Consider the following 60948-nt stretch of genomic DNA (forward strand, 5'->3'; position numbering starts at 1 on the left):
TATGCAGAGCATAAGGAGAACAAGTAAATGTTATGCCTAAAGAAGATATTCTGATATTCAGTATTTCTATCACTGTTTATGCGTTACTAGTAGTTGTTTTGTTGGCTGAGGAATGATAAAGTGCTCTCTGCCAGAGACTCATACGAGCCGAGGTGCAAACACTGAGCACAACAGGCATGTTCAAGAAATCTGAAACTATTTGCCAAACACAGAAATATGCAAAAGTGAAACTGACATTTTAGAAACCATTATGAATATTGCTTGAATGCAAAATGTGACTTTCAGAATTGTAAGTACGTAAGTACTTTTCCTAAGCATATAATTTTTGTCCTACTTGAATGAAGCGTAGTAACTGTAACAATAATTATTCCTGGGAGGACCTCAGACCTAGCTCATTACCTTGCCATTGGACATCAGTGGTCACTGAGCTGTCAATAGGATCTCTCTCTCTTGCCAACCTCAGCCTGCTGAATTAAGTCCTTGCGTAGTTTGTGGTTGCTCTGTGCCCCTCATGTGGCAGCTCTGTGCCCCTCATGTGGCAGCCCTGTTCTTGCTGCTCCCTGAGATGGCAAAGTTGGATTTCTATGTGCAAACTTCATATTTTTTAAAAAATCACCTGCTTGCATCTGGTGAACCCACCTGATCGGTCCCATGCTGATCAAATGACATGGCAACCTTGGACAGAGTGCACAGGCTGGGGTAGGAGGACCATGCATTTGGCAGCATTTCCAAGGATGCTCATGCTGTGCTACTTCAACCACACAGGCCAGACCCCACCATCACCATTGGTGTCCAGCTCCGGGTGATTCCACATCACACAGAGACTTCACAGAGTCCCCACACAGCCCACAGCAAGTGAGTGCTGGGAATTCTTGGGATGGCCAAAGGCGTTGCCTTCAGCAGCTGCTTGCCCTGGCCCATGCACCAGCCAGAGCAGGGTGCTCTGTCTCCAGCTGCAACGAAGGTCATGTAAATCATGCCAGCCCAGGACCTGCAGTTGTGGAGGCACACACTCCACCCCCCCCAGACCTGGTGTGCTTGTTTTCAGAGGAGACGGTGGGAAGAGAAGCAAGTGCTCCAACAAGACGCAATCATGCTTATCTAGCATGGCTCTGAAAGCCCAGATGCATGGTGGTAGCATGGAGTGAGTGGTGATACCACAAACACTGCTTTCGTTCCTGGATTGAAGAATCTGTCCCCCAACTGTTGGGCAGGATATCCCATATGGGTCTTGGGGAGATTTAGATCAGATGTATGAAAACAACTCTTTTTCTAAAAATGGGAGCAGACCATCTGAGGATGAGACCATCACTGAAGAATTTTAGGACTGGGTTTGAGAGCCAGCTGTCAGAAATGCATTAGGTCATTTTCATCCTGGCTTTGGGCAAGGGGGTGTACCCTTCTGGCAGGGGGATTGGACTAGATGATCTTTCGAGGTCCCTTCCAATCCCAAACATACTGTGATACTGTGGTACTGTGATGTTTTCTTTTGATTATTCTGTTACCATGAGGCAGTGCCGTCCTCTCCTTTGACTAGGAAGGGAGCCAAAGAGTAAGACTCTTCGCTTAGGACCACAGTTCAGTACCTCAAGTTAGACAGGATGAGCTCAGACTTTAGCTGCTCATCTTGAACTCATTAGTTAGTGAGTTACTAAATCTGTCACTTGAATTATTTCTGATAAGAATGAGACAGCTGGTGTCTGGTGATGCCCATTCATATTCAGCTCATGTTTGAACTTTTCTGGCTGCACCTTTGGTTGATCCAGTTCACCAGCCACCTTTAAGCATTCTGATCCTGTTCATCAGGATGCCCGTGTGGACCCCAGGCTGTAATTATTCAGCTCTAGTATATGAGCATGTTGGAGAGTGGGTGAAGGTGGGGAGGAAGACGAGATGATCAGCAGCCTTAGGTTGTGACTTAACTTCATTCTCCTTTAATTCAACAGTTTTCCAATTGACCTTGGAGAGAGCAGAGAGAGACTGTGTTAAAGAAAATCTCCACTTGCTGATATTGATGATGAAGTGGAACCTCTGGTGGTTATTGTACCCAACCTACTGAATTAATCTCTCCACTTTAGGGTAAGTCTCAGCCATTTGCAGAGGGCATTTTCACCATCCTCTTGTCACACAGGAATGACAGGAAGGTTCCTGATGTATGTGTCAGAAAGCAAGCCCAGGTCCTCTGACAACACTAGATTAATCTTCAGAACAATGTATTGATGCTACATGAATAAGTATCATTGCTATTTATCAAATTTCTGCAACTTGCATAATACAAACTGCTGGAAGACTTTAATACAGGAGGAAATCCAGCTAACCCAAGAGACAAACAATTTGTCTGAGATTTCATACAGCAGGGAAACTCTCAATTTTTGCCTCTTGGCATTCACCTAATTACCTGACTTTGTGCACCTAATTAACTTGCAATGCCATCACCAAGGGAATCCATGATCTTTCCAAACAATTTTGTGGCAGCCAGAGATAAGCTTACTTTTTTTTTTTTATGATCTGTTTTTTGATTGCTGGGTTCATTTTGCTCTATTCCCTTTCTGTATACCCTTTCAAAAGAATCACAAGTGAGGAGAAACAAAATTGAAGGAAGGGCAGAAAAAATACCATGTACTCCTGGGACAGCATTGTGTAACAGTGAATCCTAGAGAGATCATATGTAGATTAAATGTAGTTTGAAATTCCCTTCACCTTTCATCACAACAAACAGGTCCTGACTATTTAGTTTCCCTTTACATCTGATGGATTTAGCTGGGGCATGTTGTTTTCCACATCCTTTTTGCCATCCTGCCAAGGATGGCTCTGTATTTGAGATTACGTTTTCTTACCAAGACATTTCAAGAATGACCAAAGAACAAGCTCCACTTGGCATCTTCAGGGACCCTCATGGACTCTTGTGCTTGAATATAACTGTGTGACTCAGGAGTTTTGGGGACTATTTCTGTCTCTGGCACTAATCACAAGAGGAGGGACTCAACACAGAGGCTTTGACCTTTTAAAAGATAAAGTTAGACTCCAGTATTCACCAAGATCTCCTCTGCTGAGAGATGGAAGAGAGGGACACTTGCGGATGTGTCATTTCACACCAAATAAAGATGTTTAAGTAAAGTAAATCACCTCCAAGGCTAATACTGACTGTAGTAATGTTCCATGTCGAAGAGAGACAATAAGGTTTACTAGGTATGATATGAGGGCAGCCATGGAATTTTAGCTGCTAATATATGCCAAGTGTCCTTAAATCCCTCTGTAGGCAGTAGAATTGAATTTGTTCTCATTTTTATCCAACATCAGAAAAAGAAAGGATCTCTACAGAACTTTTCTCCAGTGAGAGAGGTTTCCAGAAGAAAACTGTAACTGCATTAGTAGCTCTTCTGAGTCCAGACAGTGATTAATCTTCTTGTAGCAGAGAGCAGGAGGATGGAGAGCTCTTGTAGTTTATGTACAACTGTGTAGGCTGTTTGTATTCAACATATTCACTTAAAGGTGTCAGTCTTGCCTTGCTCCTATCCATTGGTGTGCATCAGGTTACATGAGTGGTTCTATAGTTCATGAAAGTGCAGTGCCATGTGGTGCCTCAGGACTTCCCTGTTTTCACTTTTCTAGCATTTTAATTCTGGTGCCTCAATTATGCTGCCCATGACAATGGGCTAATTAGTGTTTGTTCTGTCTTCTCAGCATCAGCCTGTATTTGCTTGCCTCTGTCAAGTCTTCGCTTCTCATGCCAACTTGCCTTTTCCCTCTCTTCATGCCTCTCAAGACATGATGAGCGATACTAATCCCTGGACTCTTAAGTTAGATTTTCCTTGGGTTTGTATTAAACTTCCTTAGTCTTGGCTGTCCCGAACATTTTGAGCCAACAGTGCATTTTACGTCCTGGCTGGCCAGCAGTGAGTAAACACGGCACCACTCTGTAATCCAGTCCTTGCAGCTACCCATGATTAATCTCTTTCCACACTAAGAATTGGGCATTTGTTCCTACTCTTTGCTCCTTATCTCTTCTCCAGTTTTTAATCCATGACAGGACTTTACCTTTCACCCTTGGATTGCCAAATTTCTCAATAGCCTCTTGTGCAGGACTTTATCAAAAGCCTTTTGAGAGCCGGTGGAGTCCACCCTGCTCTGCGGTTTCATTAACCCTTTCAAGGGATCCAAGCTGAAAAGGGAGAGCCTGGGAGAAGGAGAAAGATTATTGCTCACAGGAAGTTTGCTGTTTGGCACATCTGTCATCATTTTTGTGTTTTCTTGGCCAAATGGTTTCCAGTTGCAGGAGTGATGTGTGGTTTATATTAACCTGTTTTTCTTAGGGGTGGTCTGGCTGCTGCTTCACTGCATCTTGGGAGGGTGCAGGGGAAGGCCGCTCAGGTCTGTATTTTAAAGCACAGACTTAGTTTAGTCTGTAGGTCTTCATGTCAAACTCTGAAGTGACTGCTCCAGACCCTCAGCCTTGGAGACAGCCCTTATGTATCCTGTCATACCAATTATGCATCCCACCTGACAGGCACGATTCAGTTACTTGAATGTGGGCCTGGTGCCACTGGAGATGGTCACAGGTATGTGGTTATGTGCGTTATGGTATGGCTATGTTGGTAGGTACCACACAGGCACTACGGGAGATCTGTGCCATGCTAGATAGGCAACTGGAGGTGGGCATGTAGGTTGTCTCCAGCATGTAGAATTGGCAGTAGAAGGCTTCCAGCATGAAGTTGGGCAAGAGGCCTCCAGAGGTCCCTTCCAACTCCCATTTCCTGTACGTGCTCTGATCCCATTGCAAAGGGTCATTGTGCAGCACCAGCGGGTGACCAAGCAGGGCTGGCAAAAACCAGGCCCTTCCCTCTGCTTGGAGTCTTCTGTTTGCAGTGACTGGCATCTGCAATTTTGCATAATCATCCCAAGCCCCTCCTGAGCCTTATTCCACCACTTTAGTGTGTCTCCTTTATTGTCACTGTGTCAGTTCTCCACTGATAATGTCCAGTTTACTGTGGTTGAAATGTCATTGCTTCCGCAGAAGCAGGTCCCTGGTGAAATGTCCCAAACCTCACAGGAGTGAAACCTGATCAAGTCAGAGCCCTGTCCTCAGCAAGCCATGAGCCACGTTTGTTCTGCCAACTGTGTTTGAGCCTTTTGAAGCTTCACTTTGCAAGAAATCTCTTAAAAAGAGCTGAAGACTCTCAATGCTGTCACTTCAAAGTCAGCTGGATGAATTCAGTGTCTCTCAGGGCATGCCTGACTGCTGTCTCTGGCTTACACTCTCCTTTTTATCTGCCATTTTGCCTGTATTAACTTCATCATGGCTGGACTTCTCTTTTCACTTGATTTTATTATCACCATAAAACTGGCAGACAGAAGAGAGTACAGGCAGTAAATGAACCCTGTATGTCTCCCTTTCCTTATAAGAACCATGACCATGTCCTTTTCTCCCCACAGCCCTGATTCTTTACTGCACTTGCATCCTTCATCCATGCTCCTGGGTGATCGGTCATACATGATCCAGCACTACTCATTATATAAAGAAAATACAGCAATTTTAAGTACATCTGGACAGGAGTACTCTGGGTCCTTCAGGCAGGCAATGGGATTTTCACCATAGACTTTTTTTTTCTTTTCTTATTTATCTACCCCTGGCTGAAATATATGCACATATTAATTATATACAAAGTACTTCAGGCAGAAATAAATATACAGTTTTGTTTCTGTAACACAGTCACCATACAATGAACAGAGCAGGAGTTGCAGAGCGTGGACTGAAATCTCTGGCTCTCGGAAGGAAATCACAGAATTCCCAGAAGTAGTAAAAAATTTAAGGAGAAAGATAATAGCATATTTCAGTCACTACCTGTAATCCTTAAGGGCATCAAAATACTCTGGAGGGATCTGTTATACACAGTGAAGACTCCGAAGAAATACCACTGCCAAGAAATCAATTCCCAGCTTGTAAACAAGCGGTTGGCAGGTTACAGAGAAACACCTTCAACCGGGATATATGACAGGATATATGACAGTCATACAAACAGAGGTACCTCTCCAGAGGCAGCTGCATTGAGAAAGCTTTAACCCTTCAGGCAGTGATCAGGAAACCAGCCAGTTCTTGGGGAGGCCTTGTTTAACCATTTTGCCTTCTTAAGAAGAAAACACCACAAACGTGTTTACTGGACGAAAGCCAAGGGCTCGCTGAGGTCAATGGTTTTTATCCCAAAGCTCTTCTTCCGGAGTCAAAGCAACAGTGATGTTGTGTAAATACTATTAAAAGTTGCCAAAACAACAAACCTGACAACAAAAGGTAATATAATATAACAGTTTATTTGAAAAAAGGAGAGACATTCAAATCAACAATGTCACTGTTCATGCCAGGTAGAAACCCTGGAAAAGAGCAAATTGTTATCACCAGAGTTCAGGGAAGTGCCCTGTGCAACGTGACCTCCTCCTTTCTTCACCTTTTACTGAGGTTTGACAGCTTTTCATTAAATTCTGGCATTTAGTTATATTACTTTTCCAGCTGCCTTGCCTTTGTGAAACACTGCTGCTGACCGGGAGATATCCTCAGTTTATTGACTTTGCAAAATACCTGTATTTTTGGTAGGACTTTTTCTGGGAAGCTTTCTGATGGTCATTAAAAAAAAAAATGTTCTGCTTATTTTCTGTTTGAACTTTTATAACAGGATCAAAATTGTTAATCTGAAGGAGAAAATTTCAAAGATTGGAAATTGAATTGCATTCCCCACCTCCTTGCAGCCAAAAAAGTATTGACCAACAAGGTATGAGTCCTGCACCCTGCCTGGTGGAGGATTTGGAAAAAAGTAGGTAACATTTGCTGGAAAGAGAAAAGTTTTATACACAATGGGGAAACTGAACATCATTTCCTCAAATGTCAGCAGAGTGAATAATCACATAAAATAAAATTTAAAAAAATCTTTTCTGCACCTGAAAAAATAGAATACTGCTGTGGGATTCCTGCAGGAAGTGTATGACTTAAATCTGATTAAATCAGATTTTGCTCAGCTCAGCTTGAGAGCATCCAAAGAAAAAAAGAGCTGATCTTCTGTTCCATAAAAACACAGCTTTTCCGCTATTTAGTTTTGAGACTAACGAAAGGAGAAGATTGTTATGAGTCAGAAGTAAATTGCTTTAGTATGAAATAATTTTTATTAAACTCACTGACCTCAACTGTTTTAATTTTGCTTGCCTAAGTGCATTAAAGGGAAACTTTATCCAACCTTGATGCTCTGGTGTCTCAGGGATTATATATCAAGCTCAATTTAAATCACAGATTTAAAAAAATCATGTGTTAGCTTTCCACACCTTATAAATGTTACGGGTTTCCTAATGCTCTTGCAGAATCGGAACCACCAGTCACTCAGCTCTCTAGCTGTTGTTTGACTACGTGGCATTAAAGGTTGCATATTTTATTAGCAAAAGGAAAACAATCCTGAAATTAAAATAAAATGCTCCACCCAATAGCCCAAATGCATAATGCTCAACCTCAGATCCAATTTGTGCTCTTAGCTGTCTCCAGAATATACCAAATGGGTAGTTTTGAAAATTAAAAATGTTTTCTAGTAAGATGCTAAGGGTGGACGAGATTCAGTAACCTGCCAGAAGTCCCACCTGCTACAATCTAAGGATGTCTTTTTAAAACGAAAATCATCATAGCAAGAGAGTTTCTGGAGCTGAAATAAAAGGCTGCAGTTTGCTAAGAGCAAGAAGCATAATTTTGGGCACTTTGCACAGCAAAACCGAACCAAACAAACTTTCAAGCATAAATGCTGAAACTGAGTGGAAATAGCCCCAGAATCATTGTCCCAAAGGCTGGAAGGGATCTCTGGAGGCCTCTTGCTCAACCTCCTGCTTGAAGCCAAACTACTGCCAACTCTACATAAGGTCAGATGTGGCTTTGCTGGCCAAACTTTGAAAACCTCCGAAGACAAAGGCTGAAGCAGCCTCCCTACAACCTGTTCCACTGCTCTGCCACATTCCTCCTGAAATTATGTTTTCCCCACCATCCCTTCCAAGCTGCAAACTGTGGCCATTGCCCTCTCTTGCACTGCTCTGTGCTCCTGAGGAGAGTTTGGCTCCGTCATGCTTATGATTTCCCATCGAGGAGTTGTAGACAACTTCTCAATTTCTCTTTATCTCCCTTTTGCCAGACTAATCAAGCCCAGCTTCCTCAGCCTCCCCTTCTAGAAGTGCAGGAAGTGCCAGACAATGGTTGTAGAAATGTGCTATACAATTGGGGCTCCAAAGAAGCCCAGGCATGGTGTTCCCATGCTGAACACAGCAGAGAAATGCCAGTTTTAATGCATGGTTAGAAGCAGGTCTCACAGTCTTTTGGAGACCTATGTAGTGATGGAAACCTCCAACTAGCTGAAATACAGAACACAGCCTTTTCGGCAGAGCAGGGATGAGGTTGGTTCATGGACAAGGGGAAGGGGAGAGCTTGACAGGGCCATAATCTCTGGAGAAATTGCCTCCTGCTGAAACTTTCATTCCTCTGAAAGCATCTCAAGCCAATTAGCTTGCAATTTAATCTCCTGTGTTTCTTCTCAGGGTGATTCAGTTTGCTGTGGGTTTTATTTGCACATATGTAGTTAGAAGTTAGAGGGATGAATGTTAGGCTGGAGCAGGCAAGCAATCACTGCACAATAAACTGCTTTTCCAAATGTCCCTCTTTCATTCCCTCTTCTCTCACTCATTTCTCCCCATTTTTTGGTTTTTTGGGGTTTTTGTTTGTTTTTTTTTGTTTGTTTGGTTGGTTGGTTGGTTGGGTTTTTGTGTTTTTTTCTGGCTTTTGACTCCTTTTAAAAACAAATACGTCTCTTCTTCCCCATCCTTGGTTTCTTTCCCAATCCTCTCTGCCCCTGCCCTTCACAACCATGTGGAAGCCTTGATGCCAACATTTGAGCCCAACTTATGAACCCAACTGCATTTATAAACTAAAGGAAAAACTCCCACTTTTTCTGCAGTGGGTCTGTTAAGCTGAGCTGGATTTGTAAGGGAGATATATTAGAGCCAATGTCTGAAAGCCCTTGCTACGTGTTCACAAAACGTCACCAGCAAGGGAAGAGCAGCCAGATCTGGGGACGTGCTCTCTGTCTCTGCCACAGTGGTATTTGTAGATTTGACCATAATTTACGGATGTCAGGCAGCCCAACTGGGGCAGCCGCTCTTACTGGGTCAGCAGATGTCCAGAAAGCCTGACATATCCACCGCGCACCGGAACATCTGTGCTGTAGCATCGGAGCAGTTTGATGGAGACTCCAGGAAGCCACGGGGGATCCTCGGTTGTGGCAGTAACATCAGCTGCTGCGTGACCCTGGCATGGATGGCCTGGAGGGCATATCCCTACGCTTCTGAAGGCTTTTGCAGCCATAATGAGCAGACAGTGTCAGGGCAAAATAGGGGACTGAGGAGATTTTTATCTGTGCCAGAGGCTTGCTGTGTTGATGCGGATGTCACTGTATTTTTGGTGCCTGGATTTTCTGGCTTCAACATGGGGATTGTGTTCCATTTCTGCTTTTCCACTCAAATCATCAGCAGTGAGAGTTTCTTGGTGCCTCCTAAGCGCTGTAGAGACCTGATCTTCGATGGCACATCCCCTGAGCCATGAGGCCAACCTGCAGCACAGCCTGGAAGCATGTGGCATTTCTCATTTTAGGGGTGCTGAAAATAAGCAGCTTTATTCATATAGACCTGATGCCTTTTTAACTATTGTGGAGGAAGAGACATGCCCCAAGCCCAAGTTTTATGAAGTCACATGTAGGTGACGCTGGGATAGTGAGGACATGATGCCAAACCCTGGGGGTTGCTGTCAACTGGTGGCACTCACTCCTCCTTCACTGCTGTCCCAGCAGCGGCAGCCTCCATATGGCAGAATCCTACCTGCCCTCTCCATCCCTGCACAAAGCTTTCTCCATCTCTAAAGCCAACAGAACTAGGTCTGGAGAGGCTTTGGCCAGCAAGGAGTCCTCAGCCCCATCCTGCAGAGCTGTTCTGAGCAAGGGAATGGAGGCATCTCCCCATAGCTTTCCGGGAAGAGGCATGGCCTTGATGGTGATATCCTCACCAGCATATATCGCTTTCCCCAGGGAACCAGGCAGCCAGGAATGTATATGTATGTATAGCTGAAAATGGAGAGGGAGCAATCACTGCTCCAAACTTCATAAATAGCACCCAGTAGCCTTGATCATTGCAATGACTGTCACTGGAGAAGGTGGGTGATAGACCGTGGCAGGGCTAGAGGACAGTGTTTCAGCCTCGCCAAGTGTTATCACCAGGCCACACGTATCTCATGTTCTCAACAGGCTGCAGAGACAGTGTGATACAAGGTACAGGCTTGTATAGACACATGTCCAGGACAGAGAGAGACTGTGAGCTGGTCATCTGATGCTGCTCCATCTTCCATGATCTCATTCCTACATCTGTCAGCACCATCCTCCAGGGAAACCCCTCACTGATAAAAGGTCTCCCCTCCCACTAAGGCAACAGTGCCCTGGCCAGACCTGGGGAAATCCAGCCTCCCTGGATAGGCTGGTTTCCATGTTTGGTCTTCTATGGCAATAGAAGAAACAGTCTCTCCATAAGGGAGCACTGAAGTGGGCTTGGGTGGGTCTCCTCATGTTGAGGAGCAATCTGGCAGTTTCTAAATCAGGGAACAGTAAAACAAATGGCATCTCCGGTTGGAGACAAGCACGCTCCTCTTTCATTACCTGGACCTTACAGCTCAGCAGGACGCTTTGCTCCTGACACACTGGGTCCAAAGTCTGACCCAGCTAAAACTCTCTTAACCAGCTTAAGGAGAAGATTGTATCTATTATAGATATAGACGTAGCTATTTTTATTGTAGATAAAAAGTCATATCAGACTTTGCCAACATGGAGGAACCTTTTGTCTTGTGCAGAGCGTAGAAAGTAAGCATGACTTTGCCCAAAATTTTCTCTCTGATTTTAATATTCTGCATTTTTATTCTCTCAAACCCCTGGAAATTGAGTGGTCATCCTGCATTGTGTCGCCAGGGTTTTGCACCAGCCTCTTCTGCAGTAATGTCAGGGTTCCTTAGAGGAAAAGTGTTGTATGAAGGAAACCACTTCAACTGCGGCTTTCAGAAAGAGAGATGTGCTGAAATGAAAGACCACTCTTGACAATGTTATGTTAATAAATAGTCTCTTCCCTTCCCAGTCCCAGGGAAGAGTTCTCTCCTAGATGGGAAAGCAGCTCTCTGTGTCACAAGCAGAACATCTGAAATTAGCCGAGGGGTTTGAAGTATTTGCCAGCAGTGCTCAAACAGCATTACCTCCTGGCAGGGTGCCTGGGGCCTCTCTGTCCCTGCTCAGAAGCCACAGCTGGTGGTGGCTGTTAACCCTTGAGGCCATTGCCCCATCCCCTGGCCAGCACAGAAAATGATGGGGAGCTTTGCAGACATCCTTGGCCAAGCCTTGAGGAGAAACACACACAGACTGAAAGCCATCTGGAAGAGCCAACAGCTACTGATGTGTTGGAGAGGAGCCCACAGGAATGCTGGGTCCCACAAGACCACACCAGAGCTACATGTTCCTGCCGCGGTCAGAGACACCCCAGGGGAGAACAGGCCTCTCCTGTGTTATGCGTTTTACAGATGCAGCACATGCAGTCTGGGGAATTTGTCATCTCCAAAGAGTTTAGTATCCAGGAGGAACTTAGAAGTACTGCTGGGATCTCATCTCCACTTGGCTTTCTTCTTGAGGGTGATGACTGCCTGCAAACAACATAACTTGAGATGTTGAATATGCCCTTGATGGTTACTGGAGATTGAAGGAGCAGACAGAATACCTTTGTTTCTCCCCTTGCAGGGATCTGGTTGGGATCACTGACCTCTCTGGCTGCCTCAGCTTGATCACTGTGCCTGTCCACCCCAAGGGACTCCTCATCTAGGACTCTCTCTGTAACTGTGGGGCTCGGCATGACACAAAGCCTGACTGACATGTGCAGCCCTTCTCCCTCCTTCTCCCCCGTTCCCTGTTAGATAATGCTAAATATTATCTTGTCCCAGGAACATCTTGTGCTTGAATTCACATCTCAGATCCAGGAGAAGCCCTGCATGTCTCAGAGCTTATCAGAAACCCATGATCCTTTTGGATGCCTAATAACAAAATGAGCACCTCCATCTCATTCCCTGACCTGATATTTTCTCATGCACAGAGGTGATATCCTCCCTCCAAATATTTAAAAGGAGCCTATAGAAAAGATGGGGAAAAGCTTTTTAGAAGGGTGCATTATAACAGGACAAGGGGTGATGGTTTTAAACTAGAAGAGGGGAGATTCAAGCTGGACATAAGGAAGAAATTCTTTACAGTGAGGGTGGTGAAACACTGGCCCAGGTTTCCCAGAGAGGTGGTGGATGCTCCATCCCTGGAGATGTCCCTGCTTATGGCAGGGGTTGGACTGGATGAGCTTTGAAGGTCCATTCCAACCCAAACTATGCTACAATTCTATATTTTTCAGAAATAGACTTGCAAGTGCCACTAGCCCCAAAGTCCTCTGTGCCACTGCTTCCCTCAGCCTCGCTGTCCTCTGATTTCTCCCCGTTTCACTACTGTGGGCAGAGCAGGCTGGTGGAGGTGCTGGCTCACACACACACCTCTTAGCTCTGCTCCTGGCTCCCCGTTTTCCACACTCATGGCAGTGACAGGTTGATACGGCGTGGGTTGGCTGGGAGACAGGAGCACAGACAGGGACTCAGACAGCCCATTCTGGAGCACAGCAGCAGGGCGAGAAGCAAAGAGATTCCTGGAGAGTGTCAGAGCTGCAGGGGAACTGCAACCACAACTGGGAAACACAAGTGAACTTGCATAAATCACTCCACATGCCACATTTATTCCTTCAGTGCTTGTAGAAATGGCAGAGCCCAGCTACAGCTTGGAGTTTATTGGATTGCTCCTGGGCTAACGAGATTCATGGGAAAATTAAAAATTGATCAGATGAGCTAAAAACAATGTGTTCTGCTGGAAAAAGTTGGCTTCAAGTAATTTTGCAACTCAGAAAAGTATTTTTTGAATATCGTTTGACATTGCTGAACATGTATTGTTTTGCAACTGGAGCGGGGTGATGGAAATGGAAGTGAAACAACTCAGTTGTGCTTGCTGGAATCTTTCCTTCAGGTTTACAGCTTGAAAAATGCTTCTGTGATTGTGGCTTTTCATTGCAACTCATGACAGATTTATTATTCTTTTTGCTTTGATACCCTAACAAGCTTCACAGGGAAAGAAAACCGCACTCTGCCCAGCTCTGGCTGAGAGCACTTTGGAGTCAGACATTGTTTTGCAGGAAAGGCTGTAGTGTGTACACTGAAAACAAGGGTTACCCCAAGCCCAGTTATGCAACTGGATGTTTAACTCAAACAGTGGTATTAACAGTCAACAAGTCAAAGCAACTGGAGCTGCTGGGGTCCCCAGCAGTGACAGCCTATTCCAGTCTGGATGCGGCTGTCCCCGCTGGGCATTGCCTACCTGCACCAGGGTCTGGGGCCCCATTCAACTGCCCATGCAGAGGCACGCAGCACCATTTGGGGTCTTTGGGGCATTGGACCATCCATGTAGGACTGGTGGCTGTGACAGTGGGCCTGGGGTAGATTCCTCTGTGTGCTGAGCAGCTGGATGCCAAGCAGGCTGTGAAATGGCATCACCCACCTATGTTTAGGTAACTACACAACACTGTCTGCATCTGCTTAAAGAGAAGACTCTTCTCTATCTGACTATTACTGTGGGAGTGAGATTATGACTGTCTACACAAACCTTCCTGCAGAGCTTCTCCCCACTGCCAAGGCAGTCAGATCTAGTGAGTGGATCTCATTGTTCTCCTGACCTTACACACCACAATTAATCCAGACGCTTAATATAAGGCCTCCAAATTCAGCCCAAAGTTCTTGCAGGGCCCCAGCACTTATTGCCCCAGCACTTTTCACCCCAGCCCTGAAGCTCTGGCAGGAGGTTTTTGTGGCTGACGGCTCACCCTCTGCCACACCGCAAGCCAAGGCTGCCTCAGGGGGAGGGGAGGATGTTTGTAAAGCGCCTTGGGGTGAGAAGCACCAGCAGCCCCGGGATGATCCCCTGCAATGGCCATCCTTCCCCAGGGTGAGAAGGCAGAGGTCCCTGCAAGAAGCTGTAGGACCTGTACCCAGCACAAGTTTTATAAGACTTTACAACAGGGATTGCCTCTGGTAGAAAAAAATTAGCATTGTTAACAGTACAGTCAAAAATCCTGGGAGTCACTGAGCATCAAGACTGGTCACAAAAGAGCAAGGGTGGTGGGTCCTTTGAATAGGGCCTTTCGTGTGGGGTCAGGTCCCTTTTTAAACTGAAGGTACTGACTTGCTTTCCTCTCACTTTGGTGTCTTGCTTGGGGTCATTTTTGGTTTGATCTGCTGGAAGAGAGAGGCAAGTCGGGGCTGCTCTGTTTAGTCTTACTCATCTGGCATCTCGCTATCGCGTTTCTCTCCTGGCTGGACCAGCTGTTCCCCACAATCAGTCCCGCTGAGATAGCGAAACCAGCTAAACGTGCTGTTCCCAGTGTGTCCCTCCAGCCTACAAACCTTACACTTTCTACAAGACACCAAGGGAGATCCCTTGCAGGACATGGACCTCCCCCGTGGGGCCTCTGAGACAAGCAGGGAATTGCAGAAAGCAGAAGAGTAGTTTGAAAAACTTATCCTCAGCACTGGGGACCCAAGGACACTTCAGTGCAGACCCAGCCATAAGGAAACCAAACCTCACCATGGTAGCGATGTGCTCTCTGGATGCTGTCTTGCCTTTCCTCCTTCTCCAGCCCTCTCTTTCCCAGAAGGTGCAGGACATCTGGCCCAAGTGGCCTCCTGTGATGGCACATCAGTGCCAGCTCCCACCTGGAGAGGATAAAGGAAACCTGTGGAGAAAACCCAAGGAGAGAAGATTTCCATCTTCTCCCTGCACACACATAACTTTTTCACACAGGAGAAGGGTATCCAGGGAAGGCTATTAAAAGCCCATGGCATCTCTCAGAGACCTGCTGTAGCACAGAGAGCTCCAGGTGAGGCTGCACGAGACATGGGCTGAGTGTCCCTGCAGCAAGATGGACAACCAGCCTGGGCTGCCTTGCTCCAGGAGCATTGCACGGGCTTTCGCACCGAGAAAGGACAAAGCAGGACCCTTGCAGAACAGATTCTGCTTCACTTCCTACCCTGTCCACAGCACCAGAAGCAGCCAAAAGCACAAGGATGCTCAGAGCCAGAGGTACAAGTTGTGTCCCCGGCCTGCCCCAGGAAGTCTGTTGGAGAAGTCGAGCAGTGGCAATGCCACTGGAAACCGAGGCAGAAACATGCTACAAAACACCGTGGCTGCAACAAAGAGCTGAACCTCTGAGTTTCAGCTGACTCAGCTAACAAACTCCCACAGAAGGGCTGACTTGTCTTCCCCATGGTGCTGCAACCACAAACAACACCAACAAAGGCCATATAATGTACGTAGCCACATCTGCTTTCATGATTTTGCTGGTGAAACTGAAGTGATGAGAAGAGAGAGTTTTTTGCTCACGGTCTCAACCTAAGCACAGCAGCCAAGGCTTATGCTCTAAATTAAGTACAAATGGCTGGAAAAAAAAAGTTTGCGGCTAAAGTTGAAGGAATTAGCCTTGTTTTGTCTACAAAAGGAGGCTAAAAAGCCATAATAGTCTTCCAACATGTAAAAAGTTGCTGTAAAGCAGGAGGGAGTCTGTTGTTGTCCCTTACCTCCTGGGAAGAAGACAAGAGGTAAATGGAGTAATATCCAGCAAAAGTGACTCAGGTTAGACATGAGGAGTAAGTAAAAGGAAATTTAAACACCAGGCAATGAAATTGGAGATTAAGTTACTAAAGAAAGACACAAATCTCTGAAGGTTTTAATGACAGAAGAGACTAACTTTGACCAGGAATAATTTAAGAATACTTGTTCCTTACTTAGTGAAAGAATTCTGGCCCCATCTCAACCACAGATTCTGGTTTATGTGCTGAACGTGGGCAAATAGATGGGTAAAACTAAAAGATAAAGCTACTTCGAGAAATCATTGCTCACAAGAACAAGCCACTCTATGAAATACAACATTCTATACTCTGCTTACTTCCCATCTGCTGTACTGCAGTTACGTGTGTTGGTCAGTCCCTCACCCTGCCTTTCTGTCCTCTCCCCTTTCCCAAGCCCTGGCCATGCATTCCCTGGAAGCAGAGCTGCTACATGATATATAGTAGGTATTTTTAGCACATGCATTACTATGGCATCTCCTCCTGCCTAAAAAAGCTGAAGTCAGGACCCAGTCCTGCTGTGATATGAACCTGTGGCTTCCAAGAGCCTGCGCATGAGTTGCTGAGCTGCACTTTTCAGATTACACAGTTTACTGAAACTTCAGGTCCAAACTGATTCACTGACACTGATGGAAGCCTGCAGACACAGCGGTGACCTCGTATTGGTGAGCAAGGGCCAGCTGATCTTCCAAGGTGCTCCTTGAAACAGGTGGATGGAATCCCTCCTCATCCCAGCAAAACAGATGTGAGCATTGAGCATGTGTCAAAGTTGCATCCAGTGACCTCCTGATAACCAAGCACTGAACCAGCTGAAAAGGTCAATAGCTTATCAGTCAGAACAGCTGGATCTAGTAGAACGTGAGTCAAGATGGTACATAGTTGGCATTGCAGAAGTAACAGATGTAGCCTGGGTTGGTCGTAGCAGCATGTTGATGTACTGAAGCAACTGAAGAGACTTACATGACCACAGTGTATCACTCTCTTCCCATCTGCTGAAACTGAGATGACCTGCGCATGTTATATGGATTTTCTGGTGACCAGGTTTCAGCACATGGCAGATACAAAGCAGATCTCACAGCAAAATGGGATCCTGGGAAGGGTCATTTGCAATGAGGGATATGGAGATGGAGCAGATCGCAAGGTAATGGATATAACCCATAGTTCCCATTTGTGTTAGGACTCTGCAGTCTTCAGTCCCAGGCCTGGCTACATCACCATGCATGCCAAAAATCCAGATTTGCCATTTCACCTGTTGTTGAAAAGATGGTGATGTTTGCAGGTGAAATACACACACATAAGAAAAAAAAAAAGCAAGCAGCTGCTTAGCTCAGAGGATCTTTTATTGTCCAACTTAGAGAAGGCACACGGAGCAAGGTGAGGAAAGCAGCTTGCAGGGAGCTGTGAAGCCCCTAAGTCTTCCTGTGGGCCCTGTGATGCTGCACTGGCAGCACCTCGCTCCCAGAGCTGTAAAAGGGATTAACTTAACACATTTAAAAAGAAAAAGAAGGCTAAAATAGGAGTCTAAAATAAGAATCAGTATCCCTCTGGTAAATTGCTGAGCTTGGTCCCCACTGTGGAGAGCCAGTCATCTTGTGGGGAGTGAGCTATTCTCTGGAGATGTGCTGGAAATAGCACGGGGTATTCAGGGAGCAGCAGTGGGTGAATAGCAGCAAGGCAGCCTGTGGTCCCCAAAAAGCTTTCCCACTAGGCTGGGCACTCCAGCACACGCTGCGGGGATACAGCAAGAACCAGGTGGACGTGGGATGGGATGGGATGGGATGGGATGGGATGGGATGGGATGGGATGGGATGGGATGGGATGGGATGGGATGGGATGGGATGGGATGGGATGGGATGGGATGGGAAAGGTGGTGTGTTCAGTGCTGCTTATTCAAGACTCCCCACTCAAACCCTCAGCAAAATATCCCTGTTTCTGGGCAAGGCACTGAGCCCCAAGCCTGGTGTGCCATGGAGGCACAGTGGAGTGCAGTGGGGTGCTGGCCCAAAAGCATGGGGCTTCTTGGAGCCCCACGACGCATGGCAGCCACTCCAGCCCCCAGCGCCCTGGCGGTGACCAGCAGCCAGTCATCTGGCAAAGCAATTACTGCCAGGCCCAACGTGCCGCTGCTAGTACAGAAATTGAATGTTGAAGCTGTCAGCAGGAATTCCTTGGGGAGCACTGGCAGGTGGATGGGGGACAGCAGGAAGGTTTTTCTTACCAGGTTTCAATTCTCACTTAGACATGCTGAAATTAGATGCTAAGCCTTGAAGTCAAATCCTCTTCTCTTCCCTTTTGCATTCAGCACTGCTTTTGATTTTTCCTTTATAAAATCTGTTTGTCGAAGCCACACATGATACCTCCTTGGGAGGCAGGCTATAAAACATTTGTACTGAGTTTTGAGATGTGTCTGCCTCTTGCAGAGGGCATGACAGGAAGGTAATGGACACTGGGGCATTCAGAGAAGCCATATAATGCAGGACACTGGGGCTAAGGAGCTATGTGAAGGAAAACCAGCTTTCCCACGTGGTGGAAACAGGTCACAAAAGAAAAAAATATCAAACCTAATTTCCTGGTCATTGTTAAACCTGTGAAATCATCACCAAAAACCATCAGTTTATTTTGCAACCTTTTTTTTTTTTCCCCCAGGAGCAGCAGACTGGCATGTAGAGCACTGCTTTGTCAATGAGTAACCATTCCTTATGGAGGTATTTACAATAGAGGCACGTGAAGAAGTGCTGGTTGTTAGAAGGGTTTTGGTGCGATCACGTGAAGCTGATGAGTTCAAGCCTTGTGCCTGTCTGGATGAGAACACCAGGAGGGACGATGGTGTAGGAAGGCTTCTGTGTGTCTCAAAGAGGAACGGAGGGAAGGAGGGGAGTGCAGAGGTTTTTCCATGCCATGCTATTTCCTGCGGGCAGTAGCTTATGTGTGGTGCTTGTCCTGGCAATGCACTGTAGGAATCCTGAAGCCAGACCTTTTCTGGCCCTTCAATATGTTTTCCATCAAGCATTTCTGTGTGCTGGTCCCTTGTTGTAAGAAAGTATATGGTCAGGTTTGGGAAATGAAACCTCTGAGCGTCTCACCTGCACTTGAGCTCCATGTTGCAACACCCAGTGGGGGCTGTGAGCACCCGAGCTGAGCCCACATCAGATCTTAGACCCACGTTAGGACTCTGCAGGTTTATCTGTATTTCCAAGGACCTGTAGCTATGACCACCCTTCTACACAAGCTGCAGACTCTGGGCCCCAAAAGTTAGACCGAGACTGGGAAAGGCAGCTCTGCACTGGCACGGGACGGCCTCACTGCATGGGCAATGTGCCCTTCTCTCCAAGACCCGCAGCACAGCCTGCAGCCTCAGCCAGCCTTACGCTTGAGGCACTGGCTGCTGAAGCAGCAATAAGAGAATGTCTTCTGTATCTCTTTGCTTTTCTACAGGACCCCTCACTTTGTACATGAGCTCTTTTCCTGTGGGGGGACAGAAGAGGAGCCCCAAGCGAGGTCCCTGTCGCTGGGGCAGCAGTGGCGATGCTGTGCAGTACTGGGGAGGGCCACTGGAGGTCTGTGCGCATTAGCATTCTCCTGTTCGCTGTACAGCGCTGCACAGTGCAGGATAAACCCCGCTCGCCCTCCCCTAGTCTGGGCAAGACAGACCACACGCCTCACCAGGCCAGCCCCACACCCTGTGGGGAGACTCGGCTCCTCTCTGAGCATCCCAGGGCAGCTCTGGGGTGGACACTCACCTTTGGTTCCATGGTGGGGTGAAAATCCACCTGCAAAACAGGAAAAATGGGAGCATAGTTCCTCTGGCTCCTCTCCACCCAGGATGCACCTCCGGCAGCTGGAACCGTGCCAGCAGGAGATCCCCGCTCTCTCTTTCCCAAGAAGCTGCTTGCAGCTCTCCAAAATTTGGAGTAAATTCATCCTCAGTCCAGATCAGCACGAAGCTGTCAACCTTCAGGACGTGCAAACCTCCTTCCTTTTCCTGGCCAGCTGAGATCATGGACAAAGCGATGTTGGGGGTCTCACAATAAGGCTCATTTTCTGCAGGGTGGCAGGTTCCTCGCTGTCCTCCAGCTTCTGCAGCTCTAGTCCTGCACCTCTTGACTCTATCCACATTGTTGCTTCTCTGGCCCCTGCCACATCTGTTGCCCTGACTTCATTTGTAATCAATTTCAAACACACTTGTGAGCCGCAGGATAATGGCCTGAGTGTGTGTTTGCACAGCGGTTTTCATTCCAGGAGGGTGCTCACCCACTTTCCCGGCTCAACAAACAGATGGGCACAAGACAGCAGCTGTCTGATGTGGAGGTGGCGGTTCAGCGCCGGTACCAAAGATGCCGGATCACAGCGGTGGCTCAAGGGTGACTCGCACCAGCTGTGTTTCACCCCAATTTCATCCAGCCACATCTGCATGAAGGCTTCTGCCCTGTGCTGGTCTCTGCAGGATGCCAGGCTCTGCTCATTACTCTGGTCTGTGATGCTCTGGGATATCACCATGTGCTTTATGAATTCACCCAGTACAATGAATATAGCATGTTACCATCATGAAAATGCCACTGGATCTTTTAAACTTCACAAGTTGTTGGGACTTAAGTTTTGAAGGAAGCCCAGCACCCCAGAATCACAGCATCCCCCATTACCCTGTGGTGGCCCTGGTCAGAAGGCAAAGCTAAACCTTTCCTTCCAGTTTGAGAACAGAAAGAAAACTAAAAGGACTGGTTGTTCACTCATTTTTCAGAGCCTGGCCATTCTGAGGCGGCTACCTTTGGGGCTTGGCAGCTGCCGGGGTTGTTGATTCTGGGTGCTGCCACCACCCTTTCAATGTCTGAACCACACTCAGGTCCCAGGTTTTTCCACTCAGATGATTTAGGGCTGAAGGTCTCACTTGGCCCATGCCCCTGTGACCCTCCTTACCTATAACCACATCATAGATACCACCTTGCTCTGTCTGGGAGCTCCAGATGACAGTAATGGACCTTACTATGAAAAGAAAGCAGAAAGCAGAGCTAAAGTAAGCACCAGCCATGAGGGCCTCGCTGTTTGCTTTGCAAGAGGTCAAACAAAAAACCTTAATATGGCTTCTTATGAACTGAGCTTCAGAAACCTGCTGTCATGTTACATATCCACAAAACATCCCCCAAACAGCTTTCAGTTCAGGTTGGGCAAAAGGTAACCAGAATTCAGCCAGGCTATGGTGAGCAGCGTGCTCTGGAGAGAAAGAAAAGTGGCAGCAGAGGCACCGCTGGAGCTGAGAGGGACCAGAGGTATGCGATGTTTTCGTGTAAGGAGGAGGATGCAGGGTTGGGCTGGGGAGGAAGGAGACACAAGGATGGCGTAGGGAAAAGGATGACCAGGCCCAGGAAAGCAGGAGCATTGCTGTTTTTCACAAGGATTGCAGCTTAGAAGAAGAAGGAGATATTAAATAATACTCTTTTTCAAGTGGCAGTGATAGAAAATTCAAATTGCTTTCCTGAAAATGTGAACCCCACTGTTCTTGGTTTATGAAGAAGAAATACCCTGCGCTTGCCATGTTTCCAGCAAAATCAGAGCAGCACACACAGAGGAAACCAAAGTGAGCCTCACAGCAGACTCCAGGCTGAAGCTGCTCTAGCTTTGTCTACCCTAGAAAAATGGGGACTCCTCGTTCTCTGGGCAGGTCTTCATCTGACGCAGAAAACCAATGATGCGGGACCATGTCCTACTCCAGCGGGCCTGTCCTCCTGCCCCAGCTCTGAGCTTTGGGGGTGAAACCTTCCGTGAGCAGGTGTCCAGCGTGCCCTTTGCCTGTGACCAACTTGGAACTTGCCCTCAGCTCCCCAAAAACCCCTTTGCAGCCCCTAGTTATGACGCCCAACACCTTTCCCCATTCCCATGCTGGTTCTGAGGAGGATGCTGGGCTCCGTGGTGCCTAGGTCTCTCTGGAGAAGAGAGGCAAGCACTAGGCAGCTGTGGGAAGTGTGATTTGAAGAGCTTGAGGCTCCCCAGGAAGCCAAGGGGGTATCGGGTACATGCCATATGTTTTGCTTCTCCAGGAGGAGCCCAGGTTTCTGTGGTGCCTGGAGAGAGTGTCCCTCTATCCCACGCGCAGAAGGAAGGGGACCTGGGGCCCTGCAGCATTGGGGCCTGGAGGCATCACTGAGCAGGAAAACTGGAAATACCTGAAAATTCGCCTCAGCTCCTTGCTGAAAGGCATTATGCAAGGAAAGGAAAATCCCAGCCTGGATCAATGCTGGAAAAACCAGTGTAAAATCAGCTCTGACATGAGCCCAACCCATACAGGGGATGATGGATATTACATCCCCCGAGGCAACACGCACATTGCTCCAGGAGTTCGGGGCACTCACTGGCCCTTGCAAGTGGTTACAGCACAGCCTTGCAGGACAAGCTGAAAATGCAACTTTCCTTTGCTCAGCAGCCAAACTGACTTCCAGTTGTAGCCAAAAATACACAGATAACCTTTGCACATCTTTTCCTGCCCTGTCATTGCAGAGCCATCTTGGGCCAAGGCATTCGTCAGTCATATTTTGAGGTTTTTCCACCTGTGGTTGGTTTGACATCTAATTTCCCTCTCCTTGCTAAAGAATATCCCAATCTCTTCTCTGTTGTAATTTTCTGCCTGTTTTCCTCCTTTTACCTCTCCTGGGTCCCTTTCAAACTCCTTCCCCTCTGCCTGCTGTCAGTCTGCAGTGCCGCCGTGAAGAGGGGTACATAAGATGCTGCTCATCCAATTCCCTTCAGCCTCCTTAGAAGATCATAAAGCTACAGACGTGCTTTGGCAATCATTGGTTAAACCAACTGCAGTTAAAAATGACAGCGAAATAGCTGTTGGTTGAAAGTACAGTCATTAACTTTGTGTTCTGCTGTTCTTCCTTAGCAAAGATGGATACACATTGACAGAGTTGTTCATGATACAGCAAATTTTGTAGTAGCATGACTCCGCTGAGCCAAGCAGATAGCCAAAATTTGGGTGGCTGGAGGTTACTTACAGCAAGAGAAGGAGCTGATTGTGGAGGCAGGTGTTTTTCCAAAGTGGTGTTGCTAATTTACAAAGAAGGTGCAAAGTCCTACTCTGAAAATCCTGAAAAATGAGTGTTTCCCAGCTCACACCACCTGTGTCATCCCCACGTGCACAGAAGCTCTTGTGGTCTCAGCTTTTCTCAGGCCACACATAGTCCTGGTCCCTCCTCCACGGCACCATGTGCCCAACTCAGCCCCCATGCAGCCTGTCCCATGTGTCGAGGAGCCTTGCTCTGCATGTACAGCTCTGTCTTCCACAGCTAATTACAATGAAGGTCTCTGGCAAAAGCTGGCAAACAATTCAAAATTTTATTTTAATCCAAGCTTGCAGCAATAATATTGACAGGAAGAAAGACGTGTTGTCCCCCAGGCCATCACACTGAGTGTCAGGAAATACTGCTCCTTAACTAAAGATGTTTTAAATCTTTACAGACCCTCTCCTGTTTGAACGTATTCCTCACTGTTGCACTGAGATGCTCTAGACAAATCTCCCAATAATCGTTGGATAGGTCTGAAACCCAGCTCAGAGCTTAATGTTCCTGTCATTAGAATGGAGCTTCTGATGTAACATCTACCATAGTTGTTACTGTACATTAAATGTATACACAATTCCAAAACCACTGTTCAGAAGAGGATAAAGCCAGCTGTGCATATGTACACTGGGAAACACCTGGATTTCATTCACAAGCCACGAATTTTTTCAACCCCAAAAAGTTGTAGGAAGAGATTCGTCTTCAGATATTCCCCAGAGAGACTCCACAATCGAGCTAATCACCCTGCTCTCCCTTTAAAGACAAACCCAACCACTTTTAGCATATGATTCATCCGATCTATTTTAAGGGTCCACGCTGGGATGGGAGGCTCTGTTCCTCCAAAGAGGTTGGTTTTCCCCCTTTGCTGTACCCACAGCAGAGGGCAGCCAGCTCTGACAACTGAGGTCCACCTGGCAGAGCTCTGTGTTGCTCAGCAGATCCCACCTCTGGCCCCTGGTTACCAATTCATAGAGTTTTACAAGTTGGAAATAATTTGGCGCGTTGGGTTTTGTAGTGATTTATTATTCATGGCACCCAGACCACTGCAGGAGGGAGCCTGTATCGCCCTGTGAGAGGTCACAGCATACGGCAGGACTGGGGAAACTGGGATGCGTGTGTGGTTCCTGTCAACCACTCGCGTGGCACAGGTACCGCTGCTGATGATGGCTCCTGAGCAAAAGATTTGCAAGTCCTCAGCCTTGGCAGGGTCTGTGCATCGGGAAAGGCGCTGGCAACACACTGTCAGTGGGAAATAAGTGCCCTGAAGAGAAGCCGCTGCAGTCAGAATGAGTGCAATGAGAGGAAATCTTGGGATGCTAATTAATCCCCCTTTAGGAAGATATTTATTAGGCAAATGCCTCACATTCATATGCACATCTGCAGTCAACAGAGAGGCTTTTACTTTTTTTCCAGCCCAGCAAAGCTGCAGGGTGGGAGGCTGCTGCAGCCGAACAGCCAGCGGTGCTGGGGGCGCTCAGCCTGCTCCGGGCGTCTCGGGTCAAGTGTGGAATTGAAATGACCAAGGTCCAGGTTGGAGGAGAACCCAGAGGTTGAATCATAGAACTGTTTTGATTGGAAAAGACCTTTAAGATCATTGAGTCCAAACAATAGCTGAGAAGAGCTTCAAGACTGTGCATTTTCCTTCCTCACTTGCAGACAGAGATGGTGCAAAGGATAGGGTGGGAGCCAGCCCTGCCAGACAGCCTCATCCTGTTGGGAATCGCTGCATTAATATAACCTGGGGCAGATTTTTGCGGTCAGCCAGTTAATTGCTGAGGTCGATTGATACAGCCCCTGATGAGCAAAGGATTGCAGCTGCTTGTAGCTTTCACAGAAGAAACGTAGAGCCAGCAGCATCTCTCTCCTTGCCCAACAGTTACTGAGCAGTGGGTCAAGGAGGTTTGCAGGGAACCTGCCTTGGCATCCCCAACCCCTTAAGTACAGATGCTCTGCAAAAGTAACTGCTCATCCCAAATTGTTTGCTTTGTTTGCAATCACACATCTCATTGCTTCAAGAGTTACAGCAAAATCCAGTTGGAAGAAGATGTTTCAAGTCATTCAAAGCCCAGGGTTAGACACAAAACCTATATTTTTGGACCAAGAGCGGGGTGTGAGCTTCCCAGCAGGGGAAGCAGTAATTCTGTTGGACATCTGCTGGGTGCTTCCTACAGCCTGTAAAGGGGAGTGACTCCCCCCAACCCAAGACAAGAGCTGCAGTTTTGGGAAGGACGAATAATGACATTTCCAAGGCTTACTGGTTTGGTGTGTTAATCCAAAGCAAAGTCAGCCTAAAGCAGACCTGCTGAAGGCAAAGCATGTTTCTTACTGAAATACTCAAACATCCCCAGCCCCCAGAGCCACACAATCTGCCCTGGTTTTTTTGTTTTGTTTTGTTTTTCCTGGCTGTACCAATGGATCAAACATCTATACAAGCTCTTTCTTTACACTGAGCAGTGAAAGTTGTTGAGAGCACTGACACAAAACTCAAACTCTAAACTGTCCATCTTAATTAAATTAGTTCTATCCGTGAGGTTCAGCGGTCGGTCATGGCATGTGGGAGATTTACCCTCAGGTCCCGGAGGAATGGGAGTAAACCCAAGAGCAAAATCCTCAGTGACTTGGGATGACAACTGCGTTCTTAAAGACTGAAAGCTCCTGGCAGAGCAGTTGCCGTGCCAGCAAGCTGCTCTTAACAATATCCTTTTTATTCCAGGGGCCCAAATTTGCTGTCTGCGAACCTGACTGGCTTTTGCAATTGATTTCAGCAAGGTCCTTGATTTTCACTGACATTTGCTTCGGTCAGTCACAGCCGTCTGCTTCTTCCCCATCCCTCCTCCCCACCATGTAGTGGCAGCCCCAGAGTCTCCCTGTCCCACTCCCCCCATTTACAGAGAAAGCTGAAATCTAGGATTTGCAATAAGAAAGGCAAAGTTTGGCATTCAGACAGCAAAGAAGGACTCAGGAAACTGGTCCAGTGCCTGTGTCTTCTTTGAGTTACTGCATGATGGTGCATACATCACTGCGTCCCTCTGTGCCTCAGTTCCCTCCCTGTGGCCAGGGATGACGATGCCCATTTATCTTGGGGGAACAGGGGATATTAATTACTGTTCATAAGATGCTCAAATGTGGCAGCATAAATAGTAAACAAGTGTTTAGTGCCTTTCTAAAGATAACTCATCTGCAAACACTCAAGTCCATAGCCTGGGACTGGAATTGGGAGCTTCCCTGGCTGTTATATAACTGCAGTGGGTTGGCTTTTGTTGTTTGTTTGTTTTTTTTAAGGAATGGGTTGTTTTTATTACTGTAGTTATTTCATAAATAAGCAACACATCTGACTAGAAAGGATCAAACAAAAATAAATGCCTGCTTAACCCAGGCATATGGAAAGTAAGCGTTATTTTAATTATATTTTTGAAACAGCAACCTCCCATCTTTGGCCTGAAGCTTTCAGAATTCAAAGGCAAACACTACCCTGATTTTTTATTTCTTTTTCCCCCATCCATATACTCTTTGCCTTAGCGTTGGTGAACTTGAGGCTGCCAGGTATCTCCTGAGCACAGGAGCCCAAGTAATCACTGCTGAGGTAAGATGTGATGGGGGGATGAGGTATGTCTTGCCTCTCCCCATGGGGGAATCTCCTTCCCATGGGAGGTTCTATTCTCCAGAAGATGTTGCTCTTTTGCCTAACCCATCCCCCAAGCAGCAAGGCTGCCATCATACCTGCACCGTGCCATCTTTTTATAATCGTACATTTTGATCTCCAGTTCAGACAGTCACAGACTCTGGGAGCTGGGAGTTGCTCTGGCTGCAGTTGCAGAAGATGCTCGTTAGAAATGGGAACTCTGCAGGCACTGGAGTCTGCTGCTGGTGAGGCCATGTGGTGCCTGCCCCTCTGAGCAGGCTGGCAGTGCTGCAGCCTCTGACCATGGGCAGGTCCCGCGGCTCCCAGAGCAGGAGCTTCTCACCAGGGATGCCACATGCAGTGCAAGCCAGTGGGGTGCTGGCACCACTTCTCAGGGTGGGAACGTTTCCAAGCCCTTACCTAATCCTTCCCCCTCTCTTATCTCTATTACTTTTGAACAATTTTTGATAGAAAAGTGCAGCAATGTAACCACAATGAAATAACTACGGTGAAATCAAGCTTTAGCTTGAAGAAAAGCTCCAGTTACTGTGCATCTTCCTGAGGACATACCCCTGAGTTCCTGTGACAGCAAGTCCTGCAAAATGCCAGCAACACAGCTGCACATGCAGAGGGGTGCACCTCACAGGGGAACGCAGGGATGAAGCTTCTGGGGGGTACATGGGTGCATCTCGCAGGGGCTTGTGCTCCTTGCAGGGGGATGCAGGGGTACAACTCAAAGAGGGCAGGGTGCAAGGGTGCGTCCTGGCTTGGGATGCAAAGGGGCGCCTTGCAGGAGGAGACACGGGTGAAACTTTCAGGGGGATGCGTGGGTGCACTTTGCTGGAGAGGCATAGCTGAAGCTTGCATGGGGTTCTCCTCCCGGGAGGATGGACAGCTGCACCCCGCAGGAGTGGCTGCACGGCTGTCACCTGGTGGAGGGCACACAGAGAAAGCTCTCAGGGGATGCACCTCGCAGGAGGGGTGTTCGGGACATCCCGGCTGCCGGCTCAGCATCCCCCCGCCTCCACCCCGTCCCTGCACCGGCCGTGCACGGCGCATGCCTCGGGCAAATGCCGGCCGGTTCCAACCGGGAGAGGCCGAAGCTTTTCGGGTCCTGCGAGGAGGAAGAGCCCCTCCTCCTGCCTGCGCACCCCCTGCCATTTACCCCCGCCGCCTCTTCTCTCCGCCCCGCGGAGCGGCGCAGAGGCGGCGGGGTCGGCGTGCGACCGGGAGGAAAAGTTACCGGCCGGGGGGGCTGATGTACGGGCAAAGGGATTTATTTAGGGCTCGGGCGGCGCTGGGGACATCGCGGCCGCACACACCCCCAACCACTGCAAAGTGTTCCCGCGCAAGGTGGCTGCGGCCGGGCCGCCGTTCCGCGGAGCGCCGCGCTAGGGTGCGCAGGGCTGCGCCGCCGCGGTGAATGACTCACCGCGGAGCGCCCACGCCGCAGCCCGCCGGGACGCGGTGCGGTACGAGCCACGCAGGGTGTCCCCGTCCCCCCCCGCCGCCCCGCAGCCTTCCGCGCAGGGATGATTCCGCGCAGAGCTCCACGCACCCGCAGCGACTGTTCCAGAAAGCTGCCGAGCGTATGGTACTTTCACTGTAAATGAATAAATAACAGTACGCCCACCATACACTGGTGTATGCGGGCAGCGAGGTGCGCACCCCCAAGAAGAGGCCGGGGCGCCGCCGCCCCGCGCACAGACGCGCCGTAGTAATTTGCAAGGGGCGGTGCACAGCTGAGGGGGGGAAGAAAGGTGTCCCGCCCCCCCCCCGATCACATGGCGACCCCGCGCAGCCAATGCGGGGGGCGCTAGGACCCCGGGGACCCGCGCCCCTCCTCGCCCCCACCCCCCGCCCTATAAATGCCTCTCCAAAATGCAGCGGAGCTCCTTTCTCCCGTCCCGACCGGCCGCGCAGCTCTGCGCTCCGCGCAGCCGCCGCCGCTGCTCGGCGGGTCTCCGTCCCTGCTCCGCGCCCCGCTCCTTCCCCCTCCCCTTTTCTTTTTTTTTTTTTTTTTTTTAAAGATTTTAGTTTTTGATTTCCCACCCCCCTCTCCCGTTTTTCTCCTCCGCCCCCTCCCCGCGGCCGGTTTGCATGCATTGTCTGTCTCCCAAGATGGTTTGTGAGACCAAGATTGTGGCGGAAGATCATGAATCAATCCCGGGATCCAAAAAAGACACGATCATTGTTTCTTCCTCCCAAATGTGGCCCTCTTTGGCGGGCTCCCCTTCCTCCCCCCCGCCTCCCCTCAGCCCCCCAAAAGAAGACCCCCGCCGCGACAATGTCTATATCCGTGAATTCCACCCCTCCGAGCAGGAGGTGGTGCGCCGCATATTTTACGAGGGTATCATGGAGCGGATCCCCAACACGGCGTTCAGGGGGCTGAAGCAGCAGCCCCTCACTCAGCTGCTCTACGGGCTGCTGGCGGGTGAGTATCTGCTCCCTTTTGGGGGTGGGGGTCGCGGGTTTTTTCTTCCTCCCCCTCCCTCCCCCAACCCTGGGTCTCCACAAGATGGTCGGAGAGGCGGGAGGAGCCGCGGACCCGCTGCGGTGGGAGCGCCGCAGCATCGTGCGGGGCGGCCGCGGAGCCGCAGCGCTGCGGCGGGGGGCGGGCGGGGGGAGCCTGGAACCCCTGGGGGATGCGCGACCCTGCGCGGGTTGTAAAGGTGGGGGGGGAGGCGAGGGGGAATCGCCGCGTAGGTTGCACGGGGGTGAGGGTAGGGTCGTCCTTGTAGTTATTTCGGGCCTGAGCGGCGCGGGGCGGGGAGCGGTGAAGAGGAGCGGTGCGCGCACTGCACCGCGCGCTGCACCGCCCCCGCGCAGCCCGGTGCGGGGGGGCCGCCGCGTGCCGGCGTTGCCTGGAGACGGTCGGGCCCGCCACCGGAGCCCCCCCTGTCCCCTGGCGTGGGGAGGGGGCAACCTCTGCAGCAGGGCCGAGCCGGGGGGCGGCTCATCTCCCAGAGCTGCATGGCCACAATAGCGCCTGCAAGGTGCTCCCCCCCGCCTCCCGTGCAATTGACAATGTGCCTCTCCCGTGCGAATAATTGCACGGAAGTGGGAGTCACGTTGTTACTAGTGTGTGTCCCCCCACCCCAAGCAAGCCTTGGGCTGGTTTCTCATGCCCTTGATGGTTGCAGGCAGGTTGCACCCCCATGTGCTAACCATGGGGGAGGAAAGCGCCCTGTGCTGGAGGGGGACGCCCCATCAGACAGTTGGGGGGCTCAGCCGGCAGCTCTAGGGGGCTGGGAACATGCTGGCGGGAGCTGCCATCTCGGGGGTATCCGCGGAAGCCTCCCAGGTCTTCAGCAGCACCCCGGCATCGAGGTGGGCAGGGTGTCTTCTCCGGGAGTCGGTGCTTCCCACGATGGCAATGGTGATGCCGCAGTGGAGAACACATGGCTGCGGAGCGGCGTGCCCGCAGCCTGCCTGTTCCGCCCCGCGTGGGTTTTGGGTTCACTGGGGAAAGCAAAGCGGGGGCCTGGGGTGTCCCCAGCGTCCCCACCAGCCTCTCTCCTGGGTGGAGGGGGGGTTTGGTGGGACCTGCCTGCATGGCAGCGTTGTCCCCACCAACTCTCTCCGGGCACCCCATAACTTCTCGGGGTTTCTCTGAGTGTGATACGCAATCACTTAACATGATAATCTCAAGAGAGTCAATTCTGTGTGTGCTGCAAATGTGTATTTTCTCTGTGCCTGTTTGGGTTTTTTTGTTGTTTTTTTGTTTTGTTTTTAATAATGAGTTTGTATTCCGAAATCAACACTAAATTCTCTTTTCTGACAGGTATCGTTTATTTCTCTTCCTTATCTCCATAGTAATATGCTTTGTTGTGACCAAGTCCTTCCTGCTGACCTGCTGTTTGCCCATCTTTCTGATGGGCATGAGGTACTACTTCAGTAGAAAAGTTATCCTCCACTATCTCGATTGCGCGCTGCATACGGACATGTCCGATATTGAGCAATATTACATGAAACCGCCAGGTGAGTATGAATTCCCCGGAGGGAGCCTTTCCCCAGCCCTGCTCGGGGAACATGGCTGCTCTGTGCTGCTGGCGCCTTTTCCTCCTGTCAGCAGCACTGAGCAAGCTCGAAAGTTGCCAGAATGCAGCTCTTTGGTCGCACCAGGCTCAAAGCCATCTTTGTTTTTTCTTTGAGCCTTGGTTTTGGTGTGTGTGTGTTGGGCTTTTTTGTTTTCTTTTTATTTATTTTTCTTTTTCATAAAATGTTTGGTCATCCGGGGCAGCTCCCATCCTCCTCCTGAACACGGCATTCCTGGGTCCCACAGCAGGCTGGGGACCGGGATGTGGGTGCTTGGGGACACTGAGGCTGAAGGATGCGGGTTGTTTACTGCTTATTAGATCCACCCCGGCCCTTACTGCTTGAGCTCTATATTTGTGCTGCTTGCCCTTGGTATTAGTTCTGAGGGCAGGAAGAGGGGCAGATGAAAGGCATTTTATCCCAAATACATAGAGGAACCTGTTTTAGTTATTGCACCCATTTCCCTGTATTACTTAAGAAGAACATTCTTTAATGCCAGTGTTTTGGAAAAGGCACAGATCAGGTATGTAAAGGGATGCAGCCTGGATTTGATGTAGTATCCATTTGTTACATATATAGATGTGGTAAAAAACATAGTATCTAATGCTAATATTTGCTTGTTAAGATGTAAAAGATCTCTTATGGGATTTTTTTTTTATTAAAAAAAGAGCCGCTTTAGCGCTTGTCAGGTGCTATATTTCCCTTTCTGTAAGCATACATCCATGTTGAGGGCTGGAGCAAGGGGATGTCTGGGCAGTCACTTGGGTTTGAGGTTTGCTTTTGATGGTTGTGTAGCACTAGTGATGAGCTGGGAGAGTGAAAGTGATGCCAGTAACCTATCTTAGTTATTTCCATCTTGCCAGGGTACCTATTCTGTTGTTTTTCCATGTGACCATATTTTCGCTGTATCATTGCTGTTCCCTGGGTATGACAGATCTACTCCTGGGCACTTTTAGAGGACTCATAGGAAGCACCATAGCCACAAACTTTGCTTCACTTCTACTGTGCAATATTACATTTTGCTAAAATGATACTCCTCCTGTAATAATCATCCCCACATACCTTAGATGTGCTTGCTTTAGATTTCATTTCCCATCGTGGTGCATATCTTGTACAGATCTTGTCCCATTTTATTATACACATGGGTCGTGTTTCATTTACAGTGCTTGTTTTTGTAAAAATTACAAGTCCTGGGTGACTTGTATTTTAAAAGCTCAATCTTCATTAAAGGTGGCGTCACAAAAATAAAAAAGAGGTTTTAGCAAAACATTTTGGGACCTCTACAGCAAGGTTCAACAATGTATTATGCTGGAGAAGGTAGCTGGGCACTCCAGGAGAAAAAGAGCAAGTAATACGGAGTTAATAGGTGTTTAAACTGCGTCGCTCATTAATACTTGGGACTTGTCTGGTCACAATTCAGGGCATGGATCAAAGTTACTGTATTTATAACATTAGAATATACAGAAAGTAAAGGAAAGGCACTCAAATGAAGACTAAGGAATGCCTTTGGTTTGTTTAGGTCAGTAATGTTATCCAGTTCAGCTGTGTTGCCAACATGTCTTTGAAACCTTAGCATTGCTTTTATTTGGTACCTAAAAGGGCTGATTTCAATTGTAGAGTAAGTGTGTGGGCTTTAATTTTTGACAGAATTTAATCATGTGTAATTAGGCTTCTGCAGTGCCATAAAAAGTAGATTTATGGGATTGTTGGTGCTTGTTAAAGGTTCTTGATGGTAGTTGTGCCATGCAAGTTGAAGTTGTAATTGGGTAAAAACCAAAGAAGCTTTGGGGACTGGGGAGGAGAAGGGCGTCCGTGGGTTGGGACTGCCATGACCAGGGATGTCTGTCCATGTACCTTGAAGCTGCATGGTGCTATTTGGTGTGGCTGTGCACAAGGCATGAATCCAGTGTTTTGCTCCTGTTTCCCCCAAAAATACAGTTGTTGGGTTTCTTCCCTGTAAGACAGCGGTATAAATACAGTTGCCTTGGAAAAGCCCAGAGCCTTGTAAGCTTTGGAAGCTGTCTGTTGGAACGTAAGGAGAAATGCAGTGATGTGCCGCGTTGGTGCTGCCCATCCCACCCAGAGGACAGAAAAGTGACAGTAAAACAACTTCCAGCCCCAAGCTTGTCTTTTGTTCAGCTAGTTTACAAATTAGCACAGAGGCGGAGACAATCACAGAGGGAATGAGAAGGGCTTGTTCTCCTGCGTGTTGCTCCAGTGAGTTCTTAATGAGAGCTTTCTGAGTGATGTGTTAGGGAAGAAATGGTCACAGAGACAGGGGCCAGAGAGGCTGGAGGTGGTCAGAGCTCAACGAGACAAGTTAGAACCACCAACGTGGTGTAACTGGATATGGGCCTGGCTTTAGTTGGCAGTACAACCAGCAGCTTCTTGTTCCTTCTTTGGAGAATCTGTGTTGACCTGCTTGAATATATATATATTTTTTTTTTTCTAGCACAGAAAATAGGGCAAGGGAGCATTTCTGTGGTGGGTTTATGCATTCTTGTTTCTTAGGGTGACTGGTAGAACTGGGATGTGATCTTAAAGTCTCAGATCATTATGTTGGTCATGGCTTTGCCGAGGTTTCGCTCTTGACATCTGTGAGACCCAGTCATGAAAACCTGCTGTTTGCAGTGGGCTCCTTGTGGTACCCAGGGCTGGGGCACCACTGTACAGAGCATCCACAGCAAGTAGCACCTGGTAAGGCAGGCATCTACAGTGAGGGAGTTTTTTAACTATTAAAATGGGTCATTCATGGTGGCTTTGTGAAAGCATCTGCAAAGATTGTGGGTTGGATTTAAAACCAAACCAAAAGGACCCGGCTTGTCATAAGCACCCAGCTTAATGATGAGTGTTGAACAATCCTGTGAGTTACACCATATTACAGTTTTCCTTCTGCAGTTTTTCTGAGCCGCTTGCCTCTGAGTTAGTTATTATTTTAAATTTCCTCTGCTGAGTTTTGTACAAACTGAAAAATATGTCCTGACAGTGATTCTGCAGAGATAAATTAGCCGAAGTTTAATTGTTTTCTCTTGCCCTTCTACACTTATGTCAAGGATCTGGCAGAACACTTGGGCCAGCGCTTAGCTTTGAGCTCATCCGCAGTGGGGTGACATGAAATTGCTGTTGACTGGAAGGGAATTGTTTGTATTGAGTCCTGTGCTGGGGTCTTAAAACAGAAGGTTGAATGATTCAAACACCTTCCTGAGCTCCTTGTAAACTTGCGTTTTACATTTTAAAATAGCACTTACTGGAATTTTCTTTTTTTTTTTTTAATAGGCTATGAAAAAAGTCAGTGGGATGGTAGAAAAGAATCTGGATAATGGGCTTAACTGCCAACCAGAGTAACTTAGGCTCTAGTAAACAACAAAAAAAAGAGGAATTAGTTTTAAATAGAGCCCTGCCTCTTGCATTTCTGTACAGAAATAAGAGAAGCACAGCTGGAGCTTCTTTTGTAGTCTGATTTTGATGACTAATCAATTTTACAGTGTCTCTTCAAGCTTCTGTCCCAGTCGGTTGTGTTGCAGTGGTTGATGTGTTAGAGAGATTCTTGGTGAGGTTGAGGTTTCAGCTGGAAAGCTGCTGGAAACCAGGACTCCAGTGCAAAAACTGCTGCTCTCCAAAGGGAGCAGAGCTGGGGCTTTGGTTGATGAGCTGGCATGTCTTTTTGTGGTGGTTTAAAGCGTTGTCTCCTGCTGCTGGTGACCTGGCAGGCTCTGCTGAGGAGTGTGTGTGTTGTGATGGTGCAAAGACCTGGGGTTGGGAGCTGGCCTTTGCCGGTGGCTTTGGGAACTGGTGGCGAGTTGGGTGGCTGCATTGCAATGCCCAGTGCTGCAGGGCAGGATGGACAGACAGCTCGGATGAGCAACCTGGAGAGCTGTGGCTGCAGGACCTGGTGGAGTCTTGAGAGCACCTGCCTTGTGTAATGCAGCAGATGAAGCCGAAGTGGTTGCTGCAGGAGGTGTCAGGTCACATTAAACACGCCACACTGAGAGCTGCGGTTTTCAGCAGTGGCTGCATGGCTGCGGCTCTTGAGCTTTGGGCAGGCGGGAGGGCGTGTGCACCTCTGCTCTCCTGGCCCTGTCCAGGGGTGAGCAGAACCTCCCCTTTGTCCCCTGATCTGTGAGGGTGCACACAAAGAGCCTGCACTAATATCCTGACCTCCCTGGTGGCATCGGTGGGAGGACGGGGACTGTGTCCCAAGGAAGAGGGGCTGCAGGGGGTTGGCTTATTGGGGTTCAATTCCTGCCATTCTTGGGTGGCATGTTCCTCAGCTGAGCCCAAAGGCGGGTTACCCTGCCCTTCTTGGCGGAGGTTTTGGGACAACATCCTCTTGCCAGTTGGGGTAGGACCAGAGTTGGGTTGTGAGGAGGTAAGATCCTGTTTGGTGCTTGTTCCTTTTGACGTGTTTCTCACCTTTGGTGGGATGTTTGTCTGGGTAACAAACAAGTATTTTACTTGTGTTCTTGAATCGGGCCCTTTTGTGGTGGGTTTGATGCCAGAGGGACAGTGCTGACACCAGAGTTGAACCCAGGCGTTTGCAGGGAGATGAGCAACTGGATGGGACTTGTGTGGTTCCTGCTAACCCTGCTGAGCCCCGGGGTGCTGGTGGGGTCAACAGCAGTGAGTTTTGGGTGCTGGGCTGGTGTGGGGACTGCAGGGAAAACACAGGGGCTGCCTTGGGAGGAGATGCTCAGCCTGGGGGCTGTAGTTGCTCTCCCTTTACAAACCCCACCACAGAGCCCCCTGGCAGAGGGGTGACCATGAAGCCCAGTTCATCCACATTCTGGGTAATACTCAAGCTGTCAGATAAGCAGAAGCTCCGCTGCCGGCTGATAACATTGTTTGGAAAGAATAGAGCTGCTCTTGCTTTGCAAAGAAAGGGCTTGGTTACCTGGCGCCGGGAGAGGGCTCAGGGCTGCAGCTTCCCAGTGGAGGAATGTGTTTTTGGAGAGTGCTGCCCGGGAGGCAGCTGGAATCTAAAGCATCCCTATCTTCTGCATTTCTTGCTGGCTGATGCAGCGCCCTGACCTCACCTATCTGTCAAACCCCGAGGTAGCTGTGGTGTGTCGGGATTTCCACGCATGCCTCCCCTCAAGGCACAGGGCCTTGGGGAGTCCGGCATGGGGCTGGGAGCTGGAACACCCTGGGGAGAGACCGTGTCCTTATCACCATTTTGGCATTTCCCAGCTTCTCTCCCCACCTCTGCTGGGAGCTGAGGTCAGGTCTGGTACTCCCGAGAGCATTTCATGTGCAGGCATCTCTCTGCAATTCAATGAGGGTGCTGCTGATCTCCATATCAGAGAGATCCTGCAAGATTAGGATTAGAGACCTTAGATCTATTTAGTAGTATTATGTCTGAAAGCACAGAGTGTTTCAAAAAGATGGACCCAGTTTCACAATGGCATCATGTTACAATTACACAAAAATTTACGAACAGTTTAATGATTACAGAGTTTTAGTAACCTTTTTATAAATGCTCTATGTTCCCTCCATCTGCTGTACAGACAATACCGAGACAATAGTTGAATTCATCCCAAATGCTTCTCACTTGGATCCATCTTTTTGAAAGACCCTATATTTTGAAGGCTGGCCTCCTGCAAGGGGGATGGTCGGGGATGATGCTACTTTGCAATTTCCAGCATCACTTTTGGGTTTGTACAACTTAGCAGCACCGGAGCTGCCTGATTTGGCATTTCTTATCTCCAGTGTTTTGGGAAGCAATAGGAAAAATAACTCAAGTTTCCGAGTGTTGGAGATATGCTTTGTCCAGCATTAGTAATGGACTGGAATATTTATTCATTTATTATTTGAATCATGCAAAATGTGTTTAAAGTTAGGTTGCCTCTCCCAAAACCCACCTCTCCTGATGCATCTTGCACTTCATCACTCGTGGCTGCCTTGTTTTGCTGCAGAGGACCTTTAGCTTTTGTATCTGGAGACATTCCCATCCTGCAAGTGCTTAGCACTGCCTCACAAAATCTGTATTATTCAGGGTTTTTTCCCCACATTTAGGGGGATCAGGTAGTGCAGAGTCCAAAGCGGTGCTGGCAGCCAAGGGCTGGCTCATGGGGAGAGCTGCGGTTGCCTGATGAGCCTGTAGATTTGGGTGTTCAGGGCTGTGTCACACACACAAATGGGACAAACACATTCATGGTCAAGCTGCTGCAGCCTTCCCCCATTCCATTTATTTATTGCTGGAGTAGGAACATATGCATAAACCCATTCCTCAGCGTGCACATCTGTAGGACAAAAATAGCTTTCCCTTCACATCCATGAGCTTTGGCGTGGTCCCATGTCAAATTTAGATGAAAATAGATTTTCTAGTAAATTTTGCAGTGTGATATAACCTATTCTTTTTCCTCTACACATTCAAAAATTCTCTCTAAAGGTAATCCCTAATTGACACGACTGTCAGTTAATGCAGTGGTATTTGTTGTAGCCATGACTGGGTGGATATCATGCTTCCAAACACGAGCTCTGCCTGCAGGTATTTAAAAACCCCGGTACTTGTAAGTGCTGTTCGTTAATCTCCAACACAAGAAGTAATAAGTTGTGTAAATTGAACTTCAGTTGTTTTTTAGGCTCAGTTTACTTCTCAAGACCATACAAGCCATGCTGGGACTTAAGAACATGAAGAGGGCAGGAACATCAGGCATTCTGGGTTTTCTGAGTAGTTTTTTTTTAATGTTTTGTGTCATTTTGGATGTTTTCTGGCGTGGTTGTGTGTGATTTCTCACAACTGTCTTAGTGAATATACCTAAAAAGGACTACAGAATTTTCTCCACAAACTTAAATGCAAAGTAAGTACTCTTATAAAGGGTTTTCAGTGGCAGCTCTTCCTTCTCTTGCTTTTCTAGGAATGGTCAAGATGTAAATCAACTACCCAAAAGTCTGTTTCAGGTTAAGGTCTTCGTAATAGCTGAAATTTAGGTTCCGTGTTGAGTATCTAAATCATGGCAAGAGTTCTAAAAGTACAAAGCTTTGAGCGCCTCTTGATGCTGAATTTTGGATGCAGGAACATGAACTGAAAAAAATCTTATTCCCAAGTACATTATTATATTATATTTAACCTCTTAGGGTTATTGAGGAGTCTCTGTGATCAGGTTGGTTCCTCCCAGCGTGTGTGACTGGGGCACCAATACTGTAGAAATTACCGCTCAGTATTGCTTTCTATCTTAAGTCCTGTAAATTTGTTGAAAAAGCGGTTTTTTAATGTAAAAGCGCTTTTATTTTGGTAATGCAGCGCTGCGGATCTGTTACAAATAATGGCGTGTTTGATGCTACTGCCTCCCAGATTAAAGCAAAGAGAGACTTCGCAGAGTGTTTTGCCGGCATCTGGTTGTGCGAGGAGCTGAGGGACGTACGGGTCTTTGTTGTTGCTTTCTGCATCAGCGAAACGGGGAGCTTCAAAGGGTATTTATTTTCATTTTATTTCTTTTCCTCCTGTAGGAAGCTGAGGAATTGGGACAAATGTGTAAATTGTTTTGAACTGACAAAACTGCATTTTTAAGTAAGCCACTTGCCTAGATTTATCCTCGATCGCTGGTAATTGCTATACAGGCTGCTCCCACTCTTTCTTGCCAATGTGCTTGAATCCAGACTCTGAAACTGGCATCAGAGATACAAGTTTATTTGCCTTTTACAGTTGCGGCTCCTGGTCTCTGCGCTAATGCTGTTAATTGAAACAGGGGGTGATGGACCAGCTGTCCAGCCCTGAGGGGCTCCTCAGCGCATCTCACATGCAACACCCATTTCAGCAGCTTTCAGATAATATCCACATTTGGGAACCAATAGTGATTCCTTGGTTTTATTTTATTTTTCCGTTTTTTCCCCTCTTCCTTGCACTGACACAGCAGTTCCATGTCCTGCTTTTCCAGTCATGTGTCAAATTGCAATATTTGCTTTTTTTTCCTCTCCTTTGAATTCTGCTTGACCCTCTTGTCCATCCCTGTGTTGAATTCTCTGGTGGCTTTGCCTGGCCTCGTTCTTGCTCCATTCGTTGTCTGGTGTCTCCCAAGAACGGTGGTCTCACATCCAGCATCCCACTTTGTATCTCTCTGATTTTCCCCTCCGCCCATCACGCTTTCAAATTTATGTCCCTTTGCTTAGTTTCGTTCTGCAAGTGCTTCTCTTTCTTGATCTGTTGTTCAGATATTTTGCATGGTGTGAGCACAAGTATTTATTTCTGTTGGTAGAATACTCAGAATAACAAAGATGGAAAATAAATAGAAGTCAGCAGCACAAGAATATTGTGTCTGCTAAGCTGAAAACAGAGTGCGTCAGCGCACAAACCCACGTGTCGGTGGTGCTGAGGAGAGAACATTTTGCCTAAAGGCAAATAAGCTGCCAACAACAGAATTTCTTACACCTTCTTCTGAGCATCTGACCCACATCACTCCCAGATATATCTGGTTGTGGCCTACTGATCGTCTTTTCCACTATGATTTTTCCTATAAAACCCATTCTTCCCGTTTTAATAGGATGTATAAAATCATTATTGCAGTCAGAATACAGAAAAAAAAAAAATCCCCATTTGATTTGCTGAGATCAGGGATTTTTGTTCTTTTTTTGGAGGTGCCAAATCTGTTCATCCTCCTTGGAACAGTCAGAAACACTATGTAACACTTCTAGTGAGAATCCAGGGAAGACCTAAATCTGTAGTCTTTCAATTTAAAATAATGTTAAATAGTAGAAATGCAAAGAGAAGCTTTTGAAAATAGCCTGGTTTGAAGCACCTGCCATTTGTAAGCAATTTTAGATGATGATTAGAGACAGCGATAAACACATGGGAGATACATGCTGTCTATTTAACAGCAGTGTCTTGGTTAAGTCCTTGTTATTGGAATTACATCGTTAGCGCTGGAATTCATTAAAAAAAGGGGGAAAGCGAGCTGGGGGGAAGTTGCTGTACAAAAGGGATACTAATGAGAGATTTTTTTATTTTTAAATCCAAACTGTTTAAAAGGGCTATTTGTAAAACACCTTTTCAAGCTCTTGCTGCCTGTAAAGTCAATTAGATTCACTTAATGGCTAATATACGTCCAGTGTGATTTCAGACCCTGCAAATGTTCAGAGGATAACATCAAGCCGTGCCTCTCGGGCAGCAATTTTCATTTGGGAATAAGCCGTCATCAGGTTTTATGGGGCTTTTTTTGAGCCTTGAGTAGTCTGAAAAGCATCAAAGCATCTGTGAGGATTCTCAAGAAGTGGGAGCGCTTTTCACGGATAACTCAAACAGCTAAAGAGGATTTTGGTGAAATTCTAAAGAAAAAAAGCCCACTTTCACTGGGTCTGAACTCTGTGAGTTTGGCTTAAAGATTCAGTGGCACATTTGCTTTAGCTTAATCGTGGGCTTAAATCCCTTGTCTCTGGTTGGGAGTTTGGAGTATACTTGGGGACATCCTTCAGTAGAGGTCCAGGTCCTCTTTTGATCTTCACAGGAGACCTGTGACATGAATGGGAAATGCGGTGATGGAGTAAACCTTGAGTTGGCTGTGTGTGTGCTCTCAGCTGCCTGCAGGATGAGTTTATGATGTTTTAGGGAAAACTGGTGCATTGGAAGGAGGAGTTGGTACAGCTGTGAACCTGCTCTTAGTTACATTAAATTCTGCTGTTTCTTAGCATCAGGTGGAGGGCTCAGTGTTATTTAGTGTTGCCTGTGTACTTGGGAAAATCCACTTGATCCTCAAAGTACTGCATTTCCACCCAGGTGTGTGTGGGTTTGCACGTGTCCTGGCTGCTGTAGGTGCTGCTCGCGTTTATAAATCAATCCTCTTTCTGTGGGCACTCGGTGAATGAGTGTGCCCGTGGCTGATGGTACGCGGTGTAAGTTGCTCCGGACAGTGGGAGATGTGGCCTGTTACCTGCTCACTCCATTGATTTAGTTTGCAAATCTCTTGCAAATCCCTGGCTCTCATAACCGGTGTCAAGTCTGTGGCTCGAAGGAACCCCACTCATGTGAGTGTAGGATGCAAGATGTTGATACATGGGCATCGCAGGAGGTGTGGGAATAACTGGGTTAGGCTTTTGTAGGGGCTCTTTGGCCTGACTGGTCTGGCATAGTAGGCTGAACATGTGGCAAAGGTTTGGGTTTTGTTTTTCTTTTTTAATTTTAGAGATTTACACATGTAATTTTCATTTTCTATTAACGCACCATCCACAAAATGTCCATTGTCTGTGCCCAGCCTGGCAGATGTTCATGCTTTTATGGATGTAAAATTTTCTTACACTACCGTATTAAATAGATGTGCTAGTTTCAGCCTGGAGCAGTGGAGTTCAGTAGAATTACGCACAAGACACATTAGCCTCGATGTATGAGAAGAGAGATATAGAAACACATTGTTTGTAGCAACACCGAGGTATGTTTCTGTACCGTGTCAGTGCTGTGGCTTTACACAGAGCATTGCCACTGGTTTGCTGCGGGTTAAAAACTGGAGTGATGTGTGGTGATGGAGGCTTGCACTGCTTGGGGGGGTCTTGGTGGCATCTACAGCATGGTGGGTGGAAGGAGACAATACTGAGGCTTTGTAGAGAGGGCTTTCTCAGGGAGGCTCAGCATCTCCTGCAGCCAGACTTTACAAGCACAGCAGGATGGGAGTGCAGCGGTAACCCTGTCTGCCATTTCTACCTGACCACTGGAGTCACCACCCACCATGTCAGTCAGCTGAGGGTTGAGTTGGAGGTGTGGGAAGGTGCAAACGCCAGCCTGCAGCTGTCAGTGGGTCAGGTTCAGCCCCATGACAGCATGGTGAAATGCCTCAGGGTGGTGGGATCAGCAGCTCTTTCCCTGCTCTTCTAGAAGAAGATGGGCTGTTTCGGTCATTGAGTCATCGAGTCGTTGCTGGAGGAAGACCTCCAGTGCTTGAAGCATGATGGTGTCAAAGGCATGTAGGGAATGCTTGGAAGGTTTGCTTCCAGAGACGTTGCTAGTTATTTATTCATTTTTTTTATATGGATCAGGAGTTGCATTTTTTACAAACAGAAGCATTGGTCCTCTCTTCTTGAGCTCTTCCAGTCCATTGCAATGGATTTGGGGGGCTCATTGCAGCATGGCACATGGTGACAATTCATTTTCTCTGATATGATGGGGTGAATTGGTCCCAGCTGAGTATAACTGGTGTCCTTGTTGGATTCCTGAGCTCTGGGAAGGGTGTGTGGCGCTATTTCAAGCTGCTGTGCTAGAAATAAGAAATATTTATTGCTTGCAATAGGCTCAAGGATATCAAGCCGTGTACTGACTGACTTCAGCCCGTGGTTTGTGCCAGATCTGTGTCCTGAACCATTTATTTTTTTTCCAGTATTTTCCTCTGCATTGAGTAATGAATTCTTCGCTGTGGTGTCAGATAAAACATAACTCCTTATGACTTGCTGTTTCATTCCTGTGGATTATTAATACAATGAAAAGTTAGAGGTCGGGGAGGTTTGATTCATTGTGTTAGCAACAAGGTAGGATTCTTGTGAAACTCAAGTCATCTGCAGAAAGAAAGGTGTTGAGTGCAGCACAGTGGTATTTATCGTTAGTTTTAGGAGAGTATTGTGGGAGTTTCTCTTTGCTGTGCAGCACTTGGTGAAATGCAGTCCCTGCCCATCAGTTCCTGGTACGGCCCTGGCAGGAAAGCGGAGGAGCTGCCCTGGAGTCCGAGACTTTTCTGGTCAGTGTTTCTGCACGTGAATATTGCAACTGCTGCTCGTCGCTGTTGCTCATCGGCTGCTGTGGTAGCGAGCTCCGAATTCAGAGGCTTCTGAGGGCAGCAGGAATGTGCTAAGGGGGAGAAGAAAAAACACGTTCAGAACCACTGCAACACACTGTACAGCACTTTTTGGCCAAATGTATTCATCCTTTACTTGATTTACAATTTAATGTTATGCTGTTGCCCTTTCTGTCTCTTCTCTGTCTTACAGACGTAGATTTGGGTGTGTTTGCAGAACCAGCCAGCATCTGCCCCAGCACTTGGGGAGCCCCAGTACATTAGAATTATATCTTGCCAACTTTATTTCTCACTAAAAGTAGTTGTGCAGGCTTTTGCTGTGGCCATTTGCAGAAGAGGGGCTCTCCTGGAGCATGACTCACCTGAAAGGTGATTGACCTTGGTTAGAGCAGCGTAAAACTCATTGAAAGTCCTTGTAGAGCTCAGAATTGCATTTATTATTTAACCTTAAGTAAATGCAACGTTAGTTTCTCTTTGCTGTAGAGCATTTTGTGCAATACCAGTGTAGATACAGGCACTTCTACTGAACTAAAGGGAGTCTTGGCTATATTTAGACCAGATGAGTGATGGTGGATGGTGAAAATAAGACTGGTTCTATCCATTTTCCCTGTATGATTTATGGCTAGGCCAATTGCTAAGCTAAAACAAAGTCATTTGATGATTATTGCTCAGTGCCTTTTTAGAGTAATGCATATGAAGTAAAAGTCAGCCAGCAAATAGTGAATTTTAGAACCTCCAATAACTGTAGATTTTCCAGTTTTTTCAGTATTTGGAAGTGGAAAGTGCTGTCATGTAAGTTCAGTACCTTTCTGTAAGCAATAAAACCATATAGTGAAAGATTGATGTAGAAGATGGAGATGGACCCTTAACAATGCCCTTTAAGGAGCTGGCTTAAAACACAACCAGCAAGACGTTTTATCTTGTAAACTAATTTAACTAAAAAGCAGCTAATCATCATGTCAGTCTTTCGAGCATTTCATGTAAAGATGCAGACTACCAAAACTGGCAAAAGGGTTTGATTTCTTTTTTTCTTTAAGCTTCTAACTAAAAACCAGTCTAAATTCTGAAGTGCTGATTTACTTAAGGTCTGACTCCGCAGTTGATGGGTTTAGTGCGGATTTTGGTTGCACAGGGAACATCTACTCTGAAAGCAGTTAAGTACTTTTTTCTGGCTTTGTCCGTTTGTGCAGACCAGTCTGTTCTGCTGAGCCAGCTCCGCTGAGCTGGGACTCCCCATCCAGTTCACTCTGAGGACAATGCTGGGCCAGAACCACATATTCCAGTTTTTATCCGCTCCTTTAAGCTATTTAATTCTTCACTCATTGATAACAATTGCCCGTGTGCAAAAAAACGCGCAGACAATGCCTGTTTTCTCAAACTGTGCTTTCTTTTGATGACCCAGCAGGTAGACCCCAGTCACTACATTGGTGGTTTTGTCTCTCCTTTCTCTGTAGTGTGTCCATTTCAACAGTGGAGAGCAGAGTGATGAACCCGGCTAAACATGCCCTGATAACTAGGGTACTTCTAATCCTCTGTAACTGCTTCTGCAGCTTTTTCTTGAAAAATTGTGATGCGTTGGCTTTATTACATTTTACATTTATATTTTGAAGGTGGACTGTAGCCAGCAAATAGAACCAGATATAAGATTTTGAAGTCCTACTGTTGCACTTTGTAATATAGCACCCTGTGAAATGTGCTGGAAGGGCTGTCTTTACCCTGTCTGGATTTCTAGCTGTCTCATCAAATGCCTGTTCCTGCGATGTGCTGAGTACTTCCCTGGGCTTTGCTGAGCTCCCCTGCTGCTGTCATGTGTGGTGGCACTCTGGGCCCCACAAGACTATGAGGGTGGTGAGACGCTGGAACAGCTGCCCAGAGAAGCTGTGGATGCGCCATCCCTGAAGTGCTCAAGACCAGGCTGGATGGGGCTTGGAGCAACCTGGGCTAGTGGAAAGTGTCCCTGCCCGTGGCAGCGGGGTTGGAACTGGATGATCTTTAAGGTCCCTTCCAACCCAAACCATTCTGTGATTCTATGTCTGAACACTATTTGAAAAATTAACCCATGAAATGCTGATGTGGCATATGGCCAACGATACCTTGCATTGATTCAGGCTTTCACGCTTGGTCCTCCTGAAGCTTTAGAGGAGTAAGGTGCATGGGCAGGAGCTGTCACATAGGTGTTTTGGAGGAACAGGGTGAGGTATAAAGCAAAGGTTTTAAGAAGGTCAGAAATGCTTGCTGGGTTACATCCCCAGCAGTGACAGCAGGAGATGCTGGCTGGGAGCCGACCTGTCTACTTTCTGAAGTCTGTTTTCTGCAGAATGTTTTTCTCTTCAACAGTCAAAATATTAGAGTTAAGGTAAACTAGCTGTTAACGTCTTAGTGGTTTCCCAAAGCCCCTGGCACCACAAAATGGAATACCTGTGATAAAGTAGCTGAGTGCTCTTGGGTGTGTACAAACTCCATCAGGAAGCACGGAGCAGGCACTGATGAAAGTCGGTTCTCATCCTATTATTCTAAATTGCAACCCCACCACCCTTTCCATCACCAGGTGAAGGTAAAAGCTGTGCTGCGGCAAAACCTCCCAGTGGGACCAGCACCTGTGCAGCTTGTTCTGCTCCAGGTTTATCAGCAGTGGCACATTATGGCATATTCCAGTCTGAATCCAAGTATGCTTTTGGGTTTGCGCAGATGTTTAGGCAAGCTCTTGCCTGCAGTACAAAACCCCAGCACCCCCCATGTCTCATTTTAAGTTCAGGTTCATCAGCTGCAGAGGCCACATCCAAATTCCCATCTCCTGAGGTGGTTTGAGACCTGTTGCTGTTGACGATCATGGTTGTGGTGTTTCTGGTAGCAACCGTGCTATGGCTGTGTTGCAGGTCAGATGCTGGATGTCCTGGATGCCACTGTCACCCCACTGATCCCCTGCTGATTGCAGCTCTGGAGGCTTTGCCCGAGATGGCTCCAAGTAGCTTCAACTTTCAGTAGCAACAGCAACAAAGCTGAAAGGTAGCAAGGATGTAAAAAAGGTAGATGGAGAACTGGCTGAGCTGGTGGCTTGGGACCAAATCATCCATCTCTTTTCACGCTGTGTAGGTGATCTCATTGCTGGCTGCCCAGATGCCCCATGAATCAAGGGGTGTCACGCACCCTTGGCATATAGATGCACTGCCCTGTGCTCTTCCAGGAGGGGATTATTTATAATGGGGCGATGAATCCTGTGGTGGTAGGTTATGTGGAGTAATTTATGAGAAGGAAGGGGTCTCACAGCATTTCTAATTTCATGCATGAATAATTCTCATGTGTCCCTTACATCTTTTGCTCCCCTATGCCTGGGCTTTATCTGATGTAGAGGGATGCGCACAGGTGTCAGAGTCAGGGCCTCTCAAATCTCATGTGGTTTCCATGGCCATAAACCACTCTGAAATGCCATTATTTTGTCAGAGCCCTCCAGGAATGCCTTTCAACTGAAGTCAAGTGTAGAGTTATTAACATGAGCTGTTGAAACTGTTATGCAGCCCTGCTTGAAGCTGAGGGGGAACTACAGGTTGTTTCAGAAAGATGGAGTCAATTTCAAAGATTTCAAATTGGGTCCATCTTATTGAAACATCCTGTAGAAAGGTGGAAGGGAGAGAAACTCAAGACACAGGGAAGCTGGAGATAAGGAGCAATAATGTGCTTCATAAACACATGAATATAGAAACAAATACCTCGCTTACCCAGGTAGCTGAGCAGCTGCAGTCTCCAGCAGCTTGCCTGCCCTTGGTCAGTCCCTGCACCCCAACTGCCCGTGTCTGTGACCGGGCAACAGCCGATGTGCCATGTCTGTGCCCCAAACTCCTCCCGCCAGCAGCATTCACATCCCGGCAGCCGTGCTTTCCCAGAAAAGCCTCCTTTCTCCCTTGACGTTGATGTAACTTGGCTGGTCTGCCCTGCGTTTCGCCAAGGATGGAGGGGAAGGAGGAGGGAGGATCGCCTCAAGTGCTGTGTTTCTCTGCTGCCTCTGCATATCCCAGACAGGATAAAAGGGCAGGGATTTAAATGGCATCAGCAACACACGATCGTGGCACAACCAGCTTTGGGCTGGAGATTCTGTCCACTTGCTGCCACATACTCGCTTAAAGCAACGTGTATAAATAGCACTGGCAGGAGAGGCAAGACACTGAACTTGGGGACTTTTTACTTTGTCATCTATAAATAAGTAATAATTGCACAGCATTGTGGCCAGTGCAGGACACCCCCCTGGTTTGCTCTGTACCACCTTGCTCAGACCACCTCTGCTTGGCTGAAAGGGTTGCTGCTCTGGCCAAAACCACACAAAAAGATGGCACCGGGAGGCTGAACAAGTGACTCCAAGGGCAAATATTTAAAGTTTCATGATGTGACAGCATGTTGGATTTCCTCTGTCCTGGTATTTCCGTGCAGTGGTGCTGCACTGGGCTGTGCTGTGGTACATCAGTGGTCACAGGGAGGAGTTTTGGGGGCATTCGGACCTCTGGGATTAGTGAACCAGTCACTTTTGGCAAGCTTTTATGTACATGTATTAAGAGCGAGGGACACAGGCAATTGCAAGTCCTGTCCTATGGGAAGAACAGGGATGAGTTTTTTTTTCTCTAGGTAGGTGTGTTTGTTGTGTTTTTTGGTGTATGTTGTGGTTTTTTGTTTGCTTCTTTTTGTTTATTTTCCTTTTGCCCCTTCCTAGTAGCCTGAGGGGAAAATCTAGGATAGAGAGGGTGGTTTGCCCTTTTGCATGATGCTGCTCCTGCCAGCAAAGCCCTGAAGACACGCATGAGCCTGTGAGCAGCCTCCCTCCCCTCCCAGAGCTCACACTTGCACATCACATCTCTCACAGGGATGCATTGTCCCAATTTTTAATTTTTGGGGGCCTGGCCAGAGTTTCCCATGATGTCAGCTTCCTTTTCTCACGGTGGCCAGTCCTTGGATGCCTTCCTGGCTCTGCTGCGAGCACACAGAGGAGCTGGCGTTTGCCTGGCAGGTTCCCAGCAGTGGTGGCTGTTGAGCAGCTCCCTTGGTCCTCTCATCTGACTGATGCAACCTGAGTGTGACCTCAGGATGTTTTAGGGCAGCAGAGCTGTGCTTGCTCCTGTAGAAATATTAGAATTTACCATGAAACAGTGGATTTTAAGAGGTGGTGGACAGAGCTTTGCTTTGTTAGAGCAGTGTGTGCTCTTAAATTCTGTTTTTTGGGGTAGCGGTCCTCGATCGCTAAGGGACTTAAGCTGTGGGAACCTGCTATATTCAATCACATAAGACTCATGTTGATGGAGAAGGCTGATGTCTCATTTTCCCCCTCTCTTCTAGCAGTACGCTCTGCTAGTACTTTTGGCTCCAATCTTTCCACCCATCCACCCACTGGCCTTTTATTCACCGAAGAGTGTAGAAGACTTTGCAGCAAAAATAAATGAATTTATTTTCACCCACCATCCTCGTCAGCTGTATGGGGGAGAGCTGTGCAGCTCACGGCGGCGGAGGAGAGCGGGAGAGGAGCCTTGCAGGGATCCCATGGCATGTCCTTGGGCAGGAGCAGGGGGTGCTCTGGGTGGAGGATGAGCAGCCAGGTGATGCCACCACTCTGGGGAAGCCCTCAGGGCCTGGGACCTGCAGCCATGTGTAGAGCCTGGGGACAGCCCACACTGTGGGAAAGGGGTGGGCAGATTCCAGCACTCTCTGTTGGTCCTCAAAAACTGAGAATCATCTTAAATTTTGAGCAGAAAGACAGCGCCATCGCCTGCGCTTTCAGGCCCTGGGTGCCTTCAGCTGAGAAACCACATCCAACCCTGCTGGGTTATTCTCCCCACCAGTTTGTTGCTGTTGCTTTTAGTAATTTCATTACTACCATGGCGCTTTCTGTGTCCAGTAAGCAAAATATATCTTAAGTGATGGTCCTATAGGAGGAGGAGGCTTGGCAGTGGTGAAGTCTGGGTTCATAGACAGCTCTGTGGTTTGAGTTAGTTGCTGATAAGTTGGTCTAGTTGGTTGCCCAGAGTATGGAAAGATGTTGCTGAGAGACAGACAAACACACAGAGGAGGACAGAAAGATAATGTAGAACTGCTGGCCTTTTGCCATGTCATGTATTTCAGATAACTTCAAGGAGGCAAGAGATATGGAACCCTGGCTTTGCTTTATCTTACAGTGCATCCTGTAGATCTTTTTTGTCCCACCATATCTCTCCTCAGCGTTCCTGCTCACAAGCAAAGTGACCTTCCTCATGTACAACTTGCACCAGTACATGCACATCCAATCCAGTTTTATCCTGTGACTCATGGTCTTAAGTGCAGCAGGATCCTTGTGGCTTGATAAGGCATGGAGATACCTTGGGTGGGTCTTTCCAGGGAAAGGCGTTACCCTCTGGAGGTCAAACTTTGTGTCTTGAAACCTGTCCCCTGCTGACCTGGGCTCCCAAGCTGACTGCTGTCAGGATGCTGGAGGAACCATTCTAAATTCACCAGACCTGTGAAGCATGAACAACCCAAAGTCATCTTCCTTGGTACACACATCACAGCCATTTTCTGCTTTTTTTCACAGATGTTTGCATCTGAAGTTTTTGGTTTTAGTGATAGAATGGTTTGGGTTGGAAGGGACCTTAAAGATCATCTAGTCCAACTCCCCGGCCATGAGCAGGGACACCTTTCAATAGACCAGGTTGCTCAGAGCGCCATTCAACCTGACCTTGAACACTTCCAGGGATGGGGCATCCACAGCTTCTCTGGGCAGCTGTTCCAGTGCCTCATCATAAAAAAATTTCTTCCTTTATTACAGCTTTTGCCTGTGAGTTCCTGGAGTCCAGACTCTGTGTGGTGAGGCAGCAGGCTGGGGAGCAGAGGGAGCACAGCAGGGTGGTGGTGGGCTTTCCATGGCTGCTTCTCCTCGCCTTTGCCCGTTGGCAGCCTGGAGTGGTGGGGGTGCACTGGGAGGCAAGGGGCAGTGCTGCAAAGAGGCTGGTGTTTAGCTGCAAACATCTGATGCCCCCAGTAAGCACCTCCAGTACTCCTGAGTGGTACTCGCAGGGCAGCTGGAGTTAAACGCAAGTTGTCCATGAAGAACAGACCTTGGAGTGACTTTTCTTGCAGGGTCAAAAACCCAGAGAGGAGCTTAGGGCAGGGTGAGCTGAAAGGGCTTTGGATGTCGATAGTGATGAGTGACAGGGGAACCCCAGGAGATGGAGGCAGATGAGAGCAAAGGCAGAAATGCTGACAGAGGTGAGTATCTGAAGGGCAGGGAGAGTTGTAGCCATCAGGGTTTATTTATCTTTGCAGCAGTGATTATTTTCAGATAGTGGTGTGTGAGAGTAAAACGTCAGCTCTTGCTATTAATAGCGCTGTGAGCAATAAGGCTGTTGTTCGTTAGTGACAGGTGAGATGAAGCTAATTTTATTTCATCCTAGGTGTGAAAAAGTACAAAAACAAGACAGACTCTGACTCAATCCCTTTGGCCCAGAAAAGATGGGTAAGAGACTCCCCCAGCCCTGGGGGATGGCAGCGTGGGGTGATTTTCTCAGGGTGCTTGCATCCTGCTCCAGAGTAAGTGCTGCTGGAAGCTCAGATTCGCTGAGGAGGAGCAATGGCTGAGATTGCTGGAAACATGGGGAGTTCAGGTAAAAGCAAGCCAAAGACCTTCAGGTTTCCTGCTCCGAAACTGGAGGACTTGCCCCAGAAAATATCTGAGCTTGAGGCCAGCAGCAAGTGGTGGCACCCAAAAGAGCTTTTGGTAGTAAATGCCCATCCAAATGGGGTGCAGCTCTCCAGAGGAGGGATTTGGCAGCCCCACATGTGGAAGCTGCTCCTGGGCTTGTGTCATCTTTGGCAACCTGAAGTGTCTTTAGCAGGCTGAAGAATCTGGTCACTGGTGATTGTCAGAGCAGGCTCAGACATGGAATGGGCAGCGGGTAAAAGTCTTGGGGACTGATGGTGCTGGTGTAAACGAGAGTGGAATACAACTTGTGTTGTTTGAGCAGATGTGTCCAGTCTGCTGCTAATTATAAGCTTTGCATGCACAACACACCCTGGGATATGTGCCAGATACTATTTCTTTTCACATTGAACTCAAAATGATTACAATTAAGCTTTAAAGTTGTAAGTAAAAACTAACAAGGAGTGTGGGTTTGCTGTCATGCTGCTTGCAACTGGGCCGGTCTCCACCGGGATGGATGCATGTGAGAGTACAGCCCCTGTCCTGGAGGGTGGTTGGGGGTGTGAAGGGCCTTCTGAGCTCTGCTGTGGTGGGCATGTCCTGATTTGCATTTCAAATAGGCAGAAGACTTAAAAATACTGGAAACATGCTGTTTTACGAAGGTGGGAAGTATTTGCTGATTGAGCTTCAGCAGCCTCTCTGGCTTGGCAGGCACAGAATAGAGGTGCTTGCTAAGAAGGGAAAATTGGGAATAAAAGCGGGAAGCCATGAAGGAAGCAATCACATAACCTTGGGCTGAGAGGAATCTTGATGATATCTGATTGATAGGTTCAGGCGGAGTTTCTGTGCCCCGGGCTGGAGGACAGGGACATGGTGGCTGTGCCACCGGCTGCAGCTCGGCAGGCACTGGTCACTGGCTGCTTTGTGGCACTTTGTGGGGCTGTGTCAGGGCAAGGCAGGTGATGGGGACAACACTGCATGTCCCTAGGGTATGCTCCCTGAGTATGGGGGGTTCTGGACCCCTTCCTTGGGCTATGCCATAGAAGCTGACACTGGTGGCTGTGCATGTAGGGGCGAGGACCACCATGGCCTCGATTTTGGAGTGTGCGTGCCTAGTGACTGGAGGTGAGATGGGCAGAACCGCTATGTGACGAGGGGTTTAAATCAAGGCTGTGGAGCAGAGAGCAGTGAGCTCTCATAGCCCTGTGATTTGTATTCAGATGGAAAGCAGCTGCTGAGTTTCAGCACTTGTAGGTCTTCGTCTGGGGTCGTGTCTGAATAAATTACACTTTGAAATCCAGGCAAATGCAGGGGAACAAGCCGCACTGTCAACGCAGCAGTGGAGGAAAGACATTTTAACTGCTCATGATAAATGGGTCAAGATGGGTCCCGGTGTTTCAAAAATTAGCTGTTGACCTAGATAGCAACAGCGTGATGAGTTGCTTGCAGGGAGAGCAGAAGTGAGTGTTCCTGGAGTTGCACATTGCTCTGAAGGTGGGGACAAGCCTGATGTGCTGGTTTGAACCTGGGCTGGTTACCTGTGCTTTGTTTGCAGCTGACTTTTCCTCCTAGCTGGGCTGTACTGTGGGGAAGACCTTGACCATCTCTTTCTGATGGCTTTGCCGAGTAGTCCTGCGGCCAGCAGCCGGGGAGGCACCTTCTGCCACCCTGTGCTTTCCTCTCCTCCAGTAGTGAAGGACCCTCAGAGTCACCTTATTCATTTGCACTCTCCCCCACCCTGCATTTTGCAGGAGCAGCAGTGCTGTGCACCCCTGAGCATCCACCCAGGCTGTTTAACACTGGTCCTTACAGATGGGTGTTGTGTGTTTGGGTCAGGGCAGTTGGTGGGGTTGATGCTACACATGGAGCTGCCACTCAAGTCAAGTTTCCTCTGCTTAGCCCTGGAGAAGGCCATTGCCTGCAGCAGATTCTGTTGTGCCAAGGGTTTGTCCTGTGCTGGGATCCTCTTCCTCCAGCTGAAGCCACATTGCTCCTCGGCACTGAAAGTCTACACGTTCCTTCTTGGCAAGAGACCTGTCAGTGCCCCTTGTTAGCTGCTGTAATTGAATAGTGGCTTTCTTGGGTGTTCATTAAGAAATACCCAAGCTAAGGTCACAGATGCCCTGTGCTGACAACATGAGTCTTTTCAGCTCAGTTAAAGATGCTTTTCCTTCACCAGGATTTTCTGTGAAGATCTTTGGTTAAGACCTGAGTAATTCATTACTTGAATTTCATTTTTGTTTCTTTGGTTGCTGGTTTTTTTTTTTTTTTCTTATGTTTGTTTGTTTGTTGGGGGTGTGTTTGTCTTTTGGTTGGTTGGTTTTGTGTTGTGTTGTGGTTTTGTTTGGGTTTGTTGGTTTGGTTTTTGTTGTTTTAAGTGCCCTTGCCAGCGAGGCCAAGTGATGCTGTAATACTTCGGAGTTTAAGCAGTGTCTAATTGCATTGGCTTGAATGTCTGTTGGCCAGCTCAAGCCATGGGATGGTATCAGTACCTCTCTCCAGCAAGGTCCAGTTTTATTTGAACTTCATCACTGAGGCTGCGATCAGTGCATGTTCACAAGTGAGTGCCTTGCCTGTTTTTTCCCATCCGAGGTGGCCAGTAGCTACAGGGGCTGCTTTATCTCCTGCAGGCTCCTGCTTCTGGGTCGCCGTCCTGGATGGCAACGTGGTGGGGATCGTGGCAGCGCGGGGCAACGAGGAGGACAACACGGTGGAGCTGCGCCGCATGTCCGTCGACTCCAACTACCGCGGCAAAGGGATCGCCAAGGCCCTGGGCCGCAAAGTGCTGGAGTTTGCCATGCTCAACAACTACTCGTCTGTCGTGCTGGGAACCACGGCCGTGAAGATGGCAGCCCACAGGCTCTACGAGTCCTTGGGGTTCAAGCACGTGGGTGTCGTCGAACATTACGCCCTGCCAGGGATGACGCGCTCCTTACTGGAGAGAATGTTTTTCCAGCTCCGCTATCACCGCTACCGCCTGCAGCTGCGGGAAGAATAAAAAATAACCTAGCCAACCAACCAAAATTTTTTTTTTCCCCTCCTACCCCTTCAAAAATAATAAATTGCCCTTCTCTTTCTCGTCACTGTTGAATTGCCGATTTTGGGTTGAGTGTTTGTCCCCTCATGCCATCTCTTGGTTTGCTCTGTGCAGCTGGCTGTCCTGCCGAGCAGCGCTCCTTCCTCGCATGCTGCAGGCGGTGGCGGGCGTCCTGCGACCCGGCGGAGCGGAGCGGCGGCCTCTCCTTCCCAGGTACCTCCGTAAAGCACAGAAAACTGTAACTGCGAAGTAGTCCCACTGCTCTGGTGTACATAGTCTTCTCCTTTTCCAAATGTAAGATAACATAGTGAGGCATTCATAATAGTGCAGAAATATTACTTGAATGCAGTTTTCAGTATTTCATGCACCAGTAAGTAGAATATGCATTCATCTAACAGTTATTTACTGGTTAATAGTTTTCAAAAAAAAGGTGGGGGGGTGAAGAAACCCCCCCACCCCAACCCGCTTGCTACAATGCATGAAGAGGAAAGCGCGTGCACGCACTCCAGCACATCGCCCTGCCACCACGGCACTGGTGTTGCACTTTTTTTTTGGATGTGCCTCATTCTGCCAAATGTCTGAGAGACCCCGGGTGCATCCGGTAACCACGACTCCGCTCCATCCCCCCCTCCTTCCTAAGCCAGCACAAACTCGGACCGACTGAACTCTGAGCCCCATTGTACCATAGTGTGAAGTTCAGATCAAACCTAAATGTCTCCCGCGCTGTTCTGTAGCCACGCGTAACCTGCAGTCCTGGGCCAGGCTCCGCATGTGCGTTGGACTTTCTCTTTGCTGCCTTTTGGGGTTTTGTTTGTTTGGTTTTTTATTTTTAAGGGGTTTTTGTTGTTGTTGTTATTAAGTTTTGGCTTTTGCTGAATGGTGTCATTGAGGCGTAATGGAGGCTGCAGTTCCTATGGCAACACATTTGCACATTAATGTGCACACCAAATCTAACCACTTCAGAGAAGCAACATGTGACAGATGATCGCATTTTGGGGAGCACCAGGGTGGGGAGGAGCATACTTATTATCTTAACTAGCTGCTTGTTCAATAAATGTAGATGGCCTCACTGCAGCCTTCCATCAAAGGTAGTTAACTGCTTTAATGATGTCAGATTTGTGAATTGTACAATGCAAAAAGCAATGCAAAGCAGATTCGGCATGTGTCTGTACCCAGTATGTATGTACAGTGCCTGCCAACTAAAGAATAACCAAGACTACAGCTTCTTCTAGCCTGAGATATCAACTTTTATAACTTATTTAAACAAATAGCAACTTTGCATGAATTATGTCTTGGGGAAAAAGAAGATCGGTAGGTTTTCATTTTTAAAACGTCATATCAGAAGTATACAGAAAACATTTCTGGCTGCACTTAATTTGGGGTGGGTGGAGCGGTTCAGCTCTGTTAATACATTTAAAGGGAAAACCCCTTTAATTTAGTTCCTGGGGGGAAACAGTTACTATTTTATGAGGTGTTATGTGTGGGGGGTGGGAGGGGAAATGAACACCTGTCACGATGCACTTGATGAACGGGTAGAGCCTGTGTTAACCACGCTGGCACTTACAGCACAAGGGCAGCATCAGCGGGAGAGCCCCAGCAGGGAGGAGCCGTGGGGCAAGGAGATGTCACGGGCCCACGCGTGGGATGCTGCCTGCATCTCGCTCGGACCCAGAGCTGCCCTTTCCAGCCCAAATGAGGGTGAGGGCAGCGGGGAGGGGGCTCGCCCCATCCGTCCCTGCTGGGGCTGTGGACCGGGCACTGATGCCACGGATGGAGGAGCCGGAGGGGCAGAGTCCCGGTGTGTGTCTCAGCAATAAGGGGGGGAAAATTAGGATGGTGAATGAAGGGCACTGTAGCAAGAGACCGTGAGTTTAATTAACAAAATTTCTGTATGGGGCACTATATTTTTAAAAGTTCTTTCTATGCTGTACATTTCTCCTGAAGCTGAAATAATGTATTGTTGGTAGGGGTTTTTGTATAGTGTACAGAAATTGGCAGAATATTTTCTTGCTGCATTCAGTGATTTATTAACCGAAGTAAAATAGACAAATATAAAGTGTTAGCAAAAGTTGAAAGAAAAAAAACCACAGAACAGTTTGTGCCTTTTTTTAGTTTATTTTTCTGTTGCTATATAATCACTGCACTAAAACCTTTCCAGAAGGGAAAAAAAAGCAAAACTAGTCTCTTAATAAGGGAGGAATACATAAAGCCTAAATTGAGTGTTAATTTTTTTATTGGGATATTTAATTAAAAGAATGTCGCTGGTTTTATTTGATACCTGTGCCTTTGTAATAAAACTCCACATCCTGTCAGAAAAGCCAAACCTGGTATAAATCCCACCAGATCCCACAGATGCAGAAGTACCATCAGGTTACCAGTATTTTCTTTAAAAAAAAGACTTCTAAACCTTAACTAACGATATTGCAGTATCAGATCGTAATACCTGTTGAGTTGCCTGGAAGGGGGTGCTGTCTGCATTCTTCCCCAGGCACACTGGCTGCCGGAGATGCACCGATAAGGATTGAGTCGTTGCCACTTGGCCGGTAGCTGCTGAGCAAATTTCTTCCCTTAACGCTTCTGCCAGTTGCTTTGTGACCGGGCTCTTTGGAACAAATCCAGCTGGTTGCTCCCAGCTCTCTAGCTGGGACAACTCGTTTCTGGAGGAGAGGGCTGGCTGCCAGGTGGGTTGGGTTTGCTTTCCTCGGGTGATGGAGAGGGCTGGCAGGTGGAACGCCGCTGATCCCAGCCCTGGTTTTTACTGGAGAACCCACGTGGCTGCCAGAGCTGCGTCCCTGGTGGCAGCAGTGGGATGGGGTACAGGACCTGGGGCGTTGCTGCTGCATCCCCACCCAGAACTGCTCTGAATAGTATTAGACAAGGTTGGGCTTAAAAGCTTTGAGTGATACTGTCCTGTCATCTGCATTCATGGGAAGCTTCCCTAAATGCAATAGCTCAGGCGAAGCTCTGGAGACAGAAAGCCTCTTTGCACTGCTCTCTGTGACCCCCAGGCTCTGGACTGTGCTGGGCTCACCCGCTGCTGTCCTCGGGGTCCAGCCTGCCTTGTCCTCGCTGCCTGGGCCAGTGTGCTGGTAGAGACCACAGTGTGGGTCACAGGGTGATGTGTTGAGGCTGACCTGCCTTGAGTGGGTCTGTCCATCTGTGGTGTCTCTTTCAGGGTGCACTGATTTAAACAGCATTGCGTGGAAAAGTGAGATCCCGCAGCTCATTGCTTGTACCCCCAACACTGATTTTGCAGCCCGCCCTGGGGAGCTTCTTGCTTCTCCTGCACCATGCAGCTATGGTTGACACAGTCCTGCATCAGGACCATCACCATTTCCCATTCTCTGGTCTTGAGCATCACCTTCTGAATGCTCCCATCCCAGTTCAGCATCTGAGTCTTGCAGAGCAGCACAAAGTGGTTGTGGGTTTGTCCTGAGCAGAAGAACTTGCCATCTGGACCTACTGCCAGAAACCCATTGAAAGCCTATTGCCAGTTGTAAAGTCTAATTCCAACACAGACTCCGATCAATATGAGGTGGTTCTTAACTTATTTTGGTGGTTTCTCCTTCCAAGGACACTTCTAGCTGGAGTTTGGGAGGAGTGGACCATCTCTTGGGTCTTAGCCTCAGCTGGTAAACATGATGGCTAGGAAGACTGCTTCAGATTATGGCAGAGCATGTGTTGGAGATGTGGAAGAGCTTCCCCCAGCTGTGCCAGGTGCTATTTTTCATTTGCTGTGTGTGTGGGTTGTCACAGCCCACTGCCCTTGTCCTGCGTGCTCTGTGGTGTTACCAAGGACATGGTTTCCTCAGCTGCCAGCTCTCTCCTTGGCATGGTGGCTTTTTCTTCTGATCCCTGGGTAGTGGGCATTGCTCAAGTGTCCTCTGCTTGGAGTGGACTGGCGCAGAGCCCTTGCTCACTGGAGAAGGTACCTTACAGGCTGTGATGTGCACGTAGATGTTTCTCTTCAAAAAAAACTTTAAAAAGATTTTAAAAGAGGGGGAAACTTTGCATTGCAGTGGCTGAGGTCCAGAGCCTCGGGGCTCCCCCAGCCCTGCAGCACAGCCTGGGCAATTCCCCATGGAGTGAGTGGGAATGCCCTGCGCATCCTGAGCAAACTGGCATCCCAAGCACGCACAGTATTTGGCAATACGCTCTGTGTGAAGCTCGGCCCCTGAATGGTCCCTGACCAGTAATGCTGAGCAATCAAAGCAACAAGGAAAATGATTTCTAATATTACTTGAAACCCGTGGACTGGTATTTGTTGTAAAATCATGCAGTGTTTTCCCTACGCAAAGCAGACAGCACTTGCAAAATGCTTGGAAACGGCAGCCACAATTCATCTCTGCTGGGAGTTGCCCTTTGCAGCGCTTCTTGCTGCAGGAGAGTTTGGGGCGCTGCCATCAGCACTGATCTTTTCCCCTATGCTGCTGTTAGCGTGCAGTATGTGGGATGGTATTTCTGCGCAAGGCTTTACCTCTCCCCGAGCGGGCTGCCGGCCGTACCCTGGCACAGGACTGAGCATCGGGAGCTGAGCTGTCACCTGTGGGTGACACGCGGTCCATCCACTCCCGTCTCTGTGGCATGCACGACTCAGAGAGCAGCTGCAGCGGTGGAGGCTGCTCAGGGAGGAGAGATGCATGGCTGTGGGGAGCCATGGCCATGGGGTGCCTTGGTTGTCGGGTGTTTCAGACTGGGCATCATGGAAGGAGATAGCTGGCAGTGTAGTCAACCCTGTCAGGGAGAAGCAGGCTTGTTTTAAAACATGTTTGTTGGAAGCAAGATGAGTTTAATGCTACTATAAGGAGCCTATAAGGATGCTCTGTCCTTCAGGTCTGAGGTGTGGTAGTGTTGCGGTGGTGAGTTGGTTGGTCATCGCGGGCAGGGTGCAATGGGGATGGCAGAGGCAAGACCAGCGTTCGGGATGCTGCAGAGGTAGTTGTGCACCCAAAGACAACATCACAGCTTGCAGGGCACAAATCGTTGCTCTTCTGCTGTGTGCAGGATGGATGCACATAAATCCTTAAAATCCCAAGGGCCACCTCTGCATCTGGACTCACTTCAGCATCGCCCTTCAGCAAATACAGCTAAATGACCCCAGGGACATCTGACCCCAGGGCTGGGACCTGGACAGTTGCTTCCCCTCTGTCTTTGCCCTCATGTGAAATGAGGATGATTCTTTATGTCATGACAACTAAATTTATTTGTCCCTGTATAGGAGAAGCAGGACCGAGGGTGGGCGGGTGTCTGTCCGAGTTCGGATGTGCCCGCTGGGGTCTCTGTGCCGCACTCCTGCAGCCGGAGCAGAACGTGCTCGGAGCCTGGGTGAGGATCAGGCCCCTTCCTTGCTGTGCAAACTGCACCTCGGTGCTGGGGAAAGCAGGATAAGGCTCTGGAGAGCGAGAACAGAAAGTCCCTTGGTCAGAATTCCCCACGGAACTGTGGTTTTATGAAACCACGTCACCATCCGTGCTACTGCCCGTCGCTCACTGACCCGTCCCTGGCCGTGGTGCAGCTCTGCTGCCTTTTAATTTGCCAGATTCACTGGCCGAGGTGCAAATGGAGAGTTATTGACTGCAGGGATTTCCGAATTGCCAAACACACGAGGGCAGGAACCAGCTCCAGTTACCTCTGAATTAACAATCTCATTTCTTTCGATGTGCTGTGTTTCATTAGCGCTACCATGATGCTCTTGGTATGCACTCTAGTTAAAGCTTAATAAAGGAATTTTAATTCCAGGCTAACTGGAGTCTTGTGGTAGAATACAGTGTACCACGTAAAGAAAATGAAGGGGTGCAAACTGTTAAGTAAGCTTTAACATGCAAAAGGATAATTTTATCTTTTTTTTTTTTCTCCCTCAAGATAGATCCACACAGAATCTTGAGCAAAAAAATTGGGTGCTCTTGCGTCCCTCAGTAATAGCAACTATGCACAGAGATCATGCTTATCTCCCACTGAAAAACTGCTACCTGAATGGTCATTTGGAGTACCTTTCGTTGAAAATAAGAGGATCATTTGAACAACAGAGGGTTTAGTTAAAATACGGTATAACTTAAAAGAAGTTCTAAATCAGCATTTGGAGTTTGATCACTGTTTAAAATCGCTGTTCAGTGCTGTCTTTGTGTTACACAATGGTCAGCTGTGGGAGAGAATATGCTTTTAACATCTAGTGGTAGCAGATGGACTGATTGAGACCAAGAGCATAACAAATACATAATGCAACTGTAAATTTATTTATGAGTAAAACGTTTGAATGCAGAAGCAGCTACTGCTATGTAAGCATAATGAACATATAGCTAACATTGTTTTCAGTTTGTTTTTCTCCAAAGCTTAGTCCTTTTGACTTGTAATATGTATATTTGCTTTTTTTGAAATCTAATTAGGTTTAACAAAACATCCGTTGCTTTGTGAGTTGTACTTACGATTGTGCTGGGCCGTTAGCTTTAAGCAGTTTGTGTGCTTGTGTTATTTTATTAAAGCAAAAGTCTTCTTGAGACAAACGCGGTAAAGGAAAAAATAACTTATATTTTTGGTAGTGTTAAGCAGATGTGTGGTATGCATTTGGAAAATGTCCAATGTCAGTTGAAAAAACAAACAAAACTGGGGCTAAATTGCTTACCAGAACTGCTCATCTCTAAGGCAGTGGCTTTTTAGTTCATGGGTTTCAGGCTAAACTCCTGCCTAAACAGAAACTCGGATTCCCCCAGCAGCCTCTTACTCTGCATCTCTTCACCGTTGTACAAGACCGATGTGAAATGAGTCTCGCGTTTTCTATGTCCAGTATGTACTGTACTTCGTCACGGGAAGTGGCTACAAGTCCTCAAAGAAATACGAACATATTTTAAAACAGCAATAATTACCACTGTAAAGCAAATGAGCACGCGGGGGAGAGCACAGGGAGGTGGTTCAGGAGGACGGTGCCATTAGGAACACGCTACATCAGCGCTGCTGTTGCACCTGGTGAGCAGGTGAAGCACTAGGAAAGGCCACCGGTCTCTGGGGTGGGTCCTCACCCTGGCAGAGAACTTGCCCATGAAGGATCCCTCTGCTGGAGTCGTTCTTTGGTGTTTTAAGTCCTTGCATGGCACAGGTGTTTCACCTTAGTTTTAAGGGCGAGTTGTAGCAAATACTGTTCCTGGTGGGAGAGATAGACCCAAGGAAGAGCCGTCAGAGCGGCTCGGAGCAAGGTAAATGCTCATTGCCACAGTCTCGTACCCCAGCGTGCTCTGCTACCGCGCTGCTGGGGCTCAACAACAGCAGAAAATAGAATAAACTAATAAAATTTCCCGATGGAGGGAAGCAGCAGTCAGCTCAGTTGGAAAGCTGTTTGCGTACCGCCCAGGCGTACCGACACGAAGCAGTTCCTCTGGCGTGGCAGGATGTGTCGATGTGCACGAATTTAGCCCTTGGTGTGCTTTAGGCAATGGAGCTCCTACCTGCACAGCGTTACCGCTGCGGTGGGGGCTCATCGGCCATCGGCAGAGTCCCCGGGGGCCACCAGCTCTCGGGGACAGCTCGGTGTCCTCGGGCAGGGCCGGGTGAGGTGCTCTGGGCAAATGACTTGTAGGTACTTAAGTTCTGTTCCTGATGGCCGCTGTAACTGTGAAAATTAACCAGACCTGCTGTGATAAATTTGGTTATATAAGGTTTATTTGGTTAATTTTTTATAAGTGAAAACTGAAAAGATGAAAGAGAATTGTAATATGAAAGCAACTGCTGTAAATAATGTATGAATGAATAAAATCTAAAACTTACGTCAGTTTTTTCCTAAACTGTTTTGCTGTCGAGTTACTCACACCACAGTGCAGATGGTGCCTCCATCTTCTTCAGCTCCCAGTCCAGCACGGGCAAACACTACTCATTCTGTTTTCATTGATAAATAGGAATATCTTTATGTGTGTGTCATGCATGTCCTTGGCTTATATTTCCATGCTGTTCCAGCTCGCTGACTAATAATAACAAGCTCAGAAGTGTCAATGTTCTTGGAGCTGCATATAGTAGTAGCTGCATATAGCCACCCCTGGTCACTGCATTGCTGGTGCTGCCCCATGATGGGACCATG

The 60948-nt window shown here is 47.9% G+C and overlaps 1 protein-coding gene across 1 annotated transcript; it reads left to right on the forward strand.

Moving 5' to 3' along the window:
* Positions 1-28323: 28323 nt before the first annotated feature.
* On the forward strand, positions 28324-60645 carry NAT8L (N-acetyltransferase 8 like). The gene is made up of 3 exons (XM_065837944.2): positions 28324-28889; positions 30272-30436; positions 52480-60645. The coding sequence occupies exons 1-3, from the start codon at positions 28556-28558 to the stop codon at positions 52845-52847; spliced, it is 867 nt and encodes a 288-aa protein (XP_065694016.1). The 5' UTR covers positions 28324-28555; the 3' UTR covers positions 52848-60645.
* Positions 60646-60948: the final 303 nt, after the last annotated feature.

Source organism: Patagioenas fasciata, chromosome 4 (assembly GCF_037038585.1).
Source record: "Patagioenas fasciata isolate bPatFas1 chromosome 4, bPatFas1.hap1, whole genome shotgun sequence".
Taxonomy (NCBI): Eukaryota; Metazoa; Chordata; class Aves; order Columbiformes; family Columbidae; genus Patagioenas; species Patagioenas fasciata.

Excerpts from the sequence above, each read along its gene's own strand:
- NAT8L (XM_065837944.2), top strand. The coding sequence starts at position 28,556 with ATGCATTGTCTGTCTCCCAAGATGGTTTGTGAGACCAAGATTGTGGCG. Across the intron at positions 28,890-30,271 it reads GCTCTACGGGCTGCTGGCGG|TAATATGCTTTGTTGTGACC; the intron begins GTGAGTATCTGC and ends TTATCTCCATAG. Across the intron at positions 30,437-52,479 it reads ATATTACATGAAACCGCCAG|GCTCCTGCTTCTGGGTCGCC; the intron begins GTGAGTATGAAT and ends TATCTCCTGCAG.